Genomic DNA, 72089 nt, shown 5'->3' on the forward strand with positions numbered 1-72089 from the left:
AGGTGCAGGCCTTCGGTGTCGAGTTCGTTCTGACTTTCGTCTTGGTGTTCACCGTCTTCGCCACAGTTGACGAGAAGAACGCCATCAGCGGCAGCAAACCGCTAGCAATCGGAATAGCTGTAGTAATCGCTCACCTGGCTGGGGTAAGCATAAACCATGTGTTTGATATCTTTATAGTACTTTGTCCCACATATACATGCTAAACGTTTCCTTCCAAAAGCGTCCTGAAATACTCGGTATTGTGTTCTGTCACGCACCTGTCGTATTTATTACATGCACTGTAAATGTACACCAATTATACACTTTCCGCTAGACAAATAAATGACACAACGAGCAGAACTTAAGGCAGTGCATCAAGATGGAAACTTTAACCTGAGCCACAAACTGGCAAGTGGCCATTTTGATCGGTTGAGAGAGGATCACGTAAAATTTCGAGAATGTGATAAAAAATTAACAAAATTGTCATTGTCAATGTCAGAGTTACTCAGACTTAAAACAACAGTGGCCGGAGATGGAAGGTTAGGTGTGAGTGTGAAAATGTCAAAGACTCGAAAGCGAAAGCAGCCGCCAATCAAATGACGTAAGACAGGTGACGGACTGAAATGTTCGTCCGAAGGCTCTTACACAGATAGTTAAGACGGCCGCACATGTGCTCGAATTGCGGACATAGTCGCCGCTTACTCATACAGCTATTGAATATCGTTTTATTTGAAAGAAGTTCGGTCGAATTCACGTACGTATAAGACACGAAGTTTGCACTTTTCTTACTCAACATACATGCAGGTTTATAAAATAAAAAATCGCGGTATCAGAGATAGGTAAAAATTCTTTTACGCCACAAACTGTTGAATTAGTTTTGTTATGCAGGAAATTTTCCTAAGACGAACCATATCAAATCAAACCTTGAAGTGGTTAAGAGATTGGGCCACAGTTTCGCATTCATTTATTTGGTCTGTCTAAGACCAATTTGAAACAGTTTGACTTCAAATGTACGATATGTCCACTGTATATAGACAAGATTAATCTTAGCCCCCTCCCGTATCTGACAACAGTTTAGTTTTGGAATTTCCTCTGAGGAAGCTTAAGGATATCAAATCAGAGAATCGGTGGGTTTAAATTCAGGGTAATGGTCAGTTTTTGGGTGACATAATCAAATACAATACATATCTTCCCAAAAATGATAGTATGGTCTGGGAGAGGGCCACTGTGGAAGTCTCCCAGTATTTAGATTTATATTCATTCACGACCTGCATGTAAGCAATGCGTGATACAATTTTGATCCACTTTAATATTTTGTAGATTGGCTACACCAGTCTCAGTATAAACCCAGCGAGGACACTCGGCACAGCTGTCATCACGGGCATCTTCGATGACCATTGGGTGTTCTGGGCCGGGCCCTTGGCTGGCGGTGTCTCGGCTGGATGGCTGTACGTTCTACCGTCTGGACGGCGTGCCTTGATGAAGAGTGGGCAACCTAATGAAAGCAGAGGCCAAGAAGCTGCAGATGATAAGCACGCTGAAAAAGTTGGTACCAACAATGGTGTGGCACCATCTAGTCCGGCCATGTACAACGATAACAAGGTTTTCATCGTGGACGACGAAATTCACGGAGAAGCGCCCTCAATCAACATGACTTCGGTAACTACTGGTCTCTGATCCGCGCATAAAATTCATTATTGAGGATCTACATGTTCTGAATTCTAACGAAAACCTTCTGGCGATTAACTGCTCAGACTAACGGATAATAGGTTATTAAATTTGTCATGAACTTTCGCTTATGACATTTATCTGTTTATCTGCCATTTTTATTATTTGTTTGAAGTCCATAAATCTGTTTGTCGTTCAAGCACCGTTGTAATGGCCATGCACAAGTTATTCGATGGATATTAATTTTATCAAGAACAAACAGCCCTAAAACACAGCATTTGACAACTTCAATTATTTTATCTTTTCAATCGATGTGAATTTCCAAAATACGTTTTCGTTTTCCTCTCTTTTTGGATCGTCCAAAGCAGAGTTGCCTTGGCTATCTCTTCCTCTGAGGCAGTAATGGCTCACCACTTTCACACTGCCTGATATGAATTCAAATGCCCCACAAGTAACTTAATGTTGACCCAACACCTTACAAGCAATTCCAGGTATTAATACAAGTAGTAGCGTTTTTTGGAATTCAAAGCGCTATGTCACGAACATCCTGACAATTCCACTGGCGATGAACTTTAATAATTTGATCACCAACCTGGAGAAACTTTCATTTTATTTACTATCTGGAAATTAAAAGACAGTAATGATATAGTTTGCCAACACTGTGCCGGTATATATATATATATATATATATATATATATATATATATATATATATATATATATATATATATATATATATATACTATGTGAATATGTTGACTTAAGTTGATACCATTCACCCGTGAGAGCGAATTTAACACACAAAACAATGACATTGAAAAATGACCACAATTTAACATAAAGTGTCCCTTCAACGTTGAAAATCACTGTTTGTATTCCTGAGTTACCAATAAGTAATGGTTTAAGATAGACTCTTGAAAAAGAAAGTAAAACTACCAATATCGTTTAAACTTGCAAAATATTTACTAATATACTACATTTCGGTATAATGTTTGCTTTTGAGGAAAGAAAATTTTATCAATGAAAATTATACTTCTCAAATATGAACGGATAAAAGGCCAGTAATGCTAACTTTGATGATCTGTTTCACTATGTTGTTTGAAATGTCAACCGTAATTTCTTGTTCTACTCCCCAGAGTGCCTTTACACATATAGACGCTATGTTACCAAGCTAAATAGAGGATATATCAGCGATCTTTTGGGAGTAGGATAGATGTATTTGCAAATGCCGTTACTTTTTAATATTTAATTTAAAAAAAAAAACTTTTAAGTTATTTGCTGTAGGTCGTACGCAAGAGAAAATTGATATATCGTTTACCACTTTTTTATCTCGCCAATGATATTTTTAACCTAAAAACTCGCACAATGTTGCGTTAAATCCAGTCAGCAACGTTTACCTGGTTAAGGGCCCTTATATCATTTACACGGTAAACAACCGTTCGTACAGTGGGCAATATTATCGATCACCTAGTTTCAACTTAGTTCAGTCAAGACCAGGCCAGCTCAACCTGGTTTCAGCCATCAGGTAAAAGGTCAATTGCTCTGAATCGTAAACAAGGGAAAGTTTTGGATAGGCTGCCAGCCTTTCACTTTTAAGTGCCTACATGTAAATAATCGCTTTAGGCCTCGTGTCAACGCAGTTCACGACATAAGTGTTAGCAGCACGACTGCTAAGTTCCTGCTTTTCTTTATCGTTCTGGTAAACCCGCAAAAACGTGACTTAAAATGTCGAAGATGTGGGATGCCGACGTTATCGGCAAACTTTCGTTTTGGCGGGCTGTGGTAGCAGAATGCTTGGCCGCGCTGCTCTATGTTTTCGTTGTGTGTGCGTCGTTCCTACACTGGCATTCCTTCAGCTTGGGCGTCGAAGAAACTCTGCTATGCGCTTTTACAGCCGGGTTCATGTATGCGACTATGGTTCACTGCTTTGAACACGTCAGCGGTGGTCATTTAAATCCTGCCACAACGTTCGGAATGCTGCTGTCCGGTAGAATCGGTCTATTCCAGGCGTTTTTCTTCATCGTGTTCCAGTGTGGTGGAGGGATCGGCGGAGCGGCGATACTATTTGCGTAAGTTTGTGTGTCCCCATTATGAGAGGAACGATTTGTTGATAAAACCAAGGCTGTATTGTTAGAAATTCCTCACACACCACAATGGCCCACCAATCAAATCACTTTTTTCTCATTGTCTGTGATCAAACCAACAAACAAGCCCGTGTTTGACCTGTCGTGTTTGACCCTGCCGTTTTCAAGCCACCGACTCTATGTCCTTTTTTTCGGAACACAAAAAAATATCAGCCTCATAGACAGTATATAGAGTATCATTCACAGACTCACCGCCGTGAAGTAATTCAAGCCCTAGGCCTTTATTTTAGTTTCAATACCTTCGATTCAGATTCCGTCTTTGGAATGTCACACATTCGTTTTCACCTCAAAGGTCATCGGTCCACATACATGTAAGTATGTCGACCCACATCTACTGAAACAAATAGTAGTCGGAAAAAAACCCAGAAGTACAACAAACACAACAAAGAAGGGTCGTTTCAAAGCAATAACATTTGGCAGCCAATGTAAACTTACAGTCATGTTTTTGATAGTAGTTTGAAAAACGGTGTATTTTGCAAAAAATGGTTGATTTTACTGAGTTTTGCCAAATGACGGCGTCTAGTCAAGTCTTGTGAAATTGCAATTTTTGCATCTTTAGTGTTGTATAAATGAATGCTTTGGCATCAGCGACCTGCAAGTTGCCAGCTTGACACCACGTTCAGGGCGTGTGGTCGTTTTCTCCTAGTAGTCTAGTATGCCACATCTATAATGTTGGATGGTTGCCAAAGTCCCTAAAAGTACCTGCTCAACAGACAAAGGAATAGGTACCATACCAAAGTACAAACAATCACTCTCGGAACGTAACCAATGAAAACAAAATGTTGTTGCAACCTAGGTACTTTACCGTATTACACCTCTGCTCAACCGAAGCTGCTTCTAATTTCCATCCTAACTGATTTTAATATGATCAGGTTTTTCGGATCAAGATGCCTAAAGCTGCTACCGGAATAATATTTTATATGCAAGCTCTGTTACCAACATTAACATCGCCCAAGATTTAACATCTTATATTTTAGGCGCATGGCGTGTTTACACTTTAAACCGTAAAGTTTTATGCTATCTCAAGCTTCTGATGAGTGCCCGAGTTAAGAATTTCAATTCTGTCCTTGGGTCAAGGTCGCTTACTATTCACAAACTATTTCAGTTTTGCGTCATTAAATAATTAGTTTTAGGTCTGCTTATCTAAACCTTAGCCAAGCCAAAATGTACAGCATGGATACTTTTTTACGTTTCCGTCACACTTTCAGAAGTGAAAAATCGATGAAACACACCGTAAAGTATTTGTTTATTCTTATTTTAGTTTCTAATCATATCGATAAAGGTGAACTGAAGCTAGGGACTTTCAACTGTCGATTTTAACAACCACACACAAAACAACATACATGTAATGTAGGTGTACATTGAGGGACGAAAACTCGCTACTTGGCCCTATCAAGATGACTCTGATCTCCGTGCAGTTAATGTTGTAAGTTTTTTATATACATTTTAAGAATAAATCTGCAAAGATGACGAGAATCGAACCCGTGTACCACAGGCTTGATACCATGAGATGCTAAACAACGGTGTAACTGCTAAAATACGTGACAGACAGACAAACAGACAGACAGACTGACAAAGAGATAGATAGATAGATAGATAGATAGATAGATAGATAGATAGATAGATAGATAGATAGATAGATAGATAGATAGATAGATAGATCTGCTAGTTCGATCAATCCGCAGATAGATAGGTATGCTAGGGACAAACCAAAGATACCGGAGAAGACCCATAGAAACAATTCGCAACATGTCACAAACGAGAGAATAAGAGTCGTCATGATTAAATTCATCTCTTATATTCTTTGGTATCGCTAGATGTGGATGGGATATATTTCAATTAAAGATATTGATCATGTAAATGATGCTGGGATAAAAATGAGAACATATTTATACAAAGTGTTCGGTGTATTCATACTACACCTACTATGCTTTGTCAACGATCGATGGAGACAGCGCATTGCATAAACACTTATGTTGTTGATAAAGTGAAAATAGCGTTGTAAAGACGAGAAGAGGCTCTTTAATTCGACTTCCTTTTTGCGACAGAAATCAATCATTCTTTTGTTGGACCAATAACTGTATTCTCCTTACTAAAACATGGCTGAAAATTGCCTTCATATAAACACTTTCAAAACGAATTCCATTCGCAGTATTATTAGACAAAATGTGGTCGGAACCTTAAAATTTCGACTTCTGGCAATAGCTAAGACTTATGCAAGTTTACAAGGCGGAGCTGAGGATATACATAGGAAGGTTTTATTCCTGAGCACCCTAAGGTTAACGATGCTAAAATATCAAATTTACTTGGACGCCCTCTAAAGATCCTTCAATTAAAGACATCAGGGAAACCTTATATAATCGAGGACCGAAATTATAACTCTTGCAACTTATTCCCCTTCAAAAATCTTATAGTTATACTTTATAGTTAGTGGCGCGTACACAGAGGGTACGAGAATTCTGTCTTCCGTAGTTCAGATTCAGCTAAGACAAAAAAAATATTACTTTCCCATTTGTCCATCGCTGTCTAAATAATCATTAACAGTTACAAAATCAAACCTAAATCTTGGCTGCCAAAAGAATAGCACGCTACAGACTTATGGTGAAAGACAACAGTCTGTAGCTGTCCATTGGTATTCGAACGTCGAAGATCGTAAAAATATTATGAGGCATCGTCGTCGAGCAATTCGAGGTCACCAAGGGGGCGTTCCCCATTTATGAGCGCTTTATCCGAATTGCGGTTCGTGTAAAATAAACCAATTTAACGATCAGTAATGCTTTATTACCAATGCATGCCCGATTGACGCTGACCCTTCGTCCAACCACCTGTTGATCATTAGTATGATTGATGGCGCTGTTCAATGGCATAGCCCATTGCTGCCCTTTGTGATTGAAGCTGACGTCGCTGACACAACTTCAAACAAATTAAAGAAACTAATTACCTATGCATTATATTAACTCATTTAAAAATGATTCAGTATATGACGTCACGTGTTAAGTTTCGAACATATTCTTATCGAGTGAATTAATCAATACCTCCATGGTTAAATTTGCCCACAACCAATGTACGCTAAATCCTCCTGGGACAAAAATTTGTCATAAAAATTCCATTTTCAGGTAGAGCACATCTGGAACAGATATTCAGACTATAATAAACTTTAACAACACTATTTTGGTCTACCACTTGTAGAGCTCATTTTGAAGCTTATGGAGTGACTGAAGTTTTCAGCTACTAAATTTTTGTGGAAATCGAAAAGTTATTTTTTCCTCCATATATTTAACATAGGGATGGCGGTCATTTTGAATTTGGAGTCTCGGAAAATATTGCTTCTTTTGTTTTTCTTGTGCCAAACTGTTGCCGCTTTAATTTTATTTGTGACTTCGGAAGGGAATGATTTGAAGTTTCCTGGCGGAGAGTCTGAGCAAAAGTTAAAGTGTTTCAATTTTAAGGCGCATACTGCTTTAACCCTTTCGACCCCAGTTCCCTGTATACAGGTCCAAGATCACCATTGATAACAATGAGTTTGGGTGGAACCATTGTGGTGAAAGGGTTAAACATATCCAAAGCAGATACGGGATGAACTATTGTGATCATTCTTTTTGTTACACTCTCTCATCTTTTGTGCCAACTAATCGTAATAGGCAAATCTAGCAGGTGAATATTTTTATGCTAGGGTAAGAAGATGAGATGTTTATTTTCCTCTAAAGCCGCTGTTTTACTAAAGCATGATAGCATTACATTGTAGCATAGGAAACTTACATATTCTTATTGACTTTTATTGCTTATTCTTCTGCAGAATGACACCTGATACCGTTCGTGGCTACCTCGGCGTTACGAGAATCAGCGACGAAGTGACAGAGATTCAAGCATTCGCCATGGAAGTTATGATTACCTTCATCGTAGTCTTCACTGTCTTCGCGACCTTTGACACAAAGCGTCAGACGAGAGAAAGTCGGGGTCTGGCGGTGGGATTGGCCGTTGTCATTGGCAACTTGATCGGGGTAATTATACACACCAAGCGCGCCAGCCCCTCCCCCTGTTTTCCTAAGCGATGCTGCCATTCGTGTCTCAATTGTGTATGGATGATGAACACGGCGAAACAAGTTGATAGCTGTGTCATACCACAGTCCCTCCACACACTGTGGTCATACGAAAGTGACGTCATTATTTAGGCGTTGTATCTGCGTTATTGATAGTTGCACATAGTAGCAAAATTATAAAATAGCAGGAAAATGAGACGCTATCCATTAGGGACCGTTCAGTTTTTACGGCCTGGGGGCCGGCAAAATCTTGTCGCCGGTGTTCAAAAAAATATAGACCCCCTGCATTTTTCGTGAAAAAAAGATGACCCCCCCTCTTTGTCAGACGAAAAAATTTGATGAACCCCCCCGGCTGAAAAATAACCAAAACCCATATGTCAAATTTACCCGCACGGTTTGGATTTGAACTCCGGTACGCGGCGCACTTTATTCGTGTAGCAGAGATGCCAGTGCACAAACTTCTCAGCCACATCCATGCAAACGTCTGTTAATTAGGACGACTGTAAGGCAATAGTTTTACTTCATTTCCATAGAAACTTATGTCCATCACACTGTTATGCAAATTCCCCTTTTTGTCTCAGTGCTAACATTCAGGGTCGCGAGAATTGTAAATGGTCTTTCAAGATGAGATAGGCACTTAACCAGATACTACTGTCTTTGCCGCCGAAGGCAGCCCGCGCTTATCGTAGTGGGTTGGCAAAGTTCGGGCCTGCCGGTAAAGAGGTTCATGGGCCACACGTAGAGTAAACTTTATTGTAGTGGGCCGTAGTGCGCCGGTAAGAGAGTCGATCATGGCCATTGCATACAGTAAACCTAATTGGAGTGGGCCGCCAAAGGCGTCTGCTCGTTAAGAGGGTCATGGGCCATTACATAAAGTCAATTTATTGTAGTGGGCCGCCGAAGGCGGCCCGCCAGTAAAGAGGGTCGATCATGGCCCTTGCATAAAGTGAACTTTATTGTAGGAATTATGTTTTTGAAAAATGTGGTGACCCCCCCCCCCTTTCCTACCAGTGAAAAAGCGATGACCCCCCCCCCCCTTCGCGGATTCCAAAATAACGATGATCCCCCTCCTGGATTTTGCCACCCCCCGACCGTAAAACTGAACGGTCCCTTAATATGCCAGGTTGCTCTACGCACCCAGTGAACGTATAGGTTGTTACTTAAATGCCATATATGAATGTAGCTTTCTGATTTACATTCTACCTTTCTATGTATTCATTCGCTGTAAAACTATATACAATACCCCCCTCTCTCTCGTATCTAATTCAAATGCATTTCATTGGCAGCTAAGTTTTACAGGAGCAAGCATGAATCCAGCAAGAACGATTGGGCCGGCCGTTATCATGGGTATCTATGATGGTTTATGGGTAAGTTTTACGAGTATTTGCTGAGCAATGGTCACACTAACTCTTCTGATAGAGACGTCATTGTTCATCTGAGAAGCGAGACCAAAATATTTTTGAACGGTTTTTATTGTGGTCGATGTTTTTCCATTTATACCTATTGACTTGGTATAAGGATATGGCTGAGGATAACAGACTGTTCAGGCCTGACTCATAAGCCAGTTGTTTTCAATGCGTATACCGTCAGTTAGCATGTAAATTTTTAACCATCGAAGAAAATCTATCTCAAAAAAGTTACAGTCGATTTGAGCTCATTCCAAATAGGGAGTCGCTTGATGAATGCATTTCGTTGGCATGTCAATGTCATTCTCATAAAAATATTGCGTTTGTCTCATTATTTATGTAGGTTTATTGTGCTGGGCCTTTAGCTGGAGGAGTTCTTGCTGGGTGGTTGTATGTTTTCACGTTCGGCAGGCAGCTCGGCAACCCGACATCTAAACCTTCACAAGGGCGCCCTCAAGAGCACGAATTGAAAACTTTCAAGACAGAGGACGCTTCAATGAATCACACAGGGGCAGATAACGCTGCGTTCGTTGAAATGGAGTCACAGACACCCGATTTCATGAACCATGATTCAAATTCAACGCAATTTTAAAACCAGTTTTACAGTACAAGAGAATATGAACAAACTCATGCAAGATGGAAGTAATCCACAATCTAGACAAAGAAATACCAACTTGAACATGTCAGAGTTCGAGAGTATGGAAGTGAGGACAATCGATTCCCAATCTGTATAATATTGCAATGTCAATGTCAATGACGATGAAAGTATGAGTTGATTAGCTGATCGGTATCTCGGCGACCAATATTTTACTTAATATTTTTTTTTAATATTTTACTTTTAACTGGTATATTCTATCTCATTGTAAAAGAGAAAGGCAGTGGTACCTTGAGCAGCCATTCTCTGCCTATTGGTTGTAAGAGGCAGCTTACAGATTTGACTCAAGGTCGACATTCCTGAAAGTTACAAAACTTGTCGTCATATCGCACATATCCATATATAAGTGTGGAGTAGTTAATCTACCTCCAAATCGTAGTGTGTAAACATAGTGTTATTAGACTGCGTTAACAAATAACGGTGGTGGGGGGGGGGGGCGGTAAGGAGGAATCGCGATTGAAATGTTATATTTTTCAGACCTCGATACCCTCAAAAATTGATAAAATTTTCAAGTCCCCCAAATTATCATATAGACGCATATTTATTGGGGATGCACGTAAAGAAAAAAATAAACATGTATTGGGCAGTTCTGCTCGCAGATGTTCAACACTACCTCTTATTAGCAGTTTGTAGAGCCATATTCCTATGGCAAGTTCTTACATTGATTCATTTCAAATACAGTGGACTTTTTTGATTTATCAGTCAAAGCCCACTTGATTTAATCCAACTCTGGCCAGGTCAATAACACCTGTTGACGAGCACACAAAATAACGATCATGAGAGACTATGCAAACTGTGAATGCCTGGCTACATCAGATGCTACTTCTAAGTTTTCCAAAATTGACAATACTGGAAGGTAAAATATTCCATCAAATAAAGGTTTCAATCTCTGAAATTTTTGGTAAACAATTAAAATAATTTCATTTAGTCACACATTTTTTTCATTTAAATTAGAGTCTTTACTTTCCAAAGTTTTACTTTTGTGTATTTTACGATGGGAATGTGAAAATTTAGTAAATCAAGCATGGTGACTTCACTTTTTTCGTTAATATTTGATTATCTCATATGCCAGAATTTAAAAATCCCTGATATCTTTCAAGCCTTCTGGTCTTCCATGTGTTTTTTAGGCCTGATCTTGTGTACACTGTCATGAGTGTCACATGACCCGAACTCTTCTTCAGCTACTTCATAGTCAGAGCTATCACTGTCACTGCCGGTATGCAGTGACAGTGACACTGCCCGTAGGCAGTAGCAGGGCAGTAGCTGTATTAACTTTAATAATTTTGACAATAATTTTGTTCAGTTAATACAACTGCATTCTGGTTCTACTTCCTATGGCGTAAGCGTGTTGAACTGTCCAGTATTCAGCTTGCCAACACAGCCTGTGAATATGTACCCCGCATTTGTGTCATGATGACATTCAATGTGGACTATTATTCAATTATCATCCAATATTGATATAAGGAGGCTTTTGGTGACAAACTGAATATTGTGTGTTTCAGCATGCTGTAGGAAGAAAGCAAGAAACTGTATTTAATATACTGCATAGAAATATTGAAAATAAAAAATATGAACAGTTGCAGCTTCTGACCCGATACTAGGCCTGTTTGTTTGTGTTTTTACGAAAATTCATAAGTTTTTAGATTTTTTGAGACAAAAGTAATGAAATGCGAGTAATGGTTCTAGGTCTTCTTTAATTATTACTAACATTAGAACAATTGGATTACATTAAAATGTTATTCAATTTTTATTGAATTACCCACCAAACCTTGGAATCGTAAAGAAAGGGAACCAAAACATTTTGAAGTTCCCCCGATAGGCAGAGCAAAACTTTCAAGTCCCCGTTCTACTACCCCAAAAGTTTCGAATCCCCCTGAATTCCTCCAGGCCCCCAACTGTTTTTTGTGAACGCAGCTTAGTTTAATAGAATTTTCTTGTTTCAGTGATGAAGCGGTGAATTTTTCGCATTTAAATTACACTTAGGCATAACATTTATTCAACATAGTCATAGATACCTTTCACCGTCAGGTGTTGGTCCACTTCTTTTCTCCTCATGATCAATTGTTCGACCACGCCTGTAGAAAGGTTAAGGTGTATGAATAGGTATACTATTTTCAAGAGCGATGTACTTATAATAGTGAGTAAAGCTATAGCATGTCAATGCACTATTGAGTACCAAATGTCCCTCTGTCTCACTTATCTGTATCTTAGATCCTCCGTATGTTTCTTTTGTCTATGCGTCCGTCTGTTTGTCTGTCTTGCTGTCTCTTTCTGTCCCTGTCCTGTCTGTCTGGCCGTCTCTGTCTGTCTGTCTGTCTGTCTGTCTCTCTCTCTCTCTCTCTCTCTCTCTCTCTCTCTCTCTCTCTCTCCTCTCTCTCTCTCTCTCTCTCTCTCTCTCTCTCTCTCTCTCTCTCTCTCTCTCTCTCTCTCTCTCTCTCTCTCTCTCTCTCTCTCTCTCTCTCTCTCTCTCTCTAACAATGCACCGACTACCATCGATATTCCCATCGTTCGCCCATATTGGCGAACGACTCCTAGGACTACGCAATTCTGGCTGTTCTTAGCATAGTGCAATTCATCTCGGCTCAGTGGTCAGGAGTTCATGATGCTTTGAAGGAAAGCTTACCTTGTAGGATCACGATCTAAGTGTACGTTTTCCTTAAACACGTACAGATAATAATAGAAGCTTCAGCATGTACAATCTGTCTGGATTCTAAATCGTATATTGAACACAACTTCTGTGGAAGAATACAGCAAGGAAGTACTTATTGCCTTGCCTTTGGGCAAATGGTCGGGGATTATCAGTGCCATTCTAACCCGACAATATTTGCTTTGAAAGTAATCTCGCCGTCATAAAGTTCATCGAACCCAATGTAAAAGTGATAAACTAACTTATAACAATCATCATTAGTTACAGCCACACTGAGGAAGGCTAAAAGTCATACCTTCAAATAATATGCAAACGGTAATACTCAGATGACGTAACATGTATTGGCCAAGGGTTAAATCTCTCAATTAAACAGTTTTGAGAGTTTCGAGGAAGTCAGAACGTCACACTGTAGCACCATATAGTTCTTCACTACATGAGTTAGATAAAGTTAGGACTGCTTACAGCACCATTGGAACTAATTTGGGATAATTGGATAGTGAAGTAATGTCGGTTTAATCTACAAATGCAAGCTTATCTGATTTTCTTTTTAAATAATACACTTGTTTTTATCAATAATTCGAAGTTCAGCACCTAACACTTTTGAGAAATTTGAAAAAGATGAAGATCCAATTATCCCAAACTAGTTCCAATCACGTTTTACATAATTTGCAGAGAAAACAGTTGAAGAAGACGGGATTGACATTTCATGACCCACCAACAATTTAGTTTCAAACAAACTTTAGCTTACTCTGCCCTTGTCTTTAGAGCTACAGTAACATTGCCAAACGTGAACAGGGAGCTATTTGCGCCCTCAATGATAAAAAGACATGGTGTCATGATTCTCCGCTGTACTGTGAATTTACTTAGATGCTATCAGGACCAGTAGCTAACATCTTGAAACGTAAAGACGGCTAAATATTCCTCCCATATACGATTGTCTTTCAACCTCACTCCACTTCGATCTCATTGCATCCACATCCATGTGATAATTTGGGTATCTCTACAAACAACAGAGACTGTTAGTATGAATTTGAGTTCGCTGACTCTCTAAAGCCACGGTGTTAAATAGTTTGTTTTCAACTCCACCATGCTTTTGGAAAAAAGTACAGTTGCAGTTTCTTCTGACAAAATCCTCCTAGGGAAACTCACCTTTTTCTATGGAATTTAGGCACATAACGTGGATCAAATTTCAATAAGTGCTTCGCACTGGTGTGTTGGTATGCTTGGCTGACGGGTAACGCCATAGTCGATCATTTGTAGCGCCTTTATGATGTAGGCTTAAACGCATGCAGCCATGTAATTCGGTTACCGGTAAACAGAAAATTCATTTGGAAAGACATCTTAGGATCACGATAGTGTACTTTTCCCTAGAAATGATACTAATACAAGCTTCAAACTGTTGCCTGGATTTCAATCGCAGATTGACAACACCGAGGAATACATCAAGTTTCAGGCACATCGATCGGTATAATTACTAAGTGAACATCATGGTCAATGGTATCATGATTCAGAATAATGTACTGATTATAGCCACTCCTAGTTTCTTTTGTTTGTTTTCTTTATTCTAAAGAGTACACTTAACTTTCAATAAAATTTGCACATTAACTTTTTACGAAATCAGGCACAACATAAAGTGATCACCGAATAAAAAATAATACCCCGGCAAAATAAATCTCTCGTGACTTCAAAATTACGTTACTCCGTTCTTCACGCTTTGTTTTTGCAATTGCAATCTGACCGTTTTTTCAAACTGTCCATATATAAACGATGTTTAAGGTAAACTTTGATACAAAGTGTCATGTGATAATGTTCAATGTCATATAAAACCTAATTTGTTGACATCATATAACAAGACATCAGCATTTAGTCTCAACCGGAAAACATACCTGGAGACAATTCTTAACAATTAATTAGCTCTGGCTGAAATGTTTACATGTCTGTATGATGACAAAATGTAGACGGCCAAGAGAAATGAACACGCAGATATGAAAGATAAACAACGATCATGTTTTAAAAGTCTTCCAACTTATTTCAGTATGTCGAAAATTGACGAGAATTTTTAAAAATGTGTTACGGATAATTCATTCCATTGATCTCGGTAACGGACATACGGTGATAATACATATACATGATGTGAAAATTAGACATTTTTAGACAAAGTTTAAAATTTTGGAAATAAATTAATGGAATTTATTAAATTAACTTGAATTATTTGATCGTGCTACAAATAACGTCAATTCACCTTTGGTCCACTTTTTACAATCTTCTAACTTACACAGCACGGTGTTTTTGGTTTTATGATGCATGATGGGTAGGCCATAACTTTATTACCTAAAATAGACATGTATGGATCTTTCATATCATTTTTATATAGAATGCAGTAAGACAGATAAATGGATGAACAGAATCAATTTCACATAAATCCAAATATTGTCCTCAACTTGCAGAAGTATAAAACGACGCTTAATGAGTCTGTTACTTCAAATCAATGCTACACTTGTTGAGTAATATTCCATCTTGCTAATAACATACTTAACCCATTACCACAGTCTCTCTAGAGGGATTGTGCCCATTATATAGAATCTATTTGCTCTTTGTAATGTTTACATCACTAGCTGTCTTGCAGTAAAGGCTGCATAGAAGTGCTCGTTTGAGTATTTGGAACATTACACCATAGACCCTACAATGATGATTATACAGTCTTGTGAGACTTGAACTCACAATGGCGTGTCGAAGTCGGTTTGAGTGTTCGCAAAGGATGCATTATCTACTCCAACAACCGTTGAGGCGCTGTAATCCCTCGTTTCCTCCTTCTCCTGTTTGGTTGATGCTGCAGATTTCAGCGTTCTACCAAAGATCAACACGTATATCCATCCAGCTACCACCCCTCCGGCCAGTGGACCAACCCAGTATACCTGTAAATATCATGACATATGAATCAACCTTTTCAGGTCAGTCACGAAATCATATGATCTATGCTATACTAGTACAAATAAAAACCGTAGATCACTCGTATCAATGTGTCCTCTATTTAACTTTTATGTCAAGCAAGGTTCCTTTCCCCATTCTCATTCCATAATATCCATCTAGACAGAAAATAACTTAGTGTAGCCCGTATTTCATGACATCTTGGTGTAACAGATCTTGCAAATCAAAGGTGGTGCTCTTACCCAGAACAAGTCGTAGATACCCATGATCACCGCCGGGCCAAGTGTTCGTGCAGGGTTCATACTTGCACCGGTATAAGTTATCTGTGGACAAACATGAAAACCAGCTGCGTTTAAAAACAGTTACTTAAACAATTACAGTGATATTATATAAATTACTCTTAGAATCGCTTTCTCAGTAATCTTTGAGACCAGTGATGGTTGTCTTCAAAGCAATGATGAAAAATAGTACAATATTGTACATGAAAGATTCCTGCATGTTTTTCTTCGAGAAGGCATTTACATTTGCGCTGTATCTCTTATGTTAATGGGACGTCTTACTTAATGTAGAATGCGCCTCGGGGACAGATATTCGGACTCTCAAACTTTTACAATTCTTTTCTGATCTAACAGGAAGTCACTCTTGGAGTAATAAGAAATTTTTTTCACCGTCTCAGATTTTCGAAAATCGAAAATTTTATTTTTCTCCACAGAGTTAACACAGAATTAGCGGCCTGTTTGAATTGAAGTAAATCTTGGGTAATTTTCTTCTCTGGATCAAAAAATTTGCACGGTGACCGCCGATGTTCGTTCTTGATTTTGAAAGAGAAAGGTTGAAAGATTCCTTGAGGAAATTTTGAGCATAAGTTTATGTCTTTCATTTTAGAGGCGCATATTATCTTATTGCTATTTTTACTAGACATTGAGGGACATGCCATTAAATCTTGGCGGGTGATGGTTCAGGAAGAAATAAATCTCTGGACCAAAGTTTAAGAAAATCTTTCAGTCCTACCTCTGTTGCAAAAAGATATTCACCTACTTGGAAGTAAAAATGTGTTGAATTGTAAGTTGGTGTGTGTTAAATGATTAGACAGTTTGTATGGTCTGCCTAAGCTGAAAAATAAATCCCGGAAGGTGCAATAAAATTGCATGTCCTCATTCTACCCGTAGTATCCAAAGTTCTTATTTTCCATCTTTACTGTTGCTGTTCTATTGGAAGATTCGATGTACTCTGAATGACTGGCAATTCAGAGATGAAGTTTCCTGAGAGCTTGTAACGTTTGATGGAAACTGGGAGCGTTGTATGCATAGTATGCCAAGAAAACGCAGAGGGAGTGTGAGGTCAAGGACAGTATTTATGGTTCCTGCTGTTGAAAATCAGCCATACATGAAAAGGACAAAATTTGCTCAGTGACCCCTTGTTATCGTTGCCTTGCCTGTGTTTTCTTTGATGCACCATGACTAGGTTTGTCTCTCTCGGTCCGAACAATAGCAAGTTCAACCAAGGTCGCATGATACAGTAGAGAGTCATGCGCAGATAAATTAAACACTGGAAGAGCAATGGCCCGGGATTGACAAAAGAACAGTACGGCTTTAAAAGCCAAGTGAAATTTCATTGGTGTGTTAGGAAACGGCAGTGAAACGGACAGCCAATTACACATGCATCGAGTTCAATCGACAGTGTTGTGAACCATGAACGAAACATTGCCGTCACCCCATGATTTACTATTATCATCGCCATTATATCCTTTAGACTTGTAAACAGCGCAACGACATGATAAGTTGCAGTAACATCAAATGTACCTGGTACCGGAATGCACTCATTATAAAATATACTAAGGTTACCCCCGTAGAATGCTCCTCGGTGACAGATATTCGGACTCTCAAACTTTTACAATTCTTTTCTGATATACCACTTATGAGGGTTAATTTTAAAGCTCTTGACGTAAAAAAAAACACTTTTCACTGGCTTAGTTTTCCGAAATTCGAAAATTTTATTTTTCTCCATAGAGTTAACACAGGAATGGCGGCCATTTTGAATTTCAAATATCGATAAATCTTGGGTTATGTGTTTCTCTATTACCAAAATTTGCACTGTGACCCCCGATTTTATTCTTGATTTTGAAAGAGAATGGTTGATAGATTCCTTACGGAAGGTTGGAGCAAAAGTCTTTCACTTTCGAGGCGTATACAACTTTAAGCTCACTCACCCCGATCAAGTGGTCTATCAAAACTGCCAATCCAATTGCAATAGCTGGACTGCCTTTCAGTGTTCTTTTCGGATCAACGGTAGCGAAAACAGTAAACACAAGGACAAAGGTTAACATGAATTCCATTCCAAAGCCCTGAGCCTCTGTCAGTCTATCATTAACAAGTGTCACGCCAAGGTTGCCACGTCCGTCTTTCGGTGTCAATCTGATAAGAAAGAAATAACAGATACATGAAAGTGAGCGACAAATGCAAGTTAGCACGTGTAATGTTATCATCACGACACCCCCTCCAACTGCCACCCGTAAAAGTCTTCAGTTCCCTGTGGACTTAAAAGTGTTGAAATTAAAAAAAGAATACGAAACGTGACTTCTAATGTTACATAATTTTCAATAACATTCATAAGTACCTTTCTCGCTTTCTCTATTACTCCCATGGCTATATATCAATATCACATTAAATCACGTCATGTCTCTATCACAGTCTAAATCATCATCATCATCATCATCATCATCATCATCATCATCATCATCATCATCATCATCATCATCATCATCATCATCATCATCATCATCATCATCAACATCATCATCATCATCATCATCATCATCATCATCATCATCATCATCATCATCATCATCATCATCATCATCATCATCATCATCATCATCATCATCATCATCATCATCATCATCATCATCATCATCAAAATCATCATCATTATCATCATCATCATCAACATAATCATCATCATCATCATCATCATCATCATCATCATCATCATCATCATCATCATCATCAAAATCATCATCATCATCATCATCATCATCATCATCATCATCATCATCATCATCATCATCATCATCATCATCATCATCATCATCATCATCATCATCATCATCATCATCATCATCATCATCATCATCATTATCATCATTTCCATCAGACCCCTCTAAAATAAGTTCATTGTCATTCAAGCTAGGGGAAAGCATGCATAGAATAAATATTGAATTGGGAACATTTGAATAAATATACAGAATGTCATCAAAGGTCTCACAAGACACAATCAATCCAAATCAGAGCCCTCGTTCATGAACTTCGTATACAGATAATTACGTAATGCAGATTTAAAGGATAAAAGAGTTTCAAAGCTACGAACGGATGAGGGAATAGGGTTCCAAATTTTAACTGCTCGATAAGCGAAAGATCTTTGACCAATAGCCGTTCGAAATGACGGTGTGTATAAATTACTATGACTTAGGTAATTTATTTCTCTAGTATCAAAGTTTGCACGGTGACCCCTGATTTATATTCTTGATTTGGTAAGAGAATGGTCGAAAGATTCCTTAAGGAAAAGCTAGGCAAAATTTAAGTATTTCATTTTCGAGGCGTATACTACCGTACTGTACCACGGTGTGATGTGATGACAGGGTGATACTTTGTGATTCACACATCAGGGAGAAGAAGAGGATTCACTTGTTTTCTAGAAGAAAAGCAATGAATACGTTACATAAATTTGCAATATTTTCCCTTAAAATCATTGCTTTTTGGAAAAAATGGACAAAAACTACACTCGTCAAAAAATGCAATTTGTATGTTTTGCACTCTTCCCTCTTATGTAATCCTCGGATTATGTCTTTGAGGGAATTGGGGGTATGATTGCGTCATCTGAAGAATTCTTTTGAAGAGACGATCCCACAGAGTAGTGCTCTATATATGGGACAAGTGCTTCTGTGGGTCAGTATGAAACCAACGAGTTGGAAGTTGTCCTATATAAAGGACAAGTAGAAATTTGACTGTCGACCAGAATTATAGAAGGTTCAGTCTGTTTATCATGCAACAATTTTCTAAGTTCACCATATTACCATATCGCATGTGGTTTGGGTTTGTGCCAGATTTCTGCCACAAGACTTGTTTCAAGGTTATTTTTTTCGATACGCTTAGTTTTACAAAGCTCTGTTGGCGGGATGTTTCAGCGTAACCATTTATCATTTTGTATGAGTTCGTAAAGCTGTGTGTTGTATTAGTCTATAAGCTTACTAGACGACCCTGGCACACTACGTCGTCCGAATCATGGTCACAGAACAATACGATTCATATTACAAGTCCGCGCTTCCAAGATGAATTTGTTCGTCACAAGGCCGCTTGGAACAAAAACATCAGACACAGCGTGACCTTCTTCACAAGACAATTTAATTTCAGAGTTAACTGTTGTCGACTGTGTAGGATGCTTTACGGAAAGGCACGCTCAAGCGAGTGTTTATACAGCCGTCGAGGTGTGGTCGACATGTCCCGAATCATGACCTGCGAAAGAAAGAGCAGCTTTGGAAACCAACATACTGACGGTAAACATCCAAACTTGATGACAGAAGTGCATAAGCTTATAAGAAAATAAATCCCACAAAACTTTCGTTCTTTCGTTCAGGCTTAAATTGATTGAAGATGACATAGGTACAATGCCAATACACTCAACGAGATCAAACAAGTCGTCTCCTTTGGCATCATGTCGATATTCCCGGGTTCATTATGTCGGGCCATCAAGTCTTTCGATGTCTACAAGATGTTTTTATAGTATCATGATTGGGTTCGTAAAGTTAACTAAGTATGCCCTCGTCTTGTTTAAGGTGACAGTGGTTGAAAGGCGGATCGATTCAGGACTAGTGTCGTCGTTTGTTATTTCCACGCATTCAGCCGACTTACAATACATTACCTCATCTCGGCAGAAAAGAAAAGTTAACGCTGAAGCTTATTTGGAAGGACATCCCATTGGAAAAAGGCGGACTTGTTTTCTACTTACTAACTCTACCAAAATTTAGAAGTAAAAGAGCTTTAGATTTATTGCAGCATTCGATACACGATGAAAATTACACTCGCACAAAAGGTCAGGTACGGTCTAAAGACATCTTTGTACGATCAAATCCATCAACACAAATTAATCTAATTATCAGATCAGGCCCGATCCATACGCTCGTGTAGCCTGGTAATTTCAACCAAGTGACAATTCACAGTAGATGAGTTTTTTAATAAATATATTTTCAAGACACTCCTCTTCGTCACAACAGCTGTAAATTAGTGTGACTTTTAGTATCCATTGTAACACTAGTCAGTTTTATCATCGTCGTTCTCGCGGAAAATGTGGACAAATATTATTTTTTGCATATTAATGATAAAAATCACGTCATCTGCGAACAGCACTTTGCAATGGTGACGACTAGGCGGCTAAGATTATAGGAAAACATTATCGTAAAGCTGCCGTAACGTATAGCGTACGGTGAGCGCATTGCGGCTGCCAAGGGGGGCCCGCTTCGCCAGCTATTATCATACCAGTAAAGTTATGGAAACAACGAAACAAGGAAAATTAGTCCAAGAGCATTCTACAGAAAGCTGTTGAAACGTATATGCTATAGTGCCTTGGAAAGTATAGAGTTACCGTTACATTCTTTCACTTGAAGATTTTGATAAAAATATACAATCCTCACCTTAAGCCATACATTTTAATCGAAAGTTCTTTTCGATGACGTACTGAGTCAATTATGACATCCCACGATAAAGAGCAACATTTCTTTTGCACTATACTGGCAGAGCGTAGCTCAATGTTGTTTAAACTCTCTATAATCCAACATCAGTTTAAGTCGTCTATTTTTATGCCTTTTTTATTAAACTCACACGCACGAGACACTTCCAACTTCAGTATGGTGAAATTTTGCCCTGACTAATGAAGTTGAAAGTTGAGAAGGAAAAGACAAACGACAGAGACTGAAACGGCATAAATTGTACTTATTGATAAAGTTAACAATCCAAAATTGAACGAATGGTTCTTATGATCTTGAACTTCAAATGACAGAACTACTACTTTTGTCTCCGATGATGATTGGTACGGAAAGTTTGAACACCAAATTACCGTCCCTCCGCTCACGGTGACTGAATAAAGCAATATAGTTATTAAAGGGGGTCGGGCTTGCCGGCCGGGTGTGAAACACAAAGTTAGGTAGAGAAATCTACGATAACCTTGAGGTTGATGACGACATAGTAAACTTTGCCGATTCAATCAAAACTGTCCTAGTATAGGTGTGACCGATATACAACTACACCGAGCAGGTCTTTCAATAGAATAATAAACGGCTAGGTCAATGGAAACAGACTCAACAACCTCCGCGTTCCTTGAATTCAACCACATCTTGGTGAGTGACCGTCGTTGGTTTAGTAGATAAGTGGCTGCCATTCCTTGGAAATGTAAACTCCGTGTCGTTGCCCTTTACCAGGTCATACGTAGCTGTTGCACCACTTCAGATGATCATAAAATTCCAAGCATTGGTAAATTGTTGCAAAATTTTCAAATCACATTCCCTAAACTTCATCTGAAATTCCGAACCTTAAACACCAACGAGTCATGACAAGAGAACTCTGTGTGAATAATCACCATTTGGTGACGGCTTTCATACATTTATTTTACTAAATAATTATAAACCAGTCCTTTTCCAGAATTTCTGTCGCGTTTGTAAATCACAGTTTGTCGTTCTGCTGCAAAAACATTACATCAGAAACCTATTGTACAAGTTGAAAGACATCCTTCAGGCGTGGTGTATCCCTTGCTATTATTAAAGACTGACTTTTTGAGCGACTTAAAATTCATTTGTCGATAGCAGAGTTGTATATTTACAGAATACATCGGTAAGAATGCATTAAAATATGTTAGAGAATTATAAGAAAATGTCTTTGTCTTAGAAAACAAACAATGAACAATGATCAAATGGCACAACTCTAGTCCCTCGAAGTCTAATCCCGTCAGCCATTATTGTTTTAATTCCTAGGTGATCCAACGCAAACAGAAGGTAATATATTTAGACTGAACTGTCAGGGAGAACATGTAGGGATCATAATTCAGAAATCAGGCACTTCAGATGAAAATACAAAAAGACGCGTTCAATTTAGACTTACCCATAAACTACTGCGGCTCCACCGATGGCCCCGCTACACTGCGCGGCAACGTAGAACAGTGCACGGAAAACACCTGCTCGGGCCGTCATCAACATAGCTACCGTGACGGCAGGGTTGATGTGCGCCCCGGAGACGTCGCCAAAGCAATGGACAAGCGTTGCGATCGCCAGTCCTACAGTAAATGCTATCTGCAGGATCTTCAATCCGTTGCCGATCACTTCGTGTATCGGCACGATAGCCGAACAAACGATGAACACGAACAAGAAAGTCGCCAAAGCCTCTCCTAATATTGCTCGCCAAAAAGTGAGCGTGGAAAGGTCTTTAACGTCCCATAATTCCTTACTGTTTCCCATGTTTTGTGATATTTAGTTGTATCCGACGAGGAGTTTTCAAACTCTCAAGTTATCCCAATTTTGATCTTTCACGCTGAAAGGGGCGTTGACACCGCACGGTAAGCGATCTGTACTATACGACCCTAAAGCGTTATATGAATTGCGGTGACAAAGAACGAATGACTGCCCAAGAACCGAGGAAAAATTGATTCACGTTTACTAAAGGCATATATTTACATGCAAATAAGGTACGACTCCCTAGTTGTATGAAATGAAAAGTTACCATTAATGCTCGCCCATGTGATCACAATACATAACTATTGACCGTGTCTCCTTGTCACCTGGCCACTACCAATCGGTACAGCCCATGAGGTTAAACATAGGAAAAGGAAACCCAAATACTATTGATAAAAAGAATTGTTTAGTCATTGCAAGAAACTAGAAGCTCCTGTTGTTTCAATATGACTGACTTATGGACCTGTTACACCTTGACGATAGTAGCCAACGTATGCCAAAGTGTGAAAAAAATTGGCGAATACGCTGGGCGTACGTCGAATACGTTGTGGGTTAGTTAAGAGCACGATGAACACGCTGGTATACGTCGTAGTACGGTGAGGACGTCGAAAAGTTTTGTGCATGCACAAAACTTTCTGAGGTATACCAGCGTATGGCTCATACGTCCCGCACACGTGGGTCATAAGTTGTAGATAGGTTATGCGCTCGTTGACACACGTTCACACACGTTACTTGTAAGTTACTCATAAGTTGAAATGCGTCGAGATAATTGCCTAGCGTACCAAACGCGTATTTTTAAAATATGAGTTGGTAATGGATACGCTATGTTTACGCCCAAAAATGAAAAAAATACATCGTTAAGCGCTTTAGAGAAATTTTGATACGTCGGCATACGCTGGCTAAATCGTCAAGGTGTGACAGGGACCTCGAAAGAATTAGAGACCACGATCCGAGACAACATCACATTTCAATTCAAGGTGTGCTGCACACGTCATTCATCGCAGGAAGTCTAAAGATGCGCAAAGGCAAACGTGTAGCCTTCAGACAAGGTCATGCAAGGTCAACTTGAAGGTGAAGACGTGGTCACAAGAGGACAAGACTGGTTGTTTGAAAGATCGGCATTGGTATTTTTTGTTGCACACTCAGGCTCTGTTTTCCGTTTATCCAACCAATTACGTGTTCATCTTGATAGTGTTAAGCCATGTAAAGTTAGCCCAGTTCAATTTTCAACTATGTTCATAAGAATACTATAACTCGATTTGATTATAAAAGTCAGTTTAAATGAGACGCGGGCGGCAACTGGCAATCAGATGAAAACAAGTATGTGCATACACCATGGCCCTTCCAGCGAGGGGGTCACAGTCACGCAATTTTAGTTCTGACCAATAGCCAAAGGTATACGATCTACGTACTTTAACAGTTACTTAGTTACAACGATTCCGATGTAAGCTTTCCCGCGTCCTTTGTCTTTACTTTCTGTAGACGGGAACTAAACAGACATTGTTGTTGATCAGAATTCTGCGCTGTTTTCCTTTTGCATGGAAAGAGTTACTTGCTGTGTCAACCACAAAATGTGAATGCGATGTCGTGACCCAATGATTCGCATCAAACCTGCCCTGATTATTTACAATAAAATTGTATAAACCGACATACTTTCGATCAGCTTTTATTGGCGCCTGAACAAAAGATGCCTTTATTCTGGCACCAGATTAACTGCTGTTTTCAAGTGTCTAAAATTGATTTGTAGGTCACAAGATTACAAAATTTGGTTTTACAGTGTTTTGTTGGCTTCTAAATCACCGTTTCTTGTGTTACCCCTAGTAGCGTGGAACTGATACGAACAGTACGGTCGAGAGGTCTGGCGCTGGTTATGTCTGCTTTAGCTTCATAGGGCACGTTACTTTTATTCATCAGATCTGTTTCGGCTGGGTATGGAAGCATTTACCTACGTTCTCTTTAAGTATACAGGTAAGCTATGCGTCAGTACAACAAGGGCAGCCAATATTAAAAGCCGTCGCGGATGCCATGGCAATTTAGTCGTGCAAGCGGACGGGACTGAAAGGAGCGGGCGGGTGTTTTTAACATCGATGAGAGAGGAAACTAAGCTTGTTACACGACAAAAGCCTGACCATCGGACAGGTAGCACGATTCCGTTATCTGGAGGGTCACAGTGGGAAGTTGAAACAAAAGTCATGTGATAAGGAGGGGTGAAGAAAACATTTGAAATGAGGAGAGCGAGAGCAGGTAGTTTCCTGTTAAGAGTCGGGAGGGGTAAACTAGTGACCGGGAAGGGATTTTTCATCAAATCTTAGCGGCTTATGGACGGTTGCGTGAAGCTGCAACTTTACATCAAAGATGTGTTTGATTGTCTTTATACGTAGAATCTTTTGGTACAGTTTCTCGAGTTCGACAGGTATAAACTTTCCTTCAGAGGAAGGTATGAGCCTCAATTTGATAATACAAAGGCCGTGCCGGCAGGATGTGACTGATATGTCCTTATGACTTTGCTTCTCCCTATAAAAAAGTCGATAATTTCACGAACATGACTTTGAGGCTGAACTGGCAGATAACTCCACTCGAGAAGAAAGTTTGCGTCTCTGTAGACTTGCTCCAAGGCATATAAATACCAAACCAGAATAAATTTAAGGAATGAACCTCAGCAGACTGAAAGGCTAGGTGGTAGGCTGGTGCTTTGATCGTGGAGTGAGTCGCTTGGCCGGACAGTAACTGCTCTGGCGAGACAAGCCCAGCGACTGGGGGCTAGTCTTGCGTCTCTCCTAAAGTATCAAAATAGTCGCGTCTGTTAACTCCATCACTTCTATGTCCTCCACGAACGTATAATATTATAATATAGGTTCTACAGAGGTCATTCACCTTGATGTCAACTGCCCTAACTGTGTAACATTTTGAAATATCTGACACTTGTTACTCTCCGCTTTGTAACTGAGACCATAAAATGACAAAATGATGTTGACGCGGTAGTCTGACAGGGTCTGACACGCTTGACTTCCACATGTACAGAGGATGATACTTAATACATTTTAAATGCATATAGGAGATGTTTTTACGAATACAAGCAAAGAAGAGCGGACATCTGGCAGTAACATCCGTGTACGAAAATAAAGTGTGTTATCTTTGAAAAATTCTGTATAGCAACGACCCCTCGCAGGCTTTTTCTCCGATGGGAGTCGTTGAACTATCGTTAATACATGGTGGAAGAATCCAAACATACAGAGCGACCTCTCTGTTGGAAAAGGTAACACCAGAAGGAAGAACGTACAGCACGATGGATGCAGGCCAGAATGGAAGATGTCGGGGCCGAGTTGGAAGAAATAAACATGTCATCATCGTCTCGGGAAACAGCATTTGTTCGGCATAAGGAATGAAAATCCCCGACGCTGCCGGCATTTACGAAGCAAACTGGTTGAAGACACGAAACACCGGTGGCCTTGCATGACAACGAAAAGAACTGAAATTACGTTTAAGCCCAAAATTCGATTGAGACTCAGAACTCCGGTACGAACTGTTTCTGTACGGACATGGAACGCTCCACTGTCAGCTTTTAGGACGGATACGAATATCATAAGCAGAGAGGATCAACTTAAAACACCGACAATGTAGCCACGGAAACCCGTCTGTGATGGGCTAACACCTCCAGTGGGCTAAGTGATAATTGTGACCGTGTTGTTAAGTCAGATAAGCACAGCTCCCTCAGAGTTACTGGTTTAAAATAGCCTCGGCCTACAGTCTCGGCATTCTAAACCAGAAACCCCTCTGTGTTGGTATAGTTATCTATTACTGAAACGAATGAGTGTTAGCAATGCTACGGCTTTGCCAAATCACTTCTAACATATTATGTGCCGGATATGAGAACGGTGAGACCGATGCCTGCCGGATAAAACATCTCAATTACATCTTTATTATCCGAATAGCTTATTTTTGCGCATGTCACATGCGAATATTTTTAACGATATAAAAGTATTTGCAATGCAGAAGTATGAATTTGCCGAAATCAAAAAAATCCAATTCGGGCAAAGTAGAATGTGGCGATTCCGACGAACAATTTATTTTTTCTTTCTGCCTAAATGTATAATGTCTTTTTTCTGTACCACGTCAGGGTGACAGAGGAGGTCCCCTTGTCTGTAAAAGACTATGAGTAATGGACACTGGTTCAAGTTTTGGAGGAGGTTGCGGTCGCCCTCAAACACCCGATGCATACTAAGCGGCTCTTTTCAAAACCTGGATCGAGACGACAGTCGAGGAAGAACCTTGCAGTTCAGTTGGTTCTTGACGATATAAACCATCAATTTTGCAACTGCTTTTGATTTGCTTCGTCAAAATCATCGCCTTAAATGGAAAAGAGCAAATAGCAATGACACTAGAACTATAAGGACAGTTAATGATTTCTCGTAAGTGTTGAAGTAGACATTCCTATATAGGACAGTCAGCGGTAAAAGCCAGTTACTGAAATACATGTAAGATAAATCTTCACTTGACAGTTTGATTTTAAGCTTATTTGAACGAATCTTATATTGAAAGCATTAAAAAAGATTCCGACGATTTTGTTTCAAATAAGCAAGCGTGTTTATTTAAACAGGTAATCATCTTGTAAATGTTCTTTCACATCAAAACTGAAGCCAAATTTAATACCTGACTACCTGTCGCAAAACTTAAAGATCGGTCCAAAGTTTTGTAAAGCGAATCAGTGTTTGGCAGTTTGATAAAAGGTTTGTTGTCATCACTTAACATACCCTTAAAGTAAAACGTAAATATTTTACATGGGATCATTGAGTGTATTCAAATATTTTGATGAATTTGGAATAGATCGAAGACAGTAAGAACTCCAAAGATCTTACGTTGTTGTAGCGGTGAGATGCGTGCTCGGACACGTCACCAGAACAGTTTAAAGCACAGTTTAAAGCATCAAAGCGTTTACGACATTTAATTATAATCCACGACATGAGAAAAATTTTAGAGCACTGGTAAAGAGTATAATTTAATCCGCTGTCCACTGCAGGCAGAACTGAAATAAAAAATTATGACGTCGTATGTATTTTCCATTTATACTTTTGTTACAATGAAAATGACAAACACGGCTTTCAGGGGCTCATCAGTTGCCCTCTGAAAGATACATCTCACTCATTGAGCAATTACTCATCGGTTACATAAATTCACCGATTGGTCAAATAAATGAATGTACCAATCCCAGACAACCTTGCAGTTTCTTCGTTGACTTGCAAGGCACCGTGTTAATAATTCTTGATGGTGTCATATCGAGGTTAGCCCCTAGTCGAATATCGTCCATGAAATCGTGAAACTTCTCCTTGAAATTCACAACTTCGCCGAAGGCATACTCACCCTTTTAAAATAATCCTTTTACTTTCAAAGGACCACGCTCTCGTCAGGCCCTCTAGGAATGCATCAGCGATGTGCATGGATGCGCTGACCAGTTGTACAAGAGCCTTGCCCCTTGAAATCAGGAACCACGTGACAATGTGATAAGCCAATCAAAAGTCATGTCGCATAGCCCCATTAGACCATGCACACTAGTTTTCTGATGTCATCATTATAGGAAGGCGTATTCTTTCAAGTCTACGAAGAAATAACCATTACGACATTTTAGAAATCTTGAGAAGATCATAAGCAACGAATTCGAAGGAGTTGTTCAAAATCTTCATCATCACTATAACGAGGTAAGGGAAGTACTTTAGCTGTATGTGTTCATAGAAATGTTTCAGACATAATTTTTACTTACTGAAAGATTTCGTAGTTCATTTCAAAGAATGATATAAACTGCAGTGCATTAACGTATCCTAAAAATTATTTGGTAACCCTGCATCGCTGTATTTTAAAATATTTGTCAGTGAAGATGTGATGGTCTTCTTCCGCATGACTTATCGAAAAGGCTGGTGTCGTTTTTCAAATCCTGAAATAGAAATAGACCGTCGGACGCTTGTGCCGAGTTTATGAGACAAGCGTTGTTGGCTGGTCTCTGGTCTTTTAAAAAAGTAAATAGCAAACGCATCACATTTCACTTGGGTCCCTGCCTTAACTCGAAAAACTTGAATCTTATCGTAAGTTGAGGAAAAACGCTCATGAGACGTACATTCAACCATCGCCGTATCGAATTCACGGCGTCTTTAATTCAGAGAAATTAAAGATACCAAAATGCCCATCTAGTCTGGTTTATTTTTACATCCAACATTCCTGGAGTGTACGTACCACATAGATTAGCTGACAATTATTACAATGTACAGTCATTATCTGTATTGTGTAGACTTGTAGGCAAGGAGGCAAGGACAGACTGGGATCAAGCTTATTTTTTATAGAGTTGATAATGCTGAAAAGGATAGTTCTATATCACATTCTAAAACTGTAAAGAAAATGATTACGCCAGCACCGACATTAATTAAAACGCCCCAACATTTATCAGATATATCATAGAATAACTTCAAGCGAACAAGACTGCATTCGACACATTTTTAAGCTAATTTCAGAAATAAATTAGCTCAATTATATTGTTCACACTTTACTGTTGACAATGATTCGACGCCAATTGTTTTGAGGAATAATTTGATTGAAAAATACAACATTGTAAATATACATGGTAAAAAATTCTAGGTATTTTTTAATTATCCTTTGTCTATGTGAAGAATTCCTTTGCCATTTTTAAGATGGGATCATATCAGGTGACGGAACCACATTTTATTTACGTACATCTCAAAAACTTGAATGTATTTTCTCAAAGAAGTATGAAGGAATGTGAAAACCTTCAATAAATAACTATTATAAACAGGTCTTGTAGTCGCCTATTTATTTCAATTCTGAAGCAGAGGATATTGTACATGACGTCTCTCTTTGTTCTTTTCTCAAGATTGTAACATTTAAAGAGTTCAAAATCAGATTACAATGCAAAATATCAATATCGTCGCCTGTAGGTTGTTTTTACAGACATAACATGCCATAGTTTAGGGGATGTAGTTGTACCGACAGACATTGCACAGCAAAGGGGATGTAGTTTGTTACGTTGTACCGACAAAACATTTCATTTTATAGGGGATCAGAGTCGCCATCTTTTTTACAGTAATTTTAAAGTTTTGGAAGTGACTAAAACGCAACATCCATTTTTGACAAATAATAGAATCGAGATATTGTTTGTTGAGAAACACTGCCTTTGTTCGAGCTGTTAAGTTCGTCAACTTTACAGTTGGGTCTACTTCAATAAATTATTGTTGTAATGTAATAGCACTGTATTACTGCGTGTGCGTTTGTTATCTGCCCATACAGTGTCCATAAATCTTCCAAAAACAGATGATACGTAAAGATTTGGGGTCAGCCGGGGGGTGGGGGGGATCCAGAAAGGCGATGACCTGATTTCAATCTATCGTACACTTCAACAATATTTATCCCATTGCGAAATGAACAGAGCTTGCAGTGCAATTAAAAGTTGATTTCACACGACTAATAATCGACAACCTTGTCATGTTTCTTGAATTCTAAATATACGCGAGTGGCTGCGGGGCTAATGTTATCACGCATGTGTATCGGCGTGCATTGACTCATGTCATTTGATACAGTGGCCGCGTGTTGTGTATTAGGTCTGTTCATATCATTTGTCGGTCGAAGTTTAGGATACTCATAGGCGTTTAAAGTTTTCGACGAATGTCCTTGGGTCATTATAGTAAACTATTGTACAAAACTTTTGATGCGGCTGGAACTGATTTTCCAAGTGATTCAAAACGAAATGAGGATGAGTAATTATAGATCATCGAATTTCATCATTTGGTCGTAAGAGATAGGTATTATTTGAAGCCCATTGAATGACGTGGCATATGGCCTCTGAGTGATTGAAAGGATCTATCGTAACCATCAAAGAATAACGACGTCAGCTGTTATTGCACTGTAACTTTCTTGTTGTTTTGGTATCGTTTCCTTTTTTGAGTTTGCTGTGTTCTTCGAAACCACTCTTCTAGATCGTTACTGCACTAGTTAAATGCCTAAGATGCATTTTATGCGGAAAACTCAAGAGAGAGAGAGAGAGAGAGAGAGAGAGAGAGAGAGAGAGAGAGAGAGAGAGAGAGAGAGAGAGAGAGAGAGAGAGAGAGAGAGAGAGAGAGAGAGAGAGAGAGAGAGAGAGAGAGAGAGACTGAGCCTAAATGAGTGAGTGAGTGAGTGTGTGTGTGTGTGTGTCGTATCATGTGTGTAAAAGGTCACGAATATATAAGTATTCGTCGACCGATGTTTGCAAAATATAATCCTTCTTCTCTTTTCACAACCACCAATTCCAATAACATCAAGCGCAAAAAAATCGCGTAGATGTAAATATTATATAATGGTAGTTTTACAGCATTGCTTATAAAATGAGATTAAACTTAAGGGGACGCTGCACCGAACACAGCGTATTTTGCTCAAAATAACTTCTTTAATTTTGCAAATATTCAATTTTAATTTATTTTGTTGACAAAAACTGATTCACAATATTATGTTTATATCATGAGGGGGCTTCCCTGTCATCTTAGATGAGAAATATTTCTTTGAAAAACTGTTTTGGTAACGTGCAGCTCCACCTTAAAGAGAAACGTTATTTAATAGTTGGCTGTTTTCATTGCAGCGCCAGTTGTAAGTTGGAGACGAATATGGCGGACGGCAAGCCGGTTGTCAAGGTAATTCAAAACATCAATGAAGTCATTAAAAAGTGGGCGTTGAGAGGAAAAGACAACCAAGATAAATATGTAGTCGAGATTACCAAAAATACAATGGAATTTATCCAGGTCGGCGACATTAAATACAGGCCAATCAAAAAAATGATTCCAAGTCCGAACAACCCCAAAGAACTTATAATGGTACCAGGTCCAGACGGCGACAAATCCGAGGCAGCGCCCCCTGAGGAAAGATCACGCACTGTTCACACTACTTCGTTTTCGAACAATACCACGGCGGAAACGCAACATCACCATTTCAGAGTCGAGCGGACTTCAACGACAAGTTACAGCTGGTCTATGACCAGTGGGCACACATTTAGTTGCACGGCCGGTGTATCTCTAGCGCCCCCACAGGTCTGCGTCGCGGCCAGCGTTGAATTCTGCAAGTCAACCGATGAGTGGACAGAAGAAGTGAATGCCGCTGAGGAAACACGTACCAACGTCATCGAGTCTGACGTAGTGGTGCCAAGGGGTAAGCGAGTGAACTTGAACTTAAACATCACTGAGGAGGACTACATCGCTAGGTATGAAGTGGAGTATCGCATCCAAGGCAAAGTTCATGTCGTCATCAAAAAAGGAGACAAGCTGGAGGACCGTGCTGGGGAAGCACAGGACGTGTTCAAAGGAATGGATGGATTTGAAGTGTTTCCAAAGACATCGAATCAGAAAGGTTTCGCGAAATTTGTTAACAAGGGAGTTTTTATGTCAAAAAGAGAAATAAAACAGGAATTAGAAATGTATGACGAAGACTTGTAACAACGAGATGAATATAATCAAATGTTTCGACAAAACCAACTTAGATATCAAAGAATACAAATGATTTGAACTGTAAGTTTATTTATACAAAAAGTTTAATGCTATAGCCATTTTACACAGATTTGAGAGAAAAATTTCAAATTATGAAATCTAATAATTCATTAAAAAGTAAGCAGAGAATACCAACTTTTCACATCCAACAAGATTGGAACTAATTTGAGTTAATTGGATGGTGAATTAATGTCTTTAAATCTGCAACTGTAAGCTAATGTGCTTTTCTTTTTACATTACACACTTGTTTTTATGAGTTATTTGTAATATTTAGACATTCAGCTATAGGGTTCTAAGATGTTAAAAATTTAAAAAATATGGATGTTACCCTTGCTTTATTTCGGTGTTATTCACGGGCTAGCTGCTTAGGAGCAAACTCAACAAGGGCAATCACCAAATTCGTTTGTGTGAGTTGGGTCGCGGAATTCGTGGAAAATGCAGTTGCGTTGCAGGTAGGGGTAAACCAAGACGAGTGCAGGGACTGGACAAATGACACAGACACTTGAAGTAAAATAAAAGAATAATAAACAAAATATAATGAATAACGATCCAATAAAATTCAAATGTACCGGTACCGAGCAAAAAAAATATCAAATTACAATATCATTAACAAAAAAAAAACGTAATATCCCTAAATCGATTCAGCACTTGATATGTCTTAATGCTACAAAATAAAAGACATTGATTCAGAAGTGCCAAATGATATCAAAAACATGTGACGTCGAGAACAAGTACACTTATAGTGACAATGTTCAGCTTTGCCACTCGTTCCTTTTCACTTGGCGGACAAATCAGGGCAAAGGCTCTGAACTTGTCAAACAAACAAACAAACAAACAAACAGTACAGTGTCCGTTGCATTAACTGTCCAAACGCCTATGTGGTAACGTTGACAACACAGTAACTCATTAGCATTCCATCGCAGGTACACGTTCCTGGAGAAAACGAGCGTATCTTCGCCTGCCAAGAGTCACTTCAGGCGTAGTTCAAAAGTTCATAAACAAAAGCAAGAACCAACGTCGGCTTTCACCGATGAGGGCGTCGTCCCGCAAACAGCTTTCAGTAGCGTGTAAATGGGTATAAGAGTCAGCAACGCACGTCTCAGCTATAACCCATGAACGTTACGCTAATTCGTTGAATATGAGTTCCACTGGGACATTTGTTCGTCGACAATGCTCCGAGTTCCTTCAGATGTGAAGTTAAACTCAACAACAAAGCACTGATCAGTTCTGCGAATGAAAGATCACTTATATGGTCGATTAATCATCGCTTGTAAGATGATCCGTCAACAGTTTATCCGTTGGCGTTGAGTTATGCGGGTCGTTGCATTCCTCACGCCCAGTTCAGAGAACTTCAAATGGCCGTAACGTTATCAAATTGAGTCCGATTTTCATGCGACTTGTATCGATCGAATCGTACTTACATCAGCATTTAAGACGTGAAGCATCAGCGTTGAGAAACCTGTGCGAGCATCCTTAATCGTCGGATATCTGCAGTCAGTGTCTCCAAAGAAGTGTTCGATTTCGGCGAGCACCCACGCTTCGTTCAAGTACAGCAGACTTGACATTCGATTGGGTCGGAGAAATACCACTTCACACGCCGGGATCTCACGAAGACAAGCTCAAATAATGTCAGTTAACATCCAGCTTCCCTCGCGTCCCCTTCGAATGCGATTTCATCACACGATTCCGCCGATGGTTCGGATTTTGTAGAGACTTCTACTCACATCGACTTTATCGGACACCGGCCATATTCGAAGTTCCTCATTATCAAGTTTCCTTCGCCGTATTACACCCGCCAAACTTTGGGTGAAATACACGCGCGTCTTCTTTTACTGAACTGATTTAACCCTTCTATCAGCAAAAAGGTCAATAGAGAACAATAAAAGAGCTTTCGTACAGAAATCATGAAACCTAAGGTCTAAATACTACATCAAAATACAATCAAAACCCTTGGATTACTTTAATAGCGTAATCACCCCAAAAGCAAAAGTCAGTAGTCAAAATCGTCTATCATCACCTATTTGTGGGTCATCCCACTATGACTTGAGGGGGTCATTGCGTATGGTATCATGAAGATCCAAATATCCCAAAATAGTTCCATCGTGTTATCCTCTTTTTTGTGAAATAACTGTCGGAAAAATGACGATTATTATGAATCTGCATTGACAATATATTGAGGATACTTTGTCTCATATCTAGACACTGTTATAGTGATCCTAGGTTATCCTTTTGAAATTCAAATAAAAAAATTAAAATAAGTAAAATGAAAAACAGTCTAGCTGATATTGATCTTACATCAGTCTGGGGCCTTCCGCTGGATGTCCTAAATTTGAAATATTGACTTCAATATTTTTGAGAAATCGATAACTGTGCTTGTGCCACACCTATCGTCATTGTTATTTTCTCTTGACGATTTTAGGCGATAATTATGACGAAGAATGTCCAAAATAATTGCAAAATTGATGGTTTATATACTCCAGAACCAACTGAAGTACGATTTGTTTCTCTGACCGTCGTCTGGATCCAGTCCATGAAAAGTGTCACGTTGGTGTAGACAGTGGGTGATTGTGGACGACCGCAACCACGTCCCCAGCTAGTTACTCCAACCAATGTCCAATTCCCATCACTTTCACAGACAAGAGGGCCACCGCTATCACCCTGAAGTGACAATTTAATAAAAAAAGATAAAAGATATTTGACAATTAAAGTAATCATGTTCAAATTATGTTCAAATATACCTCAGTAAAATTTACAGTTGGGTAAAACATACTTCTGGATTATAAAAGCGCATTTTGAGACAAAATAGTGAAAACGACTTCTACAGTTTTTCCTCTTCAATGTCAAGTTGCTATTTTTCCTGGTGGTTCAAATTATTATATGTTTTCAGGACTGGGTAACACATGCAGCTCATTGCTGTTTTGTAAGTTCCCCTGATTGAAAACAAGATATTCACATTTCTGAGTTAACGTGTACGTAAACGTTATTGTACGCACTTAGACAAATGCCTTTTGAATTTTCTCAGAGATCAAACCATTCAGAAACACTCATTGTACCTCTTTTTGCTGCATTTCTAATGTTGTTGTCTATTGTCGGGTTTTCATATCATCAAATATATGCACAAAGGTCTGTTATTATAACAGCACTTTCCGACATGTAAGATATTTCAAGCAAATTGCGCACTGGATGGCTACAAACCAAATATCTTGGAAGGAAACGCTTGATGTATTAAACGATCAGCTGTAACATATCATAAACTTCAGTAGTTCTTGTATTGGAATCTCACTTGTCTTGTTTTTGGACGTACAAGTGTATTCTCCTCTGACCTTGACCTTGTTTTCAAATGCAACCATTCTATTATCGTGAATTTTTCAGACTTTAACAAAGTGGACTCAGACATTAACTAGGAGGTAATCCATGACAGTTTGACGTTGTGACATGCGTAAATTAGCAAGGCGGCTAATTAAGATGTTATTGCTTAGTTTCACCTGACAGGCATCGACACCACCATCTTCATATCCTGCACATATCATGTTGGAAGTGATTTCGCCAGGAGAGAAGTAAGGTTTACAATCATTTGTGTTAATAAGCGGAACGCTTGCTTCTTGTAAAATATCGACAGGTTCGGATGAATTTTCTGCGTAAATAAAGATAATAGCTATTACTCATTGCAGGCAAACTGTTGAACAAAATTATCTAAAAAGAGTTGTCCATGAAATGTGTTGCATTACTCTTCTGCCATCAAAACACATTAACGTCAGCAAAAGATTATTAAGCGAGTACCTAAATTGTCGCAGGTACTTGAAACTATATTAATTGCTACATTCACAAGTTTTTCATGTACATACGTTCGTATGTATGTTCGTATGTATGTTCGTATGTATGTTCGTATGTATGTATGTATGTATGTATGTATGTATGTATGTATGTATGTATGTATGTATGCATGCATGCATGCATGCATGCATGCATGCATGTATGTATGTATGTGTGTATGCGTGGGAACATTTGCGAAATGAAAGAAAACAAACTATAGCTTCCCTACAGGAGCGCAGGTATCTTCCGTTTAATCAACCTCTGTGAGCGATCAACGCTAGAAAGCGATTCTCACGCTAAACTATATGATCCAATCGTCATATGCTATAGACTAAATACGTGGTTGGTTGACGTCAGGAATAATATAAAGATTAGTTCTTTCCCATCTTGTCAGTACAGATCATCTCGTGAATTATTGGTGATATCACAATAGGGTTAGCAGTTTTGCTAAAATAATTTACAATTTAAGGGAGACGGTCCAGAATCACAGGTTTTTGGATTAACGTCCAATCCGCCTAATAAAACAGGGTCAGTTTCAGTGTTACATCTGCTTTAGCGCTGTCTACACAAATTTATTCCAACCATTTAACACTTTTGGTGTACGTTAAAGAAATATGACACTGCATATCCAACGTTCGATATCGACTATCAGAATCATGGAGGTTTCTACCACCGCGTGCGTGGTCCTAGAAAGCACTCAATCTTGAAACAGACAAATATAAAGTCTGTCTCTTTATTTGTCTGTGATCTTGATAATGTTTTAAATCATCGAAATAGCGCTCGGTTTACTTCTGCAGACTGGGCGTCTGTATCATCTAATCTATATTGCTTTTCAAAGTAAGATATCAATGATGATCCAGTGCCTGCGTCGACAGGATTAGGAAAAAGCAAAAAGGCAACAGTTTTCCATTCTCTGCCACACTGTATAAGTCCGAAAATGTTGAATCGTTGATTTGTAAGGTTATGATTCTCACAAATTCTTACGAAGGTGATTATATAATATGGGACTGGACCAGAGTGAAATAATATGACAATTTTCGCGGCAGAGTATATAATAAATAATAAATAAATAAATAAATAAATAAATAAAAACTAACCTATGATATCATACAAATGTTTTCTCTGACACTCAATGGTCATAGCAAGGACGTAACTATACGGTACATAGAATTTAGTTACTGACCTCCTAGTTGACCCCATCCAGTGATGTGACACATGTCTCCCGTTTTGAACACATCGCCTTCACCCGGTAAGAGAACAGCGTCTATATTAGGGTGCTCCAAGTTGGCTGAACTTGCTAGTTTGACCAATGCAATGTCGAAATCGACCGTTACATGATCATAGAGCTCGTGTGGGATAGGGTGGTCGGCAAACTGACTGCAGTCACTCATAGGATCGATTTGGCTCAGGTTGTGCACACCAATGCAGGCACGGATATCAGAGTACAATAAGCTTAGAGGAACGGATGAACGAGAAACAGAGGGTTCGAAATTGACTTACAAAGACTCTCACAGGCAATGACACGTCCCCCCAACAAGCTCATACCACATGAAACTCTTGCTATAACAAAGATATCTTCCGAGGGGGCAGATTAGTTTATTAAAAATCATATACCGTAAGAAGACATACGAATTCAATGAAGTGACGTTTGAGATAGGTGTATATTATCGTCATATACCTTTCTGGCCAAAAACAGTGTGCCGCTGTGAGAATCCAATCTTCGGAGATAAGTGAACCTCCACAGAAATATTGGCCAAAGTCAACTGAATAAAATACTATCTGATCCAAAGAAAAAGATACATATGTTGTCAGTATCAGAACTTCTTCATTACAATAGGCACGCTCATATTGAGGTACCACCGTATTGTCAGATGTCAGCTAAACTGTGTTGTGCCCCTTTGTAATTTGGCCAGGCTATGACCCTTATTTGTGCTTGGTTCAAGTGCGTAATTTGTAAACATGTCACTAGGGGTGAACGAGATGAAGCGGAATATTCATCGACCCAAGATTTCTTTGAAATCAATTTTCATTTGTTGTACTCCACCTAATATCTGCCCTAAATGATATTATTCACCTGCCATGGCCACTCGCCAACATCTGCATCGTTACCGCCAACAATGTTAATGTTGAAATCTGTCCTTCCATCTGACTGCCTAGCATCGCGACCTCCGTAAGCGGAGACGTCATCTGAAAATATGAGAGAGAGAGAGAGAGAGAGAGAGAGAGAGAGAGAGAGAGAGAGAGAGAGAGAGAGAGAGAGAGAGAGAGAGCGAGAGCGAGAGCGAGCGAGCGAGCGAGCGAGCGAGCGATCGGAGAGAGAGAGAGAGAGAGAGAGAGAGAGAGAGAGAGAGAGAGAGAGAGAGAGAGAGATGATTTATGTGAAGGTTTAAGGTTTGATCTGACAATAATGTTTATTGCATCATAAACAATGAAATATTTTTACCAGGTCGTAGCATACAACAAAAGCATAACTTCTGCTGTGTATTTATATCACGAATACTGCAATGCAAAAGGCATTTATTTTGAAAATGTTAGAGCACCTCCAGAGAAAGAGGGAATGAGAGAGCCAGATTTCCAAAATTCTGTGACATTTTCCCCTTTGGTCTGCTATGATCAATATTTGTTTCTTCACCAGCCGACAATTTTCCCCAAAAAATCCTCAAGTCCCCCGAAGTGAAATGGTTCTTCCCTAAGCACTTACTCAAAGCAGTGGTGGCGTTCTTGCCAAAATGTGGCGATGAACAACTTTTTTAACATACTGACAAACCACGAGTTGCCGTTCCATGGCATCAGCTCCGTGATCAGACATACGTATGCCGTTCCCTAAATTTGCGTTTGGAACATAACTTTTTTAAATTTCTAACTGAAATATCGAGAAGTTCATCTGTTATCACTCGTCATGGTCGCAGACTACACCGCAACATTTTTTTTGCATTTATATGTGCATGCAGTAGCCGGCACTATCAAACTCTACTCGGTCCACATTTTCTTATGGATTGTTAACTGGCTATGTGCAATGTCAGCGCAAACATATATGCATGATATGTGACCGTAAATTCATGGATAGTATTTTGATCAGGTGTGTTACAAAATTGTACCGAATACTTATAACTATCGATATTGTAATGGCCAGGAATAATGACTTAATATATGGTTAAGTTTCTGATTCAACCGTGCTTTTTATCATCTTTTGAAAGGAAAATTGAAGATCGTGTTTCCCTATTATGAAGGCATCCTATCGAGAAGTATATCCTGGACATTTACATGATGTATTTATATGAAATGGGAAGTCAGACTCAGCTGTGGTGTAAGCTCTGTTCTGAGTGCCAACGCACCATTGCGTGGATGGAATATCAGTGGCAGTCGCACACTCATTGTCGCATGCGTACTCACCTATTTCCAGTACAGCGCCGCCAACGACTAACCCACACCAAACCAGGTAACAAACTGCAACCTTCTGCCTGTAGGTCGCTACAGGTACTCTTCTTCTCCCTTCAGATAGCGCGATTGGCTGAGAATTTGTAGATATCTGATCAAAATGAATCCTTTAAAAGTATCAATTAATACAGTGGAGCAATTGTGCGCACCAACTTCAAATATGGGCCTAAATAAATACAATTTTGTCATTCTAAGTTCTGCCAGGATTAAATTGGATGTATGATTCGCTCGTTTACTCATTCTCCCCTTTATTATATTGTGTTCAACTGATGTTGGTCATCGTCAACGTATACCTAAACTTATCCCGTAGTAATATACGTTTAAATCTCGTACTTTAGATGGACAACACAACATCATGAGTGGTCGCCTACAATATATGAAAATCCATGTCGTGACCGGTCATATACTTCATAGATTATTTATTTATTTATTTATTTATTTATTTATTTATTTATTTATTTATTTATTTATTTATTTATTTATTCATTCAGGTAAACCAAACGGTATAAGACACATTTCATAATGATCGCTCACAGTTGAGACGGCATAGTTTTGTTAAAGATCCATTAGCTGTACTTTGGTCAATTTTAAAATTTTGTTTGTTCTGTGTGTCATCTGCAGTTTCTGGTTTGAATCCGTGAACCATGGAGAAATTCCTAATATTTAGCTCATAAATATACCCTATATGAGTATAATCTGCATTGTTATTGTTTAAATTGTATATTCAGGTCCGGACTAGAATACATTTATCAACAATAACAATGGTCATTTCACATATACAGGCTGTGATGGCAAGCAGGACACCGGGCATTGGTCATGATGATCGGATTATAGTAAAATTCTGTAGTTGATACATTGAAACAGAGTAGTGAAAAATTAGTCAAAAGTTACAGCTACTGTCCCTTTAAAAAGGGACTGCAATTATGAGCATCTCTGCAGTGAGTTGTTTGAAATATTCATCAGAAAATATCCCAGGAAAATACAACCAAAATTATGAAACCTTGTCCTGTAGTGGATGAATCATCCCTTGGAATCATGCTGTGATATCCCGTTTCTCTTGAACTTGCGAGTGATTATTTTTTCACCCCATACTTGATTTTGTTTTCATTGCGTATGTGCGATTCCAAATTGAACAATCTAATATCTGACGCAATTGTAATAAAACTGTACAACCGTTTCACCTACAATCGTTTTCACTATCATTTTCACTATCGAAATCACCGCCATTACCTCGAAGCGATTACTTTGAGTAGAAAAGGTTACCTTTGCCATATTTTGACAACTGTCACTGTTGTATCTCTCCAAGTATATTCTGAACATAAAGGTTGGTGGAGTGCTGCGTTATGCTGCCATCGATATTGTTCGTGGTAACTTGCCAATGTATTCTTCTCTGGAATGTTTAAAAGATGAATATATTGTGGATCATTGTAGCTATATGTATAAATAAGTTTTCGTGGTTGGTTTGGAATTGCTCGTGTGATGTAGAAAAACAATATTACTCAACATGGCAATAAATGTATGATTGTCATAAAGATAACACCAAAGCTTGTCACTGATGAAGTATCTTCGATCACAGAGTAATATCAGACAGAGTGGCAACAGCTATTGTTTAAGGCGTGAAGCGGTTACGTAAGCAATCCATGTTTGCCTCGCCTCACGAAGCTCTTGGCTCTCTTTTCCGAAGAGTGCCGACCATGCACCCTTCGGTAATTTTCGGATTTTCACCAATTGTTAAGCGAAAGTATGTTCGACAAAGCTTGTGTTGTTGTTGTCGTGTGTTGCTGATCGGAATTGATGTGCTGGCGCAAACGGGAGTGTTTTGAGCTTCAGGAAAGTGGGTTTTACTGTTTTAAAAATTCCTCTAATATTTTTATGAATATATAATGAGTGTGTTTGAACCAAATTTGAAAGTCTTTCATCGATACTGTCTGGTTTTACTCAATGGTTTACGGTCAGTCATACCGTCTTTTACACGTGCGCCAAGAAATGACATGTTTATGAAACTGCTGGCGTGTTATGTTTTGATTGGCGTGAGGCAGTGTTTCTGGCCTGAGAGCTCACAAAGTAACTATGGTTGCTACGCGACTGGCAGTACGATGCCATCTCGTCGTATGTTTCGCATAATCTCGTGTAATTATCAACCACAAACCAAGCCTCCAAAAAGTTTAACACCTTTTAAGCTCATTTTAATATGAAAAGCCAATAGTCTACCGAGACGACCATGGAACAAAAGGCATGCAAGTGTTGCCACTCTGTTTATGTTACTCTGTGCTTCGATGTAACATTTCAAAAGATGTTGAGATGTCAATGAGAAGTAATATTTAATGATCAAATATGGAAATAAATTCAGTCATCGATTCGTTAATTTTTAGACTAAGTTAATTTTTGTGTCACCAATGCCATTGATAGCTTCTTAAATGAAATATACAGCAGAGGCGATCTTTAGATTCCTTAAAAGACACGTATAGTTGATTTTCATAGGGGAAATAGATAAATTTGAAGTTTATGACGATTTTGTGGAATTGAAGTTTTTGAGCTGTCCAAGGTGAAATGTATATTATAAAGAGCATAGTTCCTAGACCAGAGCCCAGAAGTACTCAAAATCCTTGTATGAGACAATCACATCTTTATATTTACCGTGTAACAGACTAAAATTGATTGCTTTTTTTATTTGTTGCATTTTATATGATGTCATGAATTTCCCACTCGAACTATTTCACCTTTTAGTATGACGCCGTCATTTAGTCAGCCAAACTTCTGTTTTCAATTCCTTAAATTTGCTTCCTATTTTATCGGTCACATATTAACGACAAAATAACTTGCAGAAAACATAGCGAAAATTCTAGCGTACAGAAAGGAAATATCAGACGTCTTGAACGGAAACAAGAATGTACGTTGCTATGGGGACTTTAATGAGTCGGGCGGTAACTTTGTGGTGTATACTATAATTTCACAGAAAATATTAGGAATGAACATGCCACAAATTTCGAATGGATCAACGTTAGGGCATGCACGTACCAGCACCCTACATTGGATACCTGTGTAATACGGCAAGTTTTTTTTTGTGTAATAAATCAAAGTCCAGTCACTGGCAGGTGGAGCAATAAACTCGTACTGTATGTTTAACCTGCAACGCAAAATACCTCAGTAGTCAACCAATCTGACTCTGTGACAGAACAGACGACGTTCACTGAGTGCAGAAGATGTTTGATCTCTTTGAATAGACTGTGGTAAGTCCCTCGTGCCTTCTTTGCCTTCGTAGCCAAGTGCTCTGTGCGCACGTGTATGCTCGAAGCCGAGTGTCGCAGAGCAACGTCCAGCGAAATTTTCCAGCTGACTGCCGTAATGTCACAAGCAGCAAGACTGTAGACAGTCTGTGCTCTGAACAGTGGCAAAGGAATTTCACCCCGTGGCAGACAAAGTCTAATGCGTCAGAAATGTACAGCAACATAAATGTGTGTGCACAGCCAGGTATTTGCATTTTACAATATCCATGAAGTGAGTCGGTCACTTACAGTATCTCATAAAAATGAGGAAACATGACCTGCTCACAAAAGACAACAACAATGAAAGCTACAAAGAGTAAAGTTTTGCGAAATCATTATGGATACGGCATATGAGTTACTTACACTGTCCTGGAAATACTTCACACTCCCCTTGAATTACCGAGTGGTCAGGAAGTAGCGAACGAGTAAACGTGTAAACAGTTGAGTTTTATCTTTGTCACTAAGCAGGTTGCTATGAACTCATTACCTGTAGGGACTTGTCTGTGTATTTTTTTTTCAATCAGGGGCTATGTCGACGTATGGGTTAAGGGTTAACTGGGGTCAAGGTTTTTGAAATAAAAATGAAAGAATGAAATAATTATGCAAACATAATGAAATAAAAAGGAAAACAAAATAAGAAACAATATAAAAATGTAAAAATATTTACATAAAAATGCAAAAAAAAAACGAGAAAACGAAATAAAAATGCAAACATAATGAACAAAAATGCAAACGAAATGAGACAATGAGACAAAAATGTAAACATAATGAAATAAAAATGCGAACAAAGTGAGAGAATGAAATTAAAAATACGAATTTATTAAAAACATAACGCAATTAATTAAAATTGTAAACACAATTAAAAATTACATCAAAATAAAATAATTTTAAAGCAAGTGTTTTGGCACTATATATTCTCACCTAAAAGTATAACGTACGATTCCCTCATTACCATACCAATTTTCCGATCATTTAAGAAATCCCTCCAAGTTTTTGGCTGAAAAAAAAATCCGACTTCTCCAACATACAATGTTTGTACCCATATCAGAAAAACTAGAAAGACGAATTTTGAAGAAAATAACTTTCAGTTATCAGGAAAACGAAAAGTTTTTTTGAGGAGGTATCGACGTGAAACCTGTCCATTAAACCAATATTACGCGACGATTTAAATATCACAGACAAAACAGACAAATTCAAATCCCTCTGCGTGCTCGGTAAAATTTTAAGGCCCCAACCAATCCAGCTTAGAACTTACACCAAGTATTTATTAAAGAGTTGTAACTTTTGATATTAGATTTAGTATTTTTGTTCTGCATCGGCTAATTTTATATTCCGAAAATTTCATTTTCCCCACACGGTAACTTTTATGGAGGTCTAGGTACACTTAAGTATGCGTAAGTGAATGAAAGGGTTGGAAAAACATATAATGTTTGGTTGAATTTTCTACCAGCATTACCGACAGAACATTACATAGCAAAGGGGATGTACTTTGTTGTACGGACAGAATATTTCATTGTATAGGGGATCCGAATCGCTATCTTTTTTCAGTATTTTTATTATTTCCGTTTTAAGCTTGAGACTATTTATTCGCTAACTTTATCCAGCGATATATTCAAATACGATTGTATCCGTCAACAGTTCTCTGCTCTAACCACTTGCGTATGGATTTAACACCATTATTTTGCAAATCTTAACAACGTAATTTTCCGTGTATACCAAGAGTAAGTGTAACACATCTTCATCCTTAGCAACTGACGGCCATAAGACGAGCGGTCTATCATCATATCTTAGTCGAAAAAAATTAGGAACGAATCAAAATTTTGGAAAATACTAAAACTCGACGTCCTTTTTGCTTTAACAGCGAAGAAAAATTATTAGAGATATTAATTTGTTGAGAAAAATGCCTTTTGTTCGAGCCTTCAATCACTGTTAAGTTCGTTAACTTTGTAGTTAGGTCCAGTTCAATAAATCATTGTTGTAATTTAATAGCACTGTATTACTGCATGTGCTTTAGTTATCTGCCCGTAGAATGTCCATAAATCTTCCAAAAACAGATGATAAGTAAAGATTTGGGGTCAGCCGGGGCGGGAGGGTTCAGAAAGGGGATGGCCTGAATTTAATCTATGGTACACTTCAACACACAATATTTTTCCCATTGCGAAATGAGCAGAGCCTGCGGTGCAATTAAGAGTAGATATAACATAACTAATAATCGACAACCTTATCATGTTTCTGGAATTCTAAATATACGAGTGCGTGGCTACGGGGCTAATGTTATCATGCAAGTGTATGGGCGTGCATTGACTCTTGTCATTAGACACGGTAGCCGAGTGTTGAGTATTAGGTTTGTTCATATCATTTGTCGGTGGAAGTTAAGGGTATTCATGGGCGTTTTGATTTGTCCACGAATGCCCTGGGGTCATGATAATAAACTCTTGTATATAACTTTTGATACGGCTGGAGTTGATTTTTATTATATATTTTCGATGAAATCCAAGTGATTCAAAACGAAGTTAGGATGACTAATTGTAGATCATCGGATTTCATCATTTGGGGTCGTAGGAGATAGGCGTTATTCAGAGCTGATTGCATCGGGTGGCATATGGCTTCTAAGTGATTGAAAGGAGCTGCCGTACCAATCAAAGAATAATGATATTAACTGCAATTGCATGTAGCTTTCTTGTTGTTTTGGCATCGGTTCCTTATTTTGAGTTAGCTGTGTCCTTCGAAAACACTCTACTAGATCGATACTGCACTAGTTAACTGCTTTATGGAGCATTTTTATAAGGAAAAATCATGAAAGCGAGAGAGAGAGAGAGAGAGAGAGAGAGAGAGAGAGAGAGAGAGAGAGAGAGAGAGAGAGAGAGAGAGAGAGAGAGAGAAGGGGGAGGGAGAGAGAGAGAGAGGAATGATTAGGGGTAGAGAGAGGTCGGAGGAAGAAACAAGGTGAATGAGTGAATGAGTGAATGTTTGTGTGGGTCGGTGTATGGGGGTCTCTTTTTATGTGTTGTATCATGTATGTAAAAGGTCACAAATATGAATTCGTCGGGCGTTGTTTGCATGATATAGCTTTGTTCTGTTTGATAACCACAATGTCCAATAACATCAAGCGCAAAACCCGCTTTAAATAATCATTATATAACGGTAGTGTTACAGCATTGGTTATACAAATGAGATTAACTTGAAGGGAAATATTTTCTAACACCTGGCTGTTTACATTGCAGCCCCATTGACACCGTGGATACGAATATAGCGGACGGCAAGCCGGTTGTCAAGGTAATTCAAAACATCAATGAAGTCATTAAAAAATGGGCGCTGAAAGGAAAAAACAACCAAGATTAATATGTGGTCGAGATTACCAAAAATACAGTGGAATTTATCCAGGTCGGCGACATTAAATACAGGCCCATCAAAAAATAATTCCAAGTCCGAACAACCCCATTGAACTTACAATGGTACCAGGTCCAGACGGCGACAAATCCGAGGAAGCGCCCCTGAGGAAAGAACACGCACTGTTCACACTACTTCGTTTTCGAACAACACCACGGCGGAAACGCAACATCACCATTTCAGAGTCGAGCGGACTTCAACGACAAGTTACAGCTGGTCTATGACCAGTGGGCACACATTTAGTTGCACGACCGGTGTATCTCTAGCGCCCCCACAGGTCTGCGTCGCGGCCAGCGTTGAATTCTGCAAGTCAACCGATGAGTGGACAGAAGAAGTGAACGCCGCTGAGGAAACACGTACCAACGTCATCGAGTCTGACGTAGTGGTGCCAAGGGGCAAGCGAGTAAACTTGAACTTAAACATCACAGAGGAGGACTACATTGCTAGGTATGAAGTGGAGTATCGCATCCAAGGCAAAGTTCATGTCGTCATCAAAAAAGGAGACAAGCTGGAGGACCGTGCTGGGGAAGCACAGGACGTGTTCAAAGGAATGGATGGATTTGAAGTGTTTCCAAAGACATCGAATCAGAAAGGTTTCGCGAAATTTGTTAACAAGGGAGTTTTTATGTCAAAAAGAGAAATAAAACAGGAATTAGAAATGTATGACGAAGACTTGTAACAACGAGATGAATATAATCAAATGTTTCGACAAAACCAACTTAGATATCAAAGAATACAAACGATTTGATACAAATGATTGATGATTCATATCCTCTAGAACCAATTGAATTGCAAAATTCTTCTTCGACTGTCGTCTCGACGCAGTCTATAAAAAGCGTCACCGGGTGATTGTGGACTACCACAACCTGCTCCCCAGCTAGTTACTCAAACCAATGTCCAATTCCCATCACTTTCACTGACAAGTGGGCCACCGCTGTCACCCTGAAGTGACAATTTGATAAAGAGACATAAAAAGATATTTAACAATTAAAGTAAACATGTTAATGTTATGTTCAAATATACCTCAGTAAAATTTGTAGTCTGGTAAAATATATCATGGCAAAAAAAGTGAAAACAACCTCTACAATTTTCCACCTCAGTGTCAAGTTGCCATCGGTCCCGGTGGTTGCAATTAACGTTTTACTTTCTATCTCCTTTTTGCGGATGACATGGTTCTGATTGCTGAAACGAGAATCAAACTGCAGAGATTACTCAACGAGTTAGACTTTTATTGTGTAAAATATAAACTCACTGTGAATCTTGAAAAAACAAATATTGTTGTTTTTAGAAGAGGTGGGCGTTTGCGAAACTATGAAAAATGGTTTTATCGGGGCCAGCCAGTCAAAGTGGTTACCTATTTCAAGTATCTTGGTATAGTATTTTCATGTAGTGGCATACGGTCTAAGGCACAAAAAGTGTTCGCGGATCAAGTCGCTAAAGCTTTATACTCTATAGCCCGCTCTCAATTCAAAGCTATAGATGATGTTCCAGTCAGAACATGCTTAAAGATTTCTGATGCAAAAATATCACCAATTTTGAATTATTGCTCAGAGGTATGGGGGTATATTCAAGCGCCTGATATAGAAAGAATACATTTTAAGTCTTGTAAATTTCTTTTGCGCCAACATTGTTCAGTTGTTAATATTGCTGTGAGAGGAGAGCTGGGAAGATTTAGTATGAGAACGTTAAGATTTCCAAAAATAATCAAGTTCTGGCTACGTTTAACAAACGTTGATATCAACAGATATATTTTTTATGCGTACCAGGAGCAATGTAAACTTGTTGAAAGAAACTGTGAGTGTTGGGCAAAAGCTGTGAGATCTCTACTGTTTCACTATGGGTTTGATAGGCATGGTACAATCAGGGAGTTGGTAACGAAACAAAATTTCCTTCTGAGTTTAGACAGTGATGTTTAGATATAGACCTGCAAGATTGAAACGTGGAAATTAGTACATACAGCAGGCTACAATCTTTTAGACTTTTTAGAACTGCTCTACTGATAGAACCATACCTGCTCACCACCTTGAAGCCCATTTTCAAAGCCACTTTAACATCCTTTCGGTTATCTAACCACTCACTTCATATCGAACAAGGTCGACGAAAGAATACCCCACGTGAAAATAGATTGTGCATTTGTAACAATGGATGCATCGGAAACGAATATCATTTTTTATTACAATGTAAGATATACGACTCCATCAGGGCAAAATACTTACCTGCTCAATTTCTTATCAACCCTTCAATAGATAAATTTATACAACTGATGTCAACACAAAATACGAATGTCCTAAGAAAGTTAAGCCTGTACTTATTTTATGCATTTAAGAGGCACTGTCTGTAAAAACCTGCAAAAGGTGGCCAAGGTCAAATTTTCAATTAAGACGAAACATATCACATATCATAGGGCATAGTTTAACTAAGAAGGAATGAATTTTAATTTTTGTTTAAACGGACCCATTTTGATGTTACAGGCCATGTCACGTGATATGGTGAGGACCTATATTTCCTTACGTTTTCCCCTTTAAAAGTTGAAAATTCTGTAAAAATGCAACATATTCACTATATTGTCGATTTTTAACCAACAAAAAGTGCTGGTATAAGTATATATATTTGTCATGAGTAAGGTCCCCTCAGTACGTCCGTAACCTTATATTGACCTTTGACCCTTCTATGCCGTAGAGGGCGCTCTAATGCCGGAGAAGTGAAATCTGAGCAAATTTCAGCATTAAAAACTTCCAATTTTTTAAATTAAAAATGGTAACCCTTGTGCGAGATCCCGTAGTGACATATACATCATGTTACATAACATGACTAATGTTTTGTGAATCACTTTTAAAACCTGCGGGCAAACAGTTATTTTTTATGTTATGCGGTCATGAAAAGTTATGAAATATTGCTACTTTCTGATTTTGATTTCTGCTAAAGCCTGTCTTAATCATTTATCAACAAGTTCGTTTTTTATACCATTGACAAAAAATAAACCCAAAAACATATTTTCAAATTTACAAACAACATAACAACAACAACAACACAAGTAGCAACTTCGTGCCACGTTTTATTTGTACCATACGAATACATATACTCCGGGTATAAGGGTGACGAATTCATAGATTAATTTCTTTGTTATTATTTTCATCATCGGTTTATTGCTAACAGTTTACTTTAGAAAAAAAAAACGGAATATGACATTTAACACAAACAAAATTTAAACTCCAAACTAAACAAAATACGATGACTCATTTCCTTGTAAGCTTGAAGTAGCATTGAGTACTACAAATAATGGTTAGACTTCTTGTATGTATTTACTGAAAGTCTGTCGCCTTGGAAAATATTTGACATTAGGAAGTGTTTAGATACAGCAAAAAAGTAAGCACTGCTTAGACTACAATTATAAAAATATTTACCGTCATTGGAACTGCTAGTGGGATTCCTTGACGTTTGTAAGTGAAGACATAAAAAGCAAATAATACAAAGCTTTCTGTCACTATGGGGGCAAAGGTTAATGACATTACGTTACCATATCTGCAACACGCAGTCCAACGTAAACAATAGACCCGCTTGCTGCAATCCGGAAGCAGCCGCGGTGACACTCCGAGAAAATTTGTGAGTATTGGCATTTTTATCCATGATATTATCGATGAAAATAAATTCGACACACCAAACATTTTTGTTCTTTAGTTTTACAAACTTCGGAAGTGAAATTCAGTGATAAAATCCAGCAACCTGCATCGGTCGAAACAGCGGGAATTTCAAATTGTTGATAGCGATCCCGGTGGTTGACTTGACGTTTATTTGTCAGTCAATGTCATATTTCAGCTTGATGACTTGATGAATCCTAGCAATGTACTGCTATCTTGAATTGCTGTGACATTATCAGCAATCACTTTACCTGGAAACATGGAGGCAGTCGGGTAAACCCTGGCTAGCAATGCCCTGAGTGTGAATGATTGGACCTACCGTCACATCACATTATCAAATGCTGCATATGAGAACTTAGCCGTTTATGATTCGAAATAGGCGAGTGTGTACAAGTGTCTGAGACAGGTACAAGCAAGTAATCATTAGTAACGTAATTTTGTTTTATTCTCAATTCACAATAATTTCAAATCTACCTGTTGTCATGAAATGGATATCTCTGTCACAGCTGTGGGTTGTGATGGCGGCATTGCTGTCGGAAAAGCAAGTGAATGCCATGGATCGCTAACAGCCCTTGAATTGTGTACTCGAGACATCACTGCACATCTCAGAAGAGTTCGTCAGTCGAAAATCTTGTCACTGAGTCTGAACTTATTCTCTTGCGAGCTGGTATCGACCATGATGACGTTTCTGTAGAAAATGTTTGCAACTATCATAGAGATACTCTTGGCACGCACTGTACAGTGAAAGTTTCATGTCAACATCCCCTCCACGCAGTGTGTGAAATTAACTTGAAATGCAAGCTGGTGCGAAGGACCAATAGCAAAGAGAATCTGCTGGTCCTTCTTGACGTATGTTGGTCCAACAAAAAACTAACAAAAACCTCTTCAAAAATGTATTTTCAATTTAAAATAGCTGATAATATGGTGAATTATCAGTCTCTCCAGTCTGGTGTTGTTATATAATATTGATACAAATAAATGAACAAATATGTATTTTAAAATTGAAGTTTTTTTTGCTCAATAATATATGCCATAACTAGAGGTAGGTATCACCAAGAACCAGATCCCTATGGGAAAAGTTTTTATAGTTCATTCAAAAGTAACATGGGAAAAGTCTTTCAGTTTTCATTCCAAATTAATATGAGAAAAATTCTTTCAGTCCTCATTTCCAAGTAACATGGGAAATAGTCTCAGTTTTCATTTCAAATAAGCATGGGGAAAAGTCTTTCAGTTTTCATCTCAAATCTCTACTACATTGGAACAAGTCTCCAGTCAGTTTCATTTACACCATCAGCTATTTCAAAGAGATCATGGGCAATATCATCCTCAGAGCAGCTAGAGTCTCCAAACTCAAAGTCAGATCCATAGTCTGATTCAGTGTCCCGATCTGCACACTCAGTAGCAATTGCATTTGCAGCATCTGCCTGCTTTTGCACAGTTTCCTGTTCCTGAGTAGATGTAGATGCAGTGACTGTCACAGCATCTGTCAGCAACTCCTTTTTACGTCGAGTGAAGCCATCCAGACAAAGTCTTTTGATGGACGGTTATTTATACATATGGCATGGGCATTACGGGACAGATACTGAGATAGCAGAGTTTTGTGAAGACCGCACTGTTCATTTTTACAGTGTTGCCTCAGCTTTGGCGCATTACGGTTCTTAGCGTGTTCCACGGCGATTTTATGAAACTCTGACTGACTGTGTGAGGCTAAATTTGAGTGTCTAAAGTTGTTAGTGCCAACCACACACGGACCCTTAGAATAAGTTGAGAAAACAGACTTACAAGATATGCGGCTACCTTACGGGCAGAGAGATCGCCGTATGCTCGTCGGCATGGCATGCAGTACATACATCTTCGACTTATCAAATAACAACCAGTCGCGGAACTCATTCTGCCATGAATGCTGAAAAGATCGCGATTTTCGTCTTTCTCGATTAGGCAAAACATCAATAAATAAATAAATTGTGCTGTTCCGATAAGATGGTTTGGTCTGCAGGGATTATTTTCCAATTCAATATTTTTATTTTCCAATATGTATTTTTAAGGGGTTCAGGGCGGTCAAACACTGGCCAAAACATTTCCAGAAAAATGTATCATACATATAAAAGGAATAAACATAAAAGACATCCTTGTTCAAGTAAAAATGACGAACACTTGATTTTACGGGTTTCTTTTCTTTCTTTTTTTACTTATGTGTTTACGTAGCTCTAAAAGTGTAGGGTCAGCAGGCAAAAATTAGGGTAGGTCGGGTTATTGGAACAGCACAATTTTTTTTCTTTGGCCTCATATTTCTTTCGTGCCTGTTGCTTCTCCTTGTCGTTTGTTTTTGTATTTTTTTTTGGGGGGGGAGTGGGCTAGCACCCTTCAAAAACACGCCACATATTTGTAGGGTGATCCGAAACAGCGTAGTCAAGTCGCGCGAGTGTGACAGCAGACTTGCAAGACCTATGACCTTTAACAAACTTTGTCAGTATCAAAAATTGTGATAAGTCAAAATAAAGCCTGCCCGTGAAATTTGCCAATTGCGTGCGTTAGTTTAAAAAGTTTTAGCTGTCGCGGTTGTCGTTCTCTGTTCGAAGATTTTGTAATTCGTTACGTACTGCAGTAGCACTGAAAACTAGGAAAAACACTCATGCAAGCGGGGATCGGACCGACAAATAGTTGGATACATAGCCAAACAAATTCGATTTTCAAAATTATTATGTGAATTTTGCCTGGTCCGTCGGGGATTCTGTTGGTCTCGGACCAGCGGACCAGCGTTAATTTCGCACGCTGTCTCCACGGTGTGCGAGTATCAAAGAAAACGTGTGATCGAACGATTGGCGAAATGCATGTCGTGAAGCTCATTCCAGTCGGAATAAACTTTTGTTGAAACTTTCAGAATAAATTAGAGGGGATATTTGAAAGAAAATAAGGCTAAAAATTAGGGGGTCACAACGTAAATTTTTAAGGTAGAAGATAGCGTTTAATGATGCCCGCTAATTTGGTTGCCATGGTAACAAATGATGATATGGTATGGGAATATCATGGGTGTATATAACAAACAATAATGTCTCATCATAAACCGCATCATAAACAACAGAGCGAAATTAAAAGCTACTATTCAAATGCCAATTTACTCTAAAAGTTCCACTGTTAGTGCGTTATTACACAGTATGGGGCATATTCTGTTCCTATGCACTCACTGTCTTTATGATAAAACACTTCAAAATGCTACCATAACTTCTTTATATGATTTAGTCTCCCATAATTGGACATGTTGAATCATATTTGCAAGTGATAAATTGTGGCGATAGAAATGTGTACAAAAACATCGACAGAAAGGGTTGTTTTGGCATTCAGGAAATGAGCTGTGATATACTGCGCAGAACTATGCGCAAAATTCAAAAATAACAGAGGTGCAGTATACCTTAAGACTTAATACACATTGGATTCTTCCAAAAACGTGTTATAATATTGTATGTGTTCGATGACATAAGGTTGTCTGTTTTCTCCACTAAACAGTTTTTTAAAAAACGGGAAGGCTTTGTAATATTTCTAATTTTCCACAATTTTAAAATAAAATTAAAGCAAAAGAAACAATGAGTGCCCGCACGTTTTTAATCGGATTATTAGACATCGGTCATGGGTTCAAGTAAATATTATATTAACTTTTTACTGTCCCACTTCCTTTTTGAGTTAAACACGTTTGAATTTGAGAAGTTTTCTCTCTTTCCACAAATCCGAAAAACATGGCCACTTGAGGGCGCTATCACGAATCTAAGATGGGGTCAAAGGTTAAATTATACCCATTGTCTTAATTGACTTGACCATTCTCGTAACTATTTTACTGTACTTGTACAATTGAAAAATTAGACAAGACAAGTAATGATTGGTGAAATATTGGTATATTTGTTATATAGAAATGTTGTTTTTGACCGTTTGATGTAAAATTTGCGCCATTAATGTCTTATTTTTCAAACGCTGTTACTATGGTAACAGAAGGTGCACAACAAAATTATTATACTGGTACTTTAGTGAGATCATGGCCTATCTTTTGGTATATAATTTATAGTTTTTGAAATTTACCCTGGCCACCTCATATAGGCGCTCTGCAGGTTTTTACAGACAGTGCCTCTTAAGAAAAGAAAGGAGTTGGTTGACTGATTAATTTTTACTATATTGTCATCGGGAAATGCTGGTTCCTATTCCCTTTGAAAGAAATTCACTGTATTTCATTGACATTTTACATTCTCAAGGTCACTATGTTCTGTAACTACTTCTTTTTCTGTTATGTACAAGAATATTCCAGTACATAGGGCTGGAGGCCTACAGTGCAAATGGAAATAAACTATTATTATTATATAAATCCAATCTAAAATTACCAAATCAATGCTTAACTACCCTGAACATACTCGTAAACTGTTGCATGATACATCAAATTAGAGGTATTTGCATGTAAAATAGAACTATGAACTCAAAATGTGCATTGAAAATGTTGTTATTGAATATTTAAATCGTGAATATCTTGACTTATTTTCAATATTCATTTAAGTTGTGTACAAAATGCGAATATTGCCCACTTTATGGAGAAGAAAGATCTGTACTTTGTTTTGCAATTGATATTTGTTTTTTGAGGATACGCGTAGTTTGACCTTTCCGCGTCAAATTCCAATTTAAATGAACAAAAAGGAACATAACAGCTGTGTGTTGGATAACACTTGTGCATTATTGATGTCATTTTAGTTTGAATTTCTCTAGAAATCTTGTTCTGATTGATAATAACTTGTTACCGCGTTTGTGTAACATCGACCGTTTCAGTTAAAATTTTTTGCTTATGTAGGCGGAAGGCGCTATATTTCATCTCAACGCATTATTGCCGTCTAGAATGTACATGTATATATCCAAATTGATTTCGATTAAGATAAACACATTGCTTGGGTTAGTATTTTATGGTGAATACTTTGAATAACTTCTCTTTGTTTTAAAAAAAAGACGTAACTATGGCAGAAAAAGTCAGCCCACTGAAGCTTTCAAAGAGAAAACGACTTTCTCTAAACTTTGGCATATGCCTCATTTGTCAAGAAAATATTAAAAGTGAGAAACTGTCAAAAGCGACAGATTCTGCATAAAGTTCTGTGTTGTCCGCATCATTGGCGAGGGCTGATGATCTGCATCGAAGGTTGACAGATGAGTTTGACAGTTTAGAAGATGTGCCACAAATAATGTATCACAGAAGCTGCTTTCAGAGATATACAAGTAAATCGAATTTGGCCCATATTAGAGATGAAGGGTGCTTTTCGAAAGACAATGCGGAGCAGGCCATGCCACATAAGGGCGAGTTTGCCAGCCACAGATTGGTCATGCTGCATCAATTGTTTGAAAAAAAAACACAAGCAGGACAAAAAAACTCTGTAAAATAGAAACATTTACAAGAGTCGCCAATCTAAGGGATTCGGCAGAATTAAGAAAAGATGAAAGTATGCTGAGGAGAATATCAGATGAAGACCTCATAGCCAAGGATGCAGTTTATCACAGAGACTGTCTTTCGACATACTTAAGTAAATCAAATCTTCGGGCAATGAGGCAATCCTCCACCTCGACTGCAACAACAGAGTCCTGTCATGATAATGCATTTCATCGTTTGATTGAGAAGATAAATGACGATCTTATGCACAATAAGCGAGCACTCTTACTTTCAACATTGCTACAGCAATACAAAACACTACTTCCTCCAGATGTAGATTCCGAAAGCTACACCAGCAATAAATTAAAAGCACGGCTAGAGAAATACTATGGTTCTGCTATTTCATTTCATGCACAACATGGACAAGGTAAATCTACTTTTGTTATCTGCAATACAATTACATTGGCAGATGCTATGCACGCTGCAAATGAACTTAAACAAGAACTACATTCATCAGCACAGATGGTGGATATTTTGAAAGTCGCTGATGAGGCTCAAACTGCAGAAATGGTGTTGTACAATGCTGCTACGATTCTTTGTGGCGAAATAGCTAAAATGAAACTCTCTGATGATTATCCAAATCCAGAAGAAATCAGTTTAGAAATTTCCGATTCACTTGTACCCAGGTACTACAACAGCTCATCCTTTGGTTAATTGATACCAAAGCTTATAATACTGGTAACAACGAGTACACTCCCGAAGTAGACATACACAGACGATGTCTTGCAATTGCTGAGAGTATAATCTTCAACAGTTCCAAAATGATCACCCTGCTCTACATGGGTCTTGCTGCCCAGTTGCACCATGAGTTTGGATCGCGTCACTTAATGATACTCTGCATCAACATGGTTTTTTGCATTGGGTATGATGAACTTAGACGTTTTCTAACTGCCACTGCTAAAGCTGAAATAGGCAGACTACAAGGAGGAGATGTATTCATTCCAAATGGTATCGTACCACGTGCTGAGAACGGGAGACTAATTCAAGAAGGAGGTGATAATGTAGACATTAATGCAGAGACAATTGATGGGAAGAATAGCTTCCATTCAATGGCTAGAATGGTGGTTCCAGGAACAGCCCATTGGTTTACAGACATCAACACAACGCATGTCAGTAAAGCGTGGAGCAGAAAGTCGCTTACTTTTCAAGGATTATCTGAGTCACTCATACAATTGTGACGTAGCCACTCGATAGTTAATATTATATGATATTTTATGATTTTAACCGTTGAAAAGACAACTGCGGATGTTGTTGCTCGACTTTTAGTTGATGAGATTATTGCCCGACATTCTGCGCCTCGGACATTGTTGTCTGATCGTGGTAGAAACTTCCTGTCGACATTGGTGCAAAAGACTTGTGAATTAATGAGTACGAGAAAATGAGGTATCACCCAATGCCAGACGGATTGGTTGAAAAATTTAATGGGATATTAATAACAATATTAAGTATGTACGTCAGTCATAATCAGACTGACTGGGATCTATATTTGCCAATGGCATTGTTTTCGTACCGGACATGTAAGCAGGAATAAGGAGTCGCCTTTCTATACATTGTACGGAAGAGAACCGAGATTACCAATTGATGTTACCCTCACTAAGCCGACAACGACCTTCACTGACCCTAAGGACTATGGTGAGACAGTGGTTCAACGATTGTGTGAAATTCAGCCACTTGTCCACGATAATATTCAGTTAGCGCAGCAAAAGCAGAAGATGCAGTATGACAAGCGCGCCAAGGACATAAACTATGACATTGGAGATAAAATATGGTTGTATACACCCATTAGAAAACAAGGATTATCACCGAAGTTACTTCACCCATGGCATGGTCCTTATCGTGTTGTGGAAAAAGTAACACCTGTGAACTATCGCCTCGCCACGTGTGATCCGCGACGCAAGCAACAAGTTGTGCATGTGAATCGAATGAAACCATATACGGACCCTAACAATAGACCACATGAATTGCCGGACATTGACAATGGAAATACCGATACTGACTCTGTAATTGACCCTACAGAAAATAATGACACTGTAATAGACACTAATGACATTATTGACCGCGATAATGTTAATGAGAATCCCATACTTGATACTACCAGAAGTAATGGCAATGACAACGAAACTGATGATGTGTATCAGGCCTTGAGAATTGTCGATCACTGAACTGTAACTAATTCGGACGGTCGTCATGAAACCTGCTATCGTGTCAGATGGAAAGGTTTACCGCCCTAGAGATGACATGTGGGAACCCTGATAATATCCTGGACAAAGGACTGATTACTGAATACGAATCTCGGACATGAATGAACTTAGAGACTAGTGAATTTAGAACTTTTTATGATTTTCTTTTCATAGAATTTTCAGTATGGTATCTGATTTGATTTGATTAGTGTTTATTGGTTTTGATTGGTAGATCGAGCGAGGACGCCTTTCGATCTTGGTTGGGAGGTGTGACGTAGCCACTCGATAGTTAATATTATATGATATTTTATGACTTGAATTTAGTTTGTATGACTGACAATGAATGACCGACAGTGACCCCTGCACGTGGTGCATCGTGAGAACGATTCCCTTGTTTATTTTCGTGACCTTTTGATGTAACCGTTCATCCGTCTTTAGTGAACGTATTGTTTTGACAACTGCTTAAGTCATTAGCATTGACCGGACACTACGTTGACAGATGTACTGATGGGAGCGACCTTTCCTGTCTTTCGCTACTACCGACTTTCTTTTAGTTAATTATAGATGCATACCAAAGGCATGAAAATATGCAGATTTAGAGCGATTTAAGTTGTACACATTCTAGACACAGAGACACTTCACTTCATGATTCTTGACGTGTTCCTGTACAGAGATGTAGACGTCTGAGACTTTGACGTACCGACTTTAGTGAGAAGCCCAGTCTGTTTGACTGTGGTGGACCACGTCTTTGTAGAACCTGTTGAGAACCTGTTGCAACGCTCGAGACGACACTGACCGTGACCGACGCCTATCATTAGACTAGTGTGAGACATAGAAGTTTTACCGTGTAACTTTATGTTACTCAGCTGAATAAAGTGCTACGACTTAGAGTATATTTCGGTGTACCTTTGCTGTCTCTTATACGTCTACTGCCTGACGTTTTCCGTGCCGCAGAGTGTACGTATCCAACAATAGCTATATCACAACCACGCTACGTGACACAATGCATACCATTTGAAAAACCACAGAAACGCCCAGAACCAACACGCCAAAATGATGTACTCCAGACTTAATAAACTCGTGCATTTTAGATTTGAAAGCTGTGCGAGATATTTCATGGTGCCTTTTGCGACTACTTCCTCGTGATATACTACCAATACCAATTGATATTGATATCGTGCACACTCAGGTGGTTCCATTTTGGACTGGTTTCAATCGCAAACTGGCCAAGAAGAAGAACACCTATACAGCAGTTCATATGCACCGATCATTGATGCCAAACCTTCTGATACGACTACAGTCTATACCACCATGGTGAAATGTAAGAAAATGTCCACAGCTTTAGGCCAACATAATTCTGTACAAATCATGGATCAACAGCTGTATGCTGTGCTTCGTCTAGGAGGCTTTCACTGCGTTTGTTGCTTCATTTCGTGTATTGGCAAATTCTGGGGAGAAGCAGGATTGCTAGACCTACTTGTTGATTCTGTTTATGCAGCAGCCACAGCAGAACAAATGATTGCTGGAAAGCATTCAACCGTGCTGTCCGTGGTTTAACCCTAGTCTTTGAAGCACTGACAGCTGTGAAGTTATCCTCATTTGTTAAATGGTGTGATCGTGATGGAAGTGATCACATCATTCCTACCACTGTTTGGCAGTTGCTGGCTGATGCACAGAAAGCACTGCAATATGAACACGGTGAAGCCTTACAACAAACCCTCAAGAATGTGGATCGTGCAATAACAGACAATATACTACCATTGTTACAAGATTTCTGAATCTCCTATATTCAAATTCTGGGATCACTTTCTGCAGGCCGTGCAAATACTACTGTTAAATGTCCGTGCAGAGCAAGAAGGAGATTGGAAACTTCACCTACATACACAGCGATCCATGCTCCCATACCTCTTTGCAGGAAATAAAGTAAACTATTCCAGATGGACTCCCGTCTACATCAGTGATATGCTAAACCTCCCACATGATAGTCAAAGTGCCTTTGAATCAGGTCAGTTTGCGGTACGTCAATCCACTGGATCCTTTAATGGATTTGGAGCGATATGGGAGTAGAAAAGACTGTAATCAAAAACACCAAAGGTAGCAGTGGCATTGTTGGGCTAACAAGAAAGAAGCCAGCACTAATCAGATGGACACTTACCAGACATGTGATGAGCAAATATGCCAAAGCCTTGACTGAAAGAAGTGGGCAATCAAGTATTTCAGAAGACAAATTACACAAACAGGAGTTTGCATCTGTGTTGCAAAGGGATGAAGAGCATGTCAGAACCCTCAACAGTCATGTCTTCAACAACATGACGAATCCGTTTGATTCTGAAACACACCCACAAGTGCTTATCAGCATATCTAAAGGATTACATGCAGAACCTGAAATACAAGAATCCCCTCTGAAAATAACCAGTGTTGATGAAGAACAGATAGAGAACTTTGTAAGGGCTACCCTACAATCTGGTGGAACCCGCAGCTTTTTTAGTCCAATCAAGAAATCTGGTGTAAAAACCTTTTGTGACATGGCTAAGAAGACAAAACTCAAGTCCAGCAAGGCTGGGACAATATCAGTTGCAGTTAGTCCGGAAATGGTGTTCCGCAGAGCCCTATCATTAGCAAGCTACAGAGATAATGTGTCGATGGCCACAATTCTCAGTCATCCAATAGGCCAGTGCCAGCATCACTTTTCCATGTGGATGGCACAATGAGGAAAACAAATAATGCAGAATTAGCACACCAACTTGAAGCTCAAGTTGAAGTGATCAGCAATCTACCTGAAAGTAACAAAAGCCAACCATATACATACGAGATGCCATGGCTGTAATTCAAATGATTCAAATTGATGATTTGGCTGCTGCATACCTAAGGCAGGTGCTGAGAGGCTTTGAGAAAGCCATGACAGTAGTTGAGGTGTTCGACAGGTATGATAGCAGTATGTCTGTCAAAACTGCTGAGAGATAACGAAGAACAGGACATGGGGTAGGGAACAAGCAGTACCAAGTGATTGGTGGACGTCCTGTACCTCCATGGAAAAAGTTCCTTAATGTTATAGCTAACAAACAGGCTCTTATAACATTTCTCTGTGAATATATGGTTAAACATACAAGGCAACATGTTCCTGCGCATCGCAAACTTATTCTCTTGCTGGCGGCTTCTCAAATGGTGAAATAACAATGTCTATATCTGGTGATGGCGTTGAGGAAAAGCATAATCTATTCAGTAGCCAGGAAGAGGCGGACACCAGAATGCTATTGCATGCTACAGCTGCCAATGATGATTTTAGATCACTCGATGAAAGTGGTACCATCTTAATCAAGTCAGATGATACAGAAGTCTTAGTCCTAGCTCTCCACTATTTCCCAAAATGGAAAACGTAGAACATATGTGCATTGAAACAGGAATCATAACCAGTACAACTAACAAGCGCCGTTTTATTCCTGTCCATGCGATTTGCAGCTCTATTACGACAGACTTTTGTAATGTATTACCTGCAGTACATGCACTAACTGGATGTGACTCTGTCTCGTCTTTCTTTAGTGTTCGAAAGAAGTCTGTATTCAGTCTTGTAAAATCTAAGGGAGCTAAGCGCTTTTTAAATCTCGTTAAACTTGGGGACTGCAGTGATAATCAGGTCGCCACTTCAGCTGCAAGATCATTGGTAGCTATAATGTACGACCAGAAAGAAAAGATAAAAGATAGCCATGGGGATCTTAACCAACTGCGTCTAAAGCTAGTGAACAGTAAGGAGGATGTCTTCTCATATTGGTATGCGAGATATTGGCTCGCCACTGCAGCATGGATGGCATAAAGAAGGTGATCAAATACGGCCAATTTATTTCAAGGGTCCAATGGCATCTGAACTAATGCAAGACCTGATATGCAAATGTTCCAGTATTGTTACCATTTGTCCATTGTGGTATACGCGGTTTGGCAAAACTCATCTCTTCAATCGAAAGTCGGGCGATTCCATGGTTTTTTGCACTGAAGTGTACGTCGATCTTAAGGAATTAATGTGGTTACATTCGTGATGTTTTATTCGAAATTATTACTTCTAGGGCAAATGCACATAATTTATGCTGTTGGAAATACTGGCCGCTCATAAACAAGACAATAAACTCAATATGTGTGCATCTTTACTTTTATTGTGGGCGACACCCACAAAAAACAAAATGGTTCAGTCCAGGTATTTGCAACTCTGCCATCCGACTGGTCAACAGGAAATCAACCATAGGTGTCTTTTGGCACGTGTATACGCCAGTCACCTAGGCGACGGTATTCCGCACCACTTATCACCATCGGGAAGGTACTCCTGCCCCTATAGCACTGGCGATCCCGCCCTCAAGCATTGTCATTGTAATTTCCTTCATAAAATTAACAGCTGAGTTAGCTTCTCTTGGCAGTTCTTGTCATGGCGACTTGCAGTTGCAGTCTGTAAGCGGTTAAAAACACAGAAAATTTAACAAAAAATCAATTTGCCTTTATTGGACAATTTTTCTTAAGCAACATGAATACTTCTGTCATAGTGTGACACACTGTATGATCACAACTTTTTGATTTAAAAATGTTGAAATTTCATGTTTTGCATATGAAATCCAATATTAAGAAAATTTTGCATAAAATTGTTAAACAGCATAACAGTAGTTTAAATGTATCAATTTGCCATCCGATGATGAAAATCGTTCCATTTTTAACAGATTTTCGTCTAAGATGGAAATAAAGGATTCCATTATGATTTGCCAATAACCTAAATATTTTGAGTGTAAACTGTGTAAGAGAGGCATGTAATGAATATAATTTTACTATAACCCAAACGGGATTCGAACCCCACACACTCACTGCAACATCGCCTAGCTGCTAGGCCTCACACAAAACCAGTCAGCTACCGTTTCCAACATTATAGCCGAAACAAGAGACTGTGTACACTCGGGAGTGGACAATTTGCCCTCCTTAGGTCGGGCAAATTCTCCCCTACTCTGGCACATAGTCCAATGTTTGGGCTAAAATAAATAGTATTCAAGTAAACTTTTTTCGTTATACAAGCCTTACTTGTGTCTAGTGTGTCTATTACTTTACCCCAGCAATCTCTGTATAGTATTACAAAGAAAATAGTCCATGTCAGTAATTGCCCTCCCTAATCCCCTTCATTAATTTTTCTGCCGATCACCAACGAAGGGGCTTATCGCCCTGACCAAATAACTCATTAGCAGCTCACTATCCAGCAGTATCAGTCATATTTTAATCGCGTGGCCCGGGTGGGCACAACGTAGGAACACGTGTATTTCTATGTGTACGTTTCACTTGTGGTGTTGTTTGTACCATCGTGCGTTTGAAGTCCTCGTTTCACCTACAGTATTACCTTCAAGGTGACAGGCTTACTATTAATGTTCAGTATCATGGCACCGAGTTCTGCCCACGGTGAAAACCACCTGTTTTGCCTACTAATTACTGCCCGTCGCTGCCCGTCCTGAATGTAGCCTATCTATAGCTACAGTAATCAGTCAATTACACCTCATTTGGAATGTGAGAGGACTTAATTATAAATGGCGGGACGATAAATTTACTTCATATATAAAGAGATATGACATTATTAGCTTAACTGAAACATGGGCTACAGAAATTGGTTTATTCTCATTACATGGGTATAATTGCTATGAATCAATACGTCAACCATCGAAACGTAGAGGAAGACCGAGCGGTGGTGTAATTTGTTTTGTGAGACAAAATTATCTAAAAGTTCAACAGCTCAAGAGTGTCTCAGATTTAAATGATGTTGTATGGTTAAAAATTGAACAGGGTCACAATGCTATCATATTTGGCACAATTTATGTTACACCACAGGGTTCTTCACATTACGCTAATGATGATATTTTTATACACATTGAAAACGATATGGTGTTTTTCAGAAATCAGTTTAAAAATTGTCAATTTCTTTTAGCTGGTGATTTCAACGCCAGAACAGGTGGTCTTGATGATCGAATTATTTTTGACACAATCGATCACTTGCCTATCGATGCGCATACGTATGCAAATGAAGCTGTGGCAACAAATAGAAACAGTTGTGACAGAGAATGTAATGCGTATGGCAAGCATTTGATTGACTTATGTAAATCCGCTTCATTATGCATAGTAAATGGCAGAACTGAAGGTGATAAAACAGGTGAATACACATATATGTCAGAGAATGGTCAAAGTATTGTTGACTATGCTGTAACATCCACGTCACTGCTTCCAAGTATTTCAAAGTTTACAGTTGGCAACAGAGTGGATTCTGACCATTTTCCTTTATGCGCTACGTTAACTTCGAATTTTATAGCCAAGGTTGATAATTATACTGTTCCAGAAAATTCCATATCTGGAACTAAGTTTACAAAATATAGTTTTGATGCCAAAAGGTTTGCAGGAGAATTTCCTACGACGGAAATGCAGTCCATTGTGACAGCATTGCTAGAAAATGTCGACCAGGAGGACTCTGCTGACAATGCCGTTGATAAATTTAACCAGCTGTTTCATAAAGTCTCAAGAGTAATTTGTAACAGTAACAAGATATCTCATAGCTTTACAGGCTGGTTTGATAAAGAGTGTTATACAGGGAGAAGTAATGTATTTGCACAGTTGAATTTGTACAGAAGAACGCATACCAACGATGATCTTTTGACTTATAAGAAAGTAAGACGGGAAAGCTTTTGAATCAGAAAAGAGAATTGTATAACTCCAAGAAAATTACTAACTTACAGCTTCTCTTACAGTCAAACGACCCTTCTAAATTTTGGTCCTTTTTTAAGAATTATTGCACAGCTCCTCCTACATCAATATCAAACTATGATTGGTTCGATTATTTCAAGTCGCTTTTCAATCCAGATGATGATGCTGAGGTTGGTGAATTTAGTGAGCTATGGGCTGAAATGGAAAGCTTTGTACATGATATTGGTGATGGGATTAATACTGAAGCATACAATTCGCAGGGTACAATTGATGATGTACTCGAGCAGCCAATAAGTGAAGAAGAAATGAGACAAAGCATAAGTCACTTGCAAAATAATAAATCACCTGGCATAGACGGAATTCCTGGAGAATTTTTTAAATAGTGTATTAATCAAGTTACACCCAGGACGGTTCTATTTTATAAATTGGGTAAAGCAGGACTGTGTGGAAGAATGTTCAATTCACTCATGGCAATTTACAATCAAGTTAAAGCATGTGTTCTTGGTAATGAGGGTTTAACAGAAGTTTTTGATTGCCCATATGGCGTTCGACAAGGATGTATTCTGTCACCATTCTTGTTTTCCTTCTTTATTAATGATATTTATGATGAGTTTAAAAACGACCCATGGGTAGGTGTTTGCTCACTTGGTATGGTCGAACTTTCTATATTTATTTGCTGATGATTTAGTACTGTTTGCAGAGAGTGTAATTAAATCGCAAAGACTTCTCAACCAAATGGAAGTTTACTGTAGAAAATACAAACTTACTGTTAATCTTAGTAAGACCAATATCATTGTATTCAGAAATGGTGGCCCCTTAAGAAACTATGAGCGTTGGTTTTACCAGGGAAAACGTGTACGAGTTCTTTCATATTTTAAATATTTGGGTGTTGTATTTTCTTGTAGTGGTTTGTGGTGTAAAGCCCAGGAAGTTTTAGCATCCCAAGCATCAAAAGCACTTTCTCATTGAATTCAAAAATGTACTTTATCAGTAATGAAGCTATGCATATTTGCCTGAAAATTTTTGACACAAAAATACTGCCCATCTTGAACTATGGGTGTGAAGTGTGGGGCTATATAGAAGGTCACGACATTGAAAAGGTTCATAATAAATTCTGTAAACAAATATTAAAACAAAAGAAACATGTTTCAAATGCAGCAGCAAGAGCAGAACTTGGAAGGTTTACTTTACGAGCAATGAGACTTTATAGAATTGTTAAGTATTGGCTGAAACTTTTAAGACTTAGGCATGAGCGGTACATTTATCATGCTTATCAAATACAACATGGTATGGCAGAAAGTGGTAAAAATTGCTGGGCATTAAAATTAAAAAACATTCTGTTCTCATACGGTTTTGCTGAAAGCTGGTATAATCAAGGTGTTGAAAATGAAAGAATGTTTTTATCACTGTTCAGACAACGCTGTATTGACATTGACCTACAACATTGGCATGAACAAGTTCACAACTATAATAGATTAGCCACTTATGTTCTTTTCAAAAGTTCACCTTCATTTGAAAACTATTTGAATGTCAAGATGAAACCCATTTTTAAAGTCACATTCACCTCTTTTCGTATCTCCTCACATCCATTAAATATTGAACATGGCAGACACGAAAGAATACCAAGAGATCAACGTGTATGTTACTGTGATAATTTGTCTGTAGAAAATGAATCTCACTTTTTGTTTACCCGAGTTTTTCGGATCTCAGAAATGTATACTTACCTTTCTATTATTACAATTTTCCTAGTTTTGATAAATTTATTCAATTAATGCAGAATGATGACCATTCCATCATTCGAAATCTTTGTAAATTTGTATTTCATGCATTTCAAAGAAGAAACGACCGTTTAATGCAGTTGTAATATTTTTTTTCTGTAATTCCTGTACATTTGATCTAAATGTATATGCTTGTTACCATTATGGCACAAAGGGCCGGTGGCCTAGGTGTGAATAAAGATAATAATTATTATTATTATTAAGTAATCAGTCAATATATAATACCCCGCGCCTTATACTTTTTATATAAACTTATAAAATCACAGTCCGAGCCGCAAAATTGTTGACTTTCGATTATAATTTTATAAGTTTATATCATAAGTAAATGTTGTGGAATATTAAGATATCGACATATTACTGTATTGAATAGGCCGATTTCGTGAAGGGCAGTGCTAGAAGAATGACGGGCTGGGACGGGCAGTAATTTGTAGGACCGTTTCTTTGAATACTGTTTGATATTAAGTGACGGTCAAACTTTTCGGTGGGGTGCGCGTGACCGGCGGCACTGACACACAAATGGATTGACAAGCAGATAATCTAGGTGTTCGTTCAGTATTTTTACCATTTGTCCATTGTGGAAAACATTGACGGAAAACCAGAGAAAACGCCCCGCTCCGAGAACAGCCCAGAGACGGGACAGCCACACTTGAAGTCCTCGTGTCACCTACAGTATTACCCTTCAAGGTGACAGGCTTACTATTAAAGTTCAGTATCGTGGCACTGAGTGTGTTACATTTCATGATGTAAACCACGCAATGTTTTTTTTATATCGCAAGGATTAATTTTCGCTTTTTTGGCCCTCGCGAAGTTTGCGAAAATTTCTCGTTCTGAAAAATTTTCCGGCCACAGTAGAACCCACTCATTTTTTTCTGGGTGACCAAATGTACGTAATAATAAAGTCGATCATACCGGGAAATAAAGGAGTATTAAAAGCAAAGTTATATTCGTCTATGTCGCGTATACGCCAGTCACCTAGGCGACGGTAATCCGCACCACTTATCACAATCAGGAAGGTACTACTCCCCCTATACCACCGGCGATACCGCCCTCAAGGCACTGCGCCATTCGACCAAGCAATGTTATTGTTATTTCCTGCATAAATTAACAGCGAGGTTAACCGGTGAAATCCTCTTGGCATTTCCTGGCATGAGTTCGTTCAAATTTCCCTTGCTTTCATTTAGTAGACACAACTAAAACACTACTGAGCCACTAACAGTAAAATTACCGTATGAAGTAATTTCAGTATTTGTCCCGATTGTGCAAAGTCGGGTTGATGAAATCATGGTTAAATGTAGTGAACATTAAAAAAAACCCAGAGATATTTTCGGATCGAAATGAACCCGTCCGCCTGTTTATGATTTGACCAAAGACAGTGTAGTGGAAGACCAGTTCCACTGCCAATGGCTTGACAGTGATGCCTACTCGTGTCTGACCCCCAAAACAGAAAGGATCGCGTAGAATTTTCTAGCAGAAGGCTCAAGTCATGAAATCAATGATCGGCAACGTGCTTTGTGGCAATAGAATAACCATGATTTCGTGTTCATATAGTTGCCACATTCAAAACCTGTCCTAGTTTTACAGTGTTTTCCGACAGGTGATACATCACGAGAGAGAGAGAGGAGAGAGGAGAGAGAGAGAGGAGAGAGAGAGGAGAGAGAGAGAGAGAGAGAGAGAGAGAGAGAGAGAGAGAGAGAGAGAGAGAGAGAGAGATGGTATCCAAGAAGCCGAATTTGCTTTTGAGGTGACTTTCTAGATTTGTTTTTTGCCTGTTGTTTTGCTTTTGTTTGCAATTTCGCTGGTTTTATTGTTTGTGTTACAGATTCATTGACGTTATCGAACATGAATGGAACTAAATTGAAATAATTGGAGTATCACAATTTCTCAAAAAGTTTAGAAATTTGTCTAATATTACACCATATTTGCTCACAATCTTTAAACTTTTATTCAAAATGTACGATGCTCTTGAAATGTTATGAGTAAGAATCTATGCATGATAGTATCTAATGCAATATTGTCCGAAACATATGAACAATATTCATATTTGTTTGAAAAATTGTATTTGTCTGTATAATCTTCATTACTGAAATACTAGTTCTAATCTCAGTTTGTCACTTTGCCTCGACCAAAATGAAATTTTTCGGTTGAATTACATTTAAGTCAGGCAGGGCATTTAAAATTTGCCTTGACTCAATTTAGTTCCCAATTTAGTTCCAATCGTGTTATCGGATCTTTGTGTCGTTCATTATGTTCCCTCCTTTGCATAAATGTAACGGAGGTAAACTCAAGGATACGTTCAAATCAAGAATTACGCAAAGAAATGTTTGATTTATATAAATGATGAAACTAGTATTTTTTGATCTATTTTTACTTGCCCCATTAATCTGGCTCCAAAGTCTAAGTAGTAAACCCTGCATCGCGGAATGATGGATGTTTAATTAAATGTTTACTTCGGGAAATGTTCTTGAAACATTACGAAATTCTATCGGGGAATTAGTAGTTACTAAATGGTATATTTTTACGACCATGGTAAATTGTACAAATGGAGGTATTTCAAAACAGAATAGCAGTCTTAATTTCGTTTTAATTTAATTAAATTTCCTTTACAGTTTGCGCAACATCTCCGTCATAAAATAGCTCGTCATTGGTCTGTACGTGAACTGTACACGGTCTTGCCGGCGAAACCATGGTCTGTACATGGAGGTAGAAAGAAATAGGGACCTCCATGGTCTGCATGTTTTTAATGACTGGCGTAAGAAAGGAGGTAGCTACACTTGCCTAAGTCTGACGTCAAACATCAAACACAGAGTAGTAGAATCACAGGAATAAACTTCAGCAGACTGTTACGTTAGTAGCATGGAGCTAGAAACGGATAACTCCATGTTAGTAGTAAGATTGTCGCGAGATAGAAGCAACACGTATACGTACATGTCGCGTAGATCGTGCAGTGGAGCTTGGAAAGCCATGCTACAGCCCGAGAAACTCCAAACGACCAGCTCTAGTTGCTCCATACAGATTTATAACCCAGATGACCCTTCTCACTATGTATGTACATGTATACACAAAACATGGCAAACAAATAGGGGCTTGGAGTGGTGTGTTGCCCTTGAAATTCGAGTTTGAGAACATAAGAGATGTCAGAGTGGGAAGGCAGCCAAATACACAGTTACTGTAAACAATAAGTCCGTTGCCCACTCAAGCTTTTCAAAAAGAAATTCTTAAGAGAAGATAATGATTGTCTGAATCTTTTGCATTATGTATCAGAATTTCGTACTAGACTTTGGAAGTTATGTGGATTAGCTAGAAGAAATACAATCTTGAGCCATCTCAGCGTCCATGAAATGTAAATATGATACAAACACCTCAAAAGGGAAATTCAACCTGGTCATGAAAAAGCACTTCTTGCTTGTTGCTTTGGTCCTTATCTCATTGATAACAAATAAGCGATTTGAGTTATATCTTTATAACTCCTGACAGACGAAAGCAAAACCAGTTTTGCCACATAAATATGCTTAAGCCATATTTAGATGGCAACAATCTGATCCTTCAGTAACACAACCTGCCAGTTAAATCAGTTTCAAAAACCATAATGAAGGTATCAATAGTGAAACTGACTAGACTAAAAATACTCTCAATTCAAGCTGGGATTTGTCGAACTCCAAAATTTAGAAATCCTAGAAAATCTTGAGTCTAAGTTGATGCAACTCCCGGCTTTTACAAAAAAAACTGGTAAAAAATTGATCCATGAATATGAACTCTTGTTCTGAGTTGTTTCAATGAAGACAAAATCATTTATCACGATGTTGATGTCGGCGACAATAAGTTTGTAAAACAACATCCATTCAGATTGAATCCAACAAAAGCAAAATACTTCCAGGAAGAAGTTAAACAATGACTTTATTGAACAAAGAAAAAAGTAACCGGGGTTCGCCATGTATAATTGTTCAAGAACCCAATGGAGGCAACTGTATCACGTATGTATACTGAAAACAGGAAAGTGAATACTCTCACAAAGACACTTACCCAATCCTGAGGATTAATAACTGCATCGATCGCTTGGAAAAAGCCAAGTACGCTACAAAGCCAAGTACTACTACTCAAGGGATTCTGGCGAGTCCCTCTCATGGATCGTGCTCATGAACTACCTGCCTGTTTTACACCCAATGCTATTTGGAATGAAGGACTCGCCCGCATTTTTTCAAGATTAGAAAGATGTGAAGCCTACGTTGATGACGTTGTCTTGTACAGCAACACCTGGGAAGAACGCATCAATCTCAAGTGGAAGTTTTGAAAGACTGAGCAAAGCAATTTTGACTGTCAACCTCGCTAAATGTAAATTTGGTCGGGCAAGAATGACTCACCTTGGACATACTGTAGGGGAGGGCGAGGTAAAACCTGTCAATGCAAAATCAGTGCAAGAGACAAGAGACAGATCTGCAAGAGACAGATTTTGCGCTTTTTCGGTATGGCTGGTTACTACAGAAAAGTTTGTCCAAATTTCGCTACCATTACTGGGCCTTTGACTCACTTACTAAAAACGAAAGTATGGCTCAATTGGTCAGAACAATGCCAACAAACATTTGATACACTTAAAGCCATAGTTCAAAGTGCTCCCGTCTTGTCAGCACCTGATTTCAGTTTACCGTTCAAATTAGCCGTAGATGCTAATGATGTCGCTGCTGGTGTTGTTCTACTGCAAGAGGATGCTCATGGGATAGATCATTCTGTAAGTTACTTTTCACGCAAATCTAACAAGTCGCAGGAAAACTACCCTACAATTGAAAAAGAGTATTTAGCTTTGATATTTGCTTTACAGCATTTTGAACTTTATGTTACTTCTTCGAATCTACCAATAGTGTGATCACAACCCTCTTGTTTTTCCTTCAGAAATTAAAAGGCAAAAATCAGATATTGTTTAGATCGAGTTTAATGTTACGAGAGTTTTACCTTGATATCTGACATATGAAGGGCATAGACAATTTGATCGCAGCTGTTTCTTTCGTATTGAGAATACAGTGTCTTCATTCGGGGTTCGAACCCACAACATACGGCATCCAGTCACCTAGCGGAGAAGCAACAGACAGAACCGCTCGGCCAAATCCCCACTCTCAAAAAGAGTGGTTCAATCACCGAGCTAAGTTGTTACATTTTTCTGACTGCGACCTCTCCACACGTTGTAGAGTTCAGAAGCACTCACGCTCGCACACTCAACTATCACACATCGCACACAAACTTTATATCGAAGCAATGAATACATACATCGCTTAAACTGGGCGAAAGATAGCCTCGGGAACAATTCTGTCCACCAGCAGAGCTATCAACCCAGGGTAGAGAATACAGTGTCTTCATTCGGGGTTCGAATCGTTATTCAACTTTTGATCGTTATTCAACTTTTAATATTACATGTGTAAAAAGAAGATTTAATTTTTTAAAGAGGTGTTTGTTATGTAGGTTATTCTCCTCCATGATCTTGATTTTAATTAGTCAAGTTTAGAACTTTCTAGAAGGTCATACTCACTAAAAGTGAAGATATTTTAGAACAATGATTAACATATGTTTAGAAATTACAGGTTGTTCTTGTGTTCTCTGGATAGAATCATTTTAGTATAAATACGGGATGGCACAGATTTTTAGTCAGACCATTTGGGATCATGTCACTGTTTACTTCAAGACTATTTCCGACCTTCACACTGGACTTGCTCTGTGAACGCTGCACGGTTCCGACCAACCTCAAACCTTAAAGTTAAAGGACTTCCTCACCCATCAGTGTGTCTGGAATAAACTCTTTGGAGACTGATTAAGGAGTTTATTTATTTATTTTTTTATTTATTATACTTCCTCACCAGCATACATAGATTACAAGACGGAACAATAAAAGTAACTAAAGCAGAAGCCAGGAAATGGTAGAGACAAACAGGTGTCGAACACCTCTAAAACTTCCCCACCATACATTACAAAGGGGAAAAATGT

General features: G+C 38.7%; 5 protein-coding genes across 6 annotated transcripts in view; 3 read left to right on the forward strand and 2 right to left on the reverse strand.

The window, feature by feature from the left end:
• LOC139115214 (aquaporin AQPAn.G-like) overlaps nucleotides 1-1850 on the forward strand; it is a 2868-nt gene extending 1018 nt beyond the window's left edge. Inside the window, exons 2-3 of the mRNA XM_070677165.1 lie at nucleotides 1-143; nucleotides 1300-1850. The exon at nucleotides 1-143 is cut by the window's left edge and continues 62 nt beyond it. Coding sequence (XP_070533266.1) covers nucleotides 1-143; nucleotides 1300-1656 — 500 coding nt within the window. The 3' untranslated portion in view covers nucleotides 1657-1850. The remainder of the gene's footprint in view (nucleotides 144-1299) is intronic.
• A 1382-nt stretch (nucleotides 1851-3232) lies between these two features.
• Nucleotides 3233-12057, forward strand: LOC139115215 (aquaporin AQPAn.G-like). Its single transcript, XM_070677166.1, has 4 exons — nucleotides 3233-3716; nucleotides 7588-7792; nucleotides 9118-9198; nucleotides 9581-12057. The coding sequence occupies exons 1-4, from the start codon at nucleotides 3373-3375 to the stop codon at nucleotides 9827-9829; spliced, it is 879 nt and encodes a 292-aa protein (XP_070533267.1). The 5' UTR covers nucleotides 3233-3372; the 3' UTR covers nucleotides 9830-12057.
• A 2022-nt stretch (nucleotides 12058-14079) lies between these two features.
• LOC139115216 (aquaporin AQPAn.G-like) lies at nucleotides 14080-23933 on the reverse strand. The gene is made up of 4 exons (XM_070677167.1): nucleotides 22613-23933; nucleotides 17677-17881; nucleotides 15710-15790; nucleotides 14080-15454 (listed from the first exon to the last, which is right to left on the reverse strand). The coding sequence occupies exons 1-4, from the start codon at nucleotides 22963-22965 to the stop codon at nucleotides 15257-15259; spliced, it is 837 nt and encodes a 278-aa protein (XP_070533268.1). The 5' UTR covers nucleotides 22966-23933; the 3' UTR covers nucleotides 14080-15256.
• A 4569-nt stretch (nucleotides 23934-28502) lies between these two features.
• On the forward strand, nucleotides 28503-32988 carry LOC139115219 (uncharacterized). Its single transcript, XM_070677170.1, has 2 exons — nucleotides 28503-28652; nucleotides 31571-32988. The coding sequence occupies exon 2, from the start codon at nucleotides 31596-31598 to the stop codon at nucleotides 32415-32417; it is 822 nt and encodes a 273-aa protein (XP_070533271.1). The 5' UTR covers nucleotides 28503-28652; nucleotides 31571-31595; the 3' UTR covers nucleotides 32418-32988.
• LOC139115217 (chymotrypsinogen B-like) lies at nucleotides 32977-43438 on the reverse strand. Of its 2 annotated transcripts, none has more exons than XM_070677169.1 (8): nucleotides 43349-43438; nucleotides 40983-41109; nucleotides 39675-39792; nucleotides 38356-38468; nucleotides 37960-38060; nucleotides 37465-37733; nucleotides 35954-36102; nucleotides 32977-35126 (listed from the first exon to the last, which is right to left on the reverse strand). In XM_070677169.1, exons 2-8 carry the CDS (start codon nucleotides 41037-41039, stop codon nucleotides 34884-34886), a joined length of 1050 nt encoding a protein of 349 aa, XP_070533270.1. In that variant the 5' UTR covers nucleotides 41040-41109; nucleotides 43349-43438; the 3' UTR covers nucleotides 32977-34883. The 2 variants fall into 2 exon arrangements, with proteins under 2 accessions (XP_070533270.1, XP_070533269.1); XM_070677168.1 differs by having other exon boundaries at nucleotides 39675-39810.
• Between the last annotated feature and the right edge of the window lie 28651 nt (nucleotides 43439-72089).

Source organism: Ptychodera flava, chromosome 17 (assembly GCF_041260155.1).
Source record: "Ptychodera flava strain L36383 chromosome 17, AS_Pfla_20210202, whole genome shotgun sequence".
NCBI classification, from domain to species: Eukaryota; Metazoa; Hemichordata; class Enteropneusta; family Ptychoderidae; genus Ptychodera; species Ptychodera flava.

Coding starts and splice junctions, on each gene's coding strand:
- LOC139115215 (XM_070677166.1), top strand. CDS start 3,373: ATGTCGAAGATGTGGGATGCCGACGTTATCGGCAAACTTTCGTTTTGG. Junction 7,793..9,117: donor TCATTGGCAACTTGATCGGG/GTAATTATACAC, acceptor TTTCATTGGCAG/CTAAGTTTTACAGGAGCAAG. Junction 9,199..9,580: donor GTATCTATGATGGTTTATGG/GTAAGTTTTACG, acceptor TTATTTATGTAG/GTTTATTGTGCTGGGCCTTT.
- LOC139115216 (XM_070677167.1), bottom strand. CDS start 22,965: ATGGGAAACAGTAAGGAATTATGGGACGTTAAAGACCTTTCCACGCTC. Junction 17,882..22,612: donor GGAGCCGCAGTAGTTTATGG/GTAAGTCTAAAT, acceptor CTTTCTTATCAG/ATTGACACCGAAAGACGGAC. Junction 15,791..17,676: donor TGATAGACCACTTGATCGGG/GTGAGTGAGCTT, acceptor GTTTGTCCACAG/ATAACTTATACCGGTGCAAG.
- LOC139115219 (XM_070677170.1), top strand. CDS start 31,596: ATGGCGGACGGCAAGCCGGTTGTCAAGGTAATTCAAAACATCAATGAA.
- LOC139115217 (XM_070677168.1), bottom strand. CDS start 41,039: ATGTTCAGAATATACTTGGAGAGATACAACAGTGACAGTTGTCAAAAT. Junction 39,811..40,982: donor GTTGTCAAAATATGGCAAAG/GTAACCTTTTCT, acceptor CATTTTGATCAG/ATATCTACAAATTCTCAGCC. Junction 37,734..37,959: donor CACTGTTTTTGGCCAGAAAG/GTATATGACGAT, acceptor CGTTCCTCTAAG/CTTATTGTACTCTGATATCC.